Source organism: Spea bombifrons, chromosome 5 (genome assembly GCF_027358695.1).
Source record: "Spea bombifrons isolate aSpeBom1 chromosome 5, aSpeBom1.2.pri, whole genome shotgun sequence".
Taxonomy (NCBI): Eukaryota; Metazoa; Chordata; class Amphibia; order Anura; family Pelobatidae; genus Spea; species Spea bombifrons.
In genome coordinates, this window is record NC_071091.1 from 31,040,870 (window position 1) to 31,112,958 (window position 72,089).

At 38.9% G+C, this 72,089-nt stretch overlaps 3 protein-coding genes across 5 annotated transcripts in view; 1 reads left to right on the top strand and 2 right to left on the bottom strand.

The window, feature by feature from the left end:
• Nucleotides 1–3,791: 3,791 nt before the first annotated feature.
• On the top strand, nucleotides 3,792–32,704 carry TOPBP1 (DNA topoisomerase II binding protein 1). Of its 2 annotated transcripts, none has more exons than XM_053466330.1 (28): nucleotides 3,792–4,014; nucleotides 4,549–4,630; nucleotides 6,308–6,442; nucleotides 6,841–6,984; nucleotides 9,104–9,285; nucleotides 9,412–9,605; nucleotides 11,494–11,673; nucleotides 12,154–12,323; nucleotides 13,390–13,553; nucleotides 13,845–14,092; nucleotides 14,368–14,687; nucleotides 14,903–15,075; nucleotides 16,243–16,451; nucleotides 16,545–16,840; nucleotides 17,704–17,880; nucleotides 20,164–20,276; nucleotides 24,055–24,181; nucleotides 24,329–24,472; nucleotides 25,026–25,125; nucleotides 25,645–25,834; nucleotides 27,537–27,766; nucleotides 27,870–28,030; nucleotides 28,167–28,272; nucleotides 29,217–29,380; nucleotides 29,994–30,143; nucleotides 31,328–31,417; nucleotides 31,886–32,047; nucleotides 32,341–32,704. In XM_053466330.1, exons 2-28 carry the CDS (start codon nucleotides 4,550–4,552, stop codon nucleotides 32,467–32,469), a joined length of 4,539 nt encoding a protein of 1,512 aa, XP_053322305.1. In that variant the 5' UTR covers nucleotides 3,792–4,014; nucleotide 4,549; the 3' UTR covers nucleotides 32,470–32,704. The 2 variants fall into 2 exon arrangements, with proteins under 2 accessions (XP_053322305.1, XP_053322306.1); XM_053466331.1 differs by having other exon boundaries at nucleotides 17,704–17,871.
• Nucleotides 32,705–44,261: 11,557 nt separating this feature from the next.
• CDV3 (CDV3 homolog) lies at nucleotides 44,262–57,129 on the bottom strand. The gene is made up of 5 exons (XM_053466340.1): nucleotides 56,770–57,129; nucleotides 50,472–50,548; nucleotides 49,633–49,769; nucleotides 46,764–46,920; nucleotides 44,262–46,434 (listed from the first exon to the last, which is right to left on the bottom strand). Exons 1-5 carry the CDS (start codon nucleotides 56,992–56,994, stop codon nucleotides 46,308–46,310), a joined length of 723 nt encoding a protein of 240 aa, XP_053322315.1. The 5' UTR covers nucleotides 56,995–57,129; the 3' UTR covers nucleotides 44,262–46,307.
• A 3,857-nt stretch (nucleotides 57,130–60,986) lies between these two features.
• Nucleotides 60,987–72,089, bottom strand: part of BFSP2 (beaded filament structural protein 2) — a 12,851-nt gene continuing 1,748 nt past the window's right edge. The window contains exons 2-7 of one of the 2 annotated variants that reach the window (XM_053466338.1): nucleotides 66,808–66,890; nucleotides 65,325–65,481; nucleotides 64,903–65,064; nucleotides 63,061–63,186; nucleotides 62,111–62,331; nucleotides 60,987–61,237 (exon numbers count right to left, since the gene is read on the bottom strand). In XM_053466338.1, the coding sequence (XP_053322313.1) occupies nucleotides 61,234–61,237; nucleotides 62,111–62,331; nucleotides 63,061–63,186; nucleotides 64,903–65,064; nucleotides 65,325–65,481; nucleotides 66,808–66,890 (753 nt within the window). In that variant the 3' untranslated portion in view covers nucleotides 60,987–61,233. Of the gene's footprint in view, nucleotides 61,238–62,110; nucleotides 62,332–63,060; nucleotides 63,190–64,902; nucleotides 65,065–65,324; nucleotides 65,482–66,807; nucleotides 66,891–72,089 lie in introns of both variants that reach the window. The other variant, XM_053466337.1, reaches the window with a different exon arrangement.

The following is a 72,089-nucleotide window of genomic DNA, read 5'->3' on the forward strand; positions in this document are numbered from 1 at the left end:
CACACACACTGCTTTTAGAAACCTCTGCCCAAACACACACATACACATACACTGCCCTAACGTACGCCTGTCCATACAAACATACGTATACACATGCACTGTCCTCACACACCGCTGCCTTTACACACACACACACACACATATACACACACCAGCTTACAAACACAAATTTACCTACACTGCTTTTATACACACCTGCCCATAAACACACATAAATTGCCCATACACACACCTGCCTATTAACACACACACATACACTGCACTTTAAAACACCTACCCATGAACACATAGAGAACATACACCTCTGCTTTAGTGCTCCCTCATCACGATGCGCCGCCTATTGATGCTGAGAGCTGGGATGATGTCATATACTGGCGATCTGCATAATTTGCCAGGGCATAGTGATTAGTAGACTTGTGCATTCGTCTTCGTCCCGAAGACATGAAGAAGAGAAGATAGTGGCGGTAAAACGTAGACGAAGAATCTTCGTGATCGTCTTCTAATTTCCCTGGTCCCTTCCCCATCTAAGCCTACCTTATCTTCGCGGCATCGCAGGAGTTGACTGTAGCGGAAATCCCTAGGTTCGACGTCAGGGGTTAAAGGGCAGTGCAAGTGAGCCTATTGGTCGCCTGCAGGGACCTCCTCTGGCTTCAACCAATTGGTCGCTCGTACAGACTTTTAAAATCTTGGTGCCGTAACTTGGCCGGGAGAGACCACTGGTCGCCCTGCTGCAACAGTTAAAAGTCCGTACGAACGACCAATAAAGTCACTTGTGCGGACATTTAACTGATAGAGCATGGAGACCAGTGGTCTCTGCCGGTCAAGTTTCGGCATCAGAATTTTAAAAGTCTGTACGAGCGACTCTATTGGTCGCCAGCAGGGGACTCGTCTCCCATCAACCAATGGTTGATGGCAGATGAGCCCCCTGCTGGCGACCAATAGTTGTTTATACGGACATTTAAACTCCTGGCGCCAGAGCAGCTGCGTAGTCCATACCGCGTTAACCCGTATTAAACCCTTCTACAAAACCGGAAAAAAATGAACATGAACAATGACCATGAATATTCGCCCGAAGAGAAGACAGGAACGGGCGAATATTCGCGGAATACGAAGATTTTTTTTTTCCCCGAAGACGAACACGAAGATGAACACGAAGACCCCCCTGGTGCCCAAGTCTAGTGATTAGGGAGTATGGAATTTTATACCCTTTTAGCCCCTATATACCGTATTGGCTCGGATATAGGCCGCACCCTTAAAGTTAGGTGCTTTTTTAAAGGAAAAAATTTCTTAGTAAAAAAAAAAAAACACTAAGTGCCGGCACCGTGGGAAGTGCCGGCAAGGAAGATTGTTGGCGTACATCGCGCAGACGTTCACCGGCTGCGGCGATGCAAGCGTTAACAACCTCTCGCTGCTGGCACGTCTGCACGATGTGCTTTAACAATCTCCCTTGCCGGAACTCCCCCCGTGAGAATTCCCGGCAAGGGAGATTGTTAAAGCACATCGTGCAGATGTGCCGGCAGCAGCGGCTGTTTACGCACATCGCCGCTGCCGGTGAACGTCTGTGCGATGCGCTTAGACAACCTCCCGTGCCGGCACTCCCCCCATTGAAAGTGCTGGCAGGGGAGGCTTTCTCAGCGTATCGGAGAGTGGGATGCAGGTCCCTTGCACCGCTGTGGGGGATCTGTATCCTAACCCTAACTGCATGTCCCGGGCGTCGGGCGCTAGACCCCGAATATAGGCCGTACCCCCACTTTAAGTCTTTAAAAAAAAAGTGTGGCCTATATTCGAGCCAATACGGTATTTTCAAAAATAAGAAAGCTCAGGGAATTTGATTAGGGGCATAGTGCCTGGCCTTGTGCTTATTGCTGTTTAACTTGCAAAAAAACATAAAAACACTGGGTATTTTTAAACACAGGACAAACATTAAAATCCAGCAGGCCTTTTTAGATGAGTAACACATTTTTCAATTTTAAGTTAAAAAAAAAGCTACTTTTTCACCATTTTTTATTTTACACTAAATTCGATGATATGACCAAAAAAACATTAATGGTAATATGTAAAAAAATATGTTTTTATATATTAATATAGACAAATAAAATTGTGCAGTTTTACCTAGGATTTCTTTTACATAGGTGCCACTGCTAAATTAATGTTCAGCAACATTCCCTGATTACAATACCCTACAAACATAGTTTATGTTCTAAAGGGCCACACCAATCCCTTTGCCAAGTGGGACGCATGACATTTTGAAGCTGTCATTCACAATTGTTGAAAAACATTGTAGGTTTTAGTAACTGATTTCAACTCCTTTACTTCACTATTTATTATAAAGGGCCAACACCAGCAATTTTCTCCACCACATTGTTGTGTGCTGCATAATGTAATGATCAGTTGGTAAGGAGACACTGACACACACGTTCAAATTCAAGGAATTAAAACCACAACTCTCGATTCAGTGAAACAAGTTCTGAGGTTCCAGACCCTGCCTGTCTTCCAATGTCAATTTTGCTGGGTCGCAACAGAAAGGTCAGCGTTTGTTTGGCAGACCTACAGGTAGAACCACTTTTGGATAACATTGAGATGTAGGGAGATATGTAGGAAGATAGCACTTAACTGATCAGACCCCAACAGGAACGGATTTGATTTCACTTTTGTTATTCAATAGTATCCTGGTACAAAATAACAATGACTGCTGATGTAAATTGGGTACCCTTAGCATCATGATCAGACAATGGTATATTTAAATATATGAATTCTCCTCTCCCAGGCTTAACACTCACCTAAGGCTCATGAGGAATCATTGACACATAAAAAAGGTCCATGTGGACATCTCTATGTGTAGTGGCAAAGCTTTACTACCTTTAGTACTTTACTTTAGTAGTTTAGCTATAGTTATAATTAGCAGCCAGCTTGACATGTTAACTAAGGTAAGCAGCGCATCTCACCACATAATATAATGGTCAAGATTCAAAAAAGGTGAGGGCAGCTGTGAGGTCGCAGTGAGCAGTCAAGCACCCAGTTGATGTCACCATAGATCAGCCAGCAAGCTGCCACTTTTTTTACATTTGAAAAGTTTGTGACTAATCAGCATCTTCTCTGTAGAAAATGCAATCATGGATGGATGGAGTTGAAGGCCGCTCTAAATTCCTTAGGAAATAATTACCCATAAGTTTGTGCGTTATTATGATTTATTTAGGACCAACGATTTACGCAGCGCTTCAAGGGGTATGACAAGACTAGAATTGACAGACTAAGACAAACCGATAAATTAGGTGGAAAGAGCCCTGCTCGCAAGCTGCATTGCCACAAGACCCAGAACTAGCGAGCCTCACTCCACTACATGAGCCAGCCAGCTCCTTTATCCCATATTATCCCGCACTGACTTGCTTTCCACATTAGGGTGAAATCATTAATAATTATAAATAACACAAACAGCTCACAGCTATTTATGTAATAATGCATTTGAATAATGTTATTTACACAGATTTCTTAAGTTGTAAACAAATCTCATGTTTATGCACACATTATTGGAAGGGCTGTAGAACTCTATGGTAAGCTCACACTCATACATCATAGAAAACAGGGACATTAGGGTAGGAGGGACAGAGGTTCGAATCCTAAGCGCGACACCCCTGTTTAACAGCGGCAATATACATTGCAATCCCCCAAGTGTTCCAGCATAGAAAAGCACCCCCAAGACAGACATGTGCTCCGGTCAGCCCCTCTATAATCATTAAATTTCCGTTCCCCCGTGCCCTCCTACGGCGTTGTGTCGAAGGAAGTGACGGTTTTAACGTCATTTCCCCCGGCTGCCAGGAAAGGGAAGCAAAACTATTAAGTGGTACAGATGAGAGGAATTTGGCGGCAACCTTTACTGTTAGTTTAAAACCAAACCACAACAATAAAAAAAAAAACACAGCGTAAACAAAAATAAAGAACTCCGAGCTCGGCTGCAGCTGTGGATGAAGCGACACGATAATCTATTTAAAGGCGGGAAGTTCGAGTGATTTGCAGGTACATTATTAAAGCTGTATGTAGATTGGTGTAACGCGAGCGCTATGACGTCACATGTTTGACAGGAGTCTAGTGACAATGAAGTAAATGTTTTTGTTTTCTTTTTAAATGTGTTTATTGATGCTAGATACACATGTGAGAATGCTATATGATAAGCTGAGTGTTTCTAAAGAACAGTGGCGTTTAGACGAGTGGTCTTTACTAATGCAGTTAATATTGTTTTAATTCGGAGCTAAGTTCTCTCTAGGCTTTATCAGTTTTAATAAAATCAGTAACTATTAAACATCCGAAATAAGATATATGTAGATATCCTCCCCTAGAACTTTGTTGTTATATAACAGAAATTGTTGATTAACTTTGGTTCAGTGGGTTTCATTAAAAAAAGTACAGTCCTTTTTTTTTTTTTTCTATAGAAGGAATGTAATTCATATATATTGAAATACAGTATATTTGAAGATGGTATTTCTCCTGCTCTGTTGTATGTTTTACCATATTTCCCAAAATTATCCTTTTTTTTTTTATATATACGTTTAGAATGGCTAACGATAGCGATCCTTTCTATGTGAAATTTGTCAAGTCGCCCGAAAGCACAGGTTTCTTCACTGATGCACATAAGGTAAGACAATTACGCTCTTTCTGCAGAATATATGCTCACTATTATATGATTACTTACGTACCGTTAAGTGTCCTCAAGTGAAAACACGAAGAACTCGTCATTCTTAAAGTTTAGCATTACAGAAAGTTATTTGTCTGCTTTGTGCTATGTAATAAAAAATGCTTGCGCAGCTCAAAAATGGTTAATGCCTGATACTGACTCACAGGACCTCTCTTCTCTTCAGAACCTCTTGGAGGCTTAAGCTCATCACTTTTAGTTGGATAACACTGATTTAAATGAGCTTGTGACGAAAAAATTTCAGTGTCCCAGTGAAAACAAGAACTCATAATTCTTAAAGCGCTTTAGCATTACAGAAAGTTATTTGTCTGCTTTGTGTTATGTAATAACATTGCTTGCACAGCTGTTTCCAAAGAGAATGTGCTACCTGATACTGACTCGCAAGGGACCTGTCTTCTCTGCAGAACCTTTTGGGAGCTTAGGCTCATCACTTTTAGTTGGATAACACCGATTTAAATTAGTTTGTAACAAAATTTTATGAACCACAGTATAGATCAATTCTTGTACGTTAACAGGAATATTTAATTGGTTGCTATGGTGATTTTATTACAGTTTGTGTTATTAACTTGTTTGTTACGTATGATTTAAACGTACAAAACATTACAGGGGTTATGCTTAAAAAGTGATTCTGGTGGTCGTAGCAACCAGCAGAATGTTCCAGCTGTTGAGGAAATCAGTGTGACAATCATGCGACTAACCACTGTACTTATGAAGTGTAGTTGTGACACCTAGAAGGGAATGCCTGATCATGAAATCTGGTATTCCTAGAATGACGGTGAACCGACGCTCAAGGAGAGCACTGTTACACATGATCAGCCGGCAGGAAGGTAGTGATGCTGGATTCTTTGACAGGAAAGTCCAGGCTGACCATAGCACATTTACGTCCTAATAGGCTTCTTACCACACATTTTAACAATGCACAAATACATCCAAAAGGGTACCCAACTGGTTAACCCTGCCGCAATTTTTGCTTATATGATCAAGAGATGGCAATGCTCTTTTTTTTGCCTGCTCACAAATCTATGAAGCAGTGAGAGTCACAGATTCTACCTTTTAGTGAAATGAGCAGTGTTTCATTATGCTTATTTACTTTACTAGCATTGGCTGCTTAGCTAAGAGGTCATCAAACAGAGCAAAGGGTTTCCCTCGGAAATACATTGCAGAGCTTGGCAAGAAAAAAAACAGGCATAAACAGGTTATGAGTAGCACAATGAAAACTCTGTATGGCAGTATAATAGGACTGAATATTTTTATTTAATAATTATTTTATTTATAAGAACTTTACCTAAATCTGTTCTAACCTATATTGTGAAGTCCTGGGGACAATAAATATGCTACATTTAGAGCTAGATGTTGCTGTAAAGTTTCTTATAAATAATGTTTTGTACACATGTATAGCTGACATCTACTCTCTAAATAGCCTAAAACAGGAAAAGATGTGTTAGCAGTCTACATGTAATGCTTTGGTACTTTTATTTTCTTTTTAATCCTGTGTCACTCTTATCAAAGGGACATTCTTGTGTCCCATGCTGCCCAGTCAACAAGAGAATGCACATTAGAGTACTTTGTTCTCTGCTATGTTATATTTTAACTATGTAAATTTGTCTTTTATCATTTCAGGCTATTAAGGAATTTCAGTCTGATGAATACCTCCAAATTATTGAAGAAAAGGAAGCACTGGGCTTGAAAGAAAAAGACAAATCTCTCTACATATGTGATCCATTTAGTGGGGCAGCCTTTAACCATCTCAAAAAGGTTTGCCCCTTCACCTAGGACATGTATTACACATCATATATATGAAACAGGCAGAATCCAAAATGCTGTTTCATTTTTCTCATAAAGATCTTTAAAATAAAATGATCTTGGGTATAATGATAGCGTGCGGTAGAATTGAATTGGCGGACGCCAGTGTCTCACATCAAATGATTTCTACGGTATTTTATTTCTATATGTGAAGATTAGAAAAGTATAATATTGTTCTTCGATTCCATTTTGGATGCACTCCTGGGCATGAAAAAAGTTGACTTGTTTACATAGTCACCTAATGCTAAAAAAAAACAAATGGGAATGTATGAGGAGCGGGACAACATTTTTTCAAGTAAAAATTTTTGGGTAGCCTGCATGTAAATAAATATAGTTATTTGACTTTGCAGCTTGGCTGTCGTATTGTGGGGCCACAGGTTGTCATATTCTGTATGAAGCATCAAAGATGTGTTCCCAGAGCAGAATACCCTGTCTACAATATGGCAATGGCTGATGTGACTATTTCATGCACCAGTCTCGATAAAGAATGCAGGGTAAGTTTTGGATGAAGGAAAGCAACATAACTTTTGTACTAATACCACACATTCGTAACAAAGTGATGAGCAGCCAACAAAATATCCTGATCAAATGAACAATTCCATAGTCAAGCAGAGTTTCTACATAGAGATAACCCATTAAATGTCGAAGGATATGCTTAATTCAAGCAGCATTTTATCCAATAATTGGCACCGTGTACACAGATAAATAAAGTTGCTGAAAAGTTGAATCATTGAAATGCTAGTTTTATATTTTCTTTTTAGTGAGATATGTTTAGATATAGGACTCGCTATATCCAACACCTGAATGAATCTGTTTTATTATTATGAAATGATTCAGGGACTATTTGATGCGAACGGCATAGCTAGAAGAATACTGCATGGTGTAATCAAAGGAAGTTTATAGCCTATTTAAATACTGAAACGTTAGAAACCCCTGTGACATCACAGACTATTTTCTGATCTAAATGATCCAGTTGTAAAATGAAGCTCATAATTTGCTGATCCATTAATGTGTACATTGAAATGATTTAGTGAAGCATATAAAATACATAGGCTGCTCACACAACTAGGTAAAACATGTCAACAGTAACTGTGCAATGGTTACCTCTCATGTACAAAGGTCATGACTGGAATATGTCACAAAAGAGCAGACATTGTTAAAGAAAATGTTAGCAATGATATCTTCCTCTGAGACAAATACCATATTTGCTCGATTATAAGATGACCCTGATTATAAGACGACCCCCCAAATCTGAATATTAATTTAGGAAAAAAAGAAAAAGCCTGAATATAAGACGACCTTATTGGAAAAAAGTTTTACCAGTAAATGTTAATTCATCTAAACTATTTTTTTTTAATAAAAGCTATGATTGAGAAAAATATTTTGGTTTTATTTCCTTCTATTTTCCAACCTGCCCCCCAGTTATGCACATCTGCCCCAGAAATTCCTTATACCCCCTATATGCCACTGTGCCCCATGATATGCCTTTTAACCCTCTAAATGCCACTGTGCCCCATGATATGCCTTTTAACCCTCTAAATGCCACTGTGCCCCATGATATGCCTTTTAACCCTATATGCCACTGTGCCCCATGATATGCCTTCTGACCACCTATGTGCCACTCTACCTCCAGAAATGCCTTATACCCCTATTTAGAGGGTTAAAAGGCATATTATGGGGAAGAGTGGCATATAGGGAGGTTTAAGACATTCAGTAGGCAGAGTGGCGTATAGAGGGTTGAAAAGGCATTTCTGGAGGCAGAGTGGCATTAAGGGGGTTAAAAGGCATTTCACAGAGCACTCTGCCTCCAGAAATGCCTTATGCCCCCCATTTAACACTCCCCCGCCCCCCCCCAAACTTACCGGTGCTTCTGACTTCCCTGTCATGTAGCCGGGGCAGCGTGTAGATCCCCACGCACTTACGCTGCAGCCGGAAGGAGGCGTGGCTAGCAGCGGGGGTTGTCTGCATCCATCGCGCACCGGTGCGGGGAACTCTGGTCTCTGACAGCCGGGGAAGGTCTGCGCGATGGACGCAGACAACCCCCGCTGCTAGCCACACCTCCTTCCTGCTGCAGCGGAAGTTGTCTAGGCAAATCGCGTAGAAATCTACACGCTGCCCCAGCTACACACCGGGGACTCAGAAGTACTGGTAAGTGGGGCGGGGGGGGGGACAGGAGGATCCAGGTCCCCTGCAGCTGCGGAGGATCTGGATATTAATCGTCTCATAGTCAGACCTATTTGAGGTCTGATTATAAGACGACCCCGATTATAAGACGAGGGGTATTTTTCAGAGCATTTGCTCTGAAAAAAACCTCGTCTTGTAATCGAGCAAATACGGTACTACATACTTAATCTTGCTTGAATGTCACAATGAAAGTCTTGAATTGTTCACAGTGATCATTCTGTAAATATATTTTTTAATGGCATCATTTTAAAATCAGTTAAAAAAAAACATACTCTTAAGGCCTAAAATGATTTATTATTACTTATTGGAGTTGAATGCTCACGCTAATTGTAGCTGTACATTATTTTAATGAAGTAAACTGAGCAGTGATTGTGTATCAACTTTGATTTCTGTTCTCAAATAACCTAACCTACAAGTTTCTTATGTTAGGAAGAAGTTCATCATTATGTACAGATGATGGGAGGCTGTGTGTATAGAGATCTCAATGTTGCAGTCACTCACCTGATTGCTGGTGAAGTGGGCAGCAAGAAATACCTAGTTGCAGCAAGTCTGAAGAAACCAATTCTCCTCCCTTCATGGATAAAAGCATTATGGGAGAAATCAAACCAGAGGTGACTATCAATGAACTATAGCATGCTTAAACGTGGTAGTGCTTTGTTTTTATTTAGATTATTTTACAGAAAATCTACATCGTTCTATTTCATTTAGTGCTAAAATGTTTGTTTTTGCGTAAAAAGGATAATTAGCTACTCAGATGTTAGCATGGAGGACTATTTGTGCCCAATTTTCTGTGGCTGCACCATATGTGTGACTGGTTTAAGCAGCCTGGACAGGAAGGAGGTCCAGCGTCTAACAGCTCTTCATGGCGGCCAATACACTGGGCAGCTCAAGATGAACGAGTCTACCCACCTTATCGTGCAAGAGGCTAAAGGTACGTAAATAGCTAGTCTTAGAGCATTTTTAAATCTCTCTAAACATTTCACAAATTATAGCTTGACATTATGAGAATTAGATTCTAGCTACACATACATAGATACAAAGCTACATACACAAATCAGGTTCAGTACTATTATTAGAGGTTAGATTCTAGAATGGGTAGGTCAGGGTTTAGGAGAACTTTTAGCTAGGATATAATTCAATAGTCTAGCGAATCATTGAGGGAATTTAAGTTGAATAGGACCTCTCTAAAACCATGAATGCGTTAGAGGTTTTAATCTTGTGTAAAATGACCTGTAGGGAAGCACAGCCTTTCAAAGATTTTAAGCATTCAACTGTATACCATAGCAGTGTTTTGCCACAGTAGCTGTTTCTAATTTCAGATCGGTTATTATGTTTTATTAATAAAGCACCAGCAAAATCTGTTATGCTATTACAACAAGGAGAGAATACAAATGTAACACGTACAACCTTTTAAGGTGCATGAGAAGAGGCACTTCTCTTCAATCTGTTAGGGCCTGAGTTTTTGATCTGAGTAAGGCACTTGAGTTGGAAAGTGGAAATCTAGGCTGAATTTCAATAAATAATGTATTTTTAACAAAGTTACCAGTCTGTAACCAAACGGATAAGAATGTGTTTTGTTTTCAAATGCACTACAGTTCTGTGAAAAAGTATTTGCTCCATCCCATACTATTTTGGCTATTTGTCACATTTAAATGTTTCAGATCATCCAACTAATTTTAAAATAAGACAAAGCCAACGTGAGTAAATACGAAATGTAGATTTTGGGGTTTTTTTGCCCTTTGTTACAATGACATTTGTTAACATTTCTGTGGTGCTCATGTTTAGCTGTAATTGTCTTTCTCATTTACTGTACACAAGTCCGGTACTGTTTTTTTCGGGACAAGAAGGGCTTTTCTTAGATACCATTATTGTGATCATTTATAACTAACCGGACTGGCCCCCTGGAGATTTCCTGGTGGGTCGGCAGACCATCATTCAAAGCGGCTGCGTGACGGCTGCTTTGAACTTTGCGTCCGGGCGGCCGCTTTCAAAGCAGCCGTTGTGCGGCTGTAACTTCTGTAAGGCAGCAGTGCCCCACTCTTTACCCCGCCCCTTTTAAGACGTGACATTCAAGGGGGCGGGGGTCACAGAAGAGTTCCTCCTGACAGGGAGAGGATCGTCACATCGGAGGACAGCAGGGGGAAAAAAAAACACAAAAATTTAAGTATTCCAAAAAAAAATTCTAGGGGTTTTAGGAAAGTGAGGGACCCATATTTAAGGGGGGGGGTCCCTTGGGACAAAATTGAAATACAATGCACGCAGACAACCTCCGCTGCTGCTGGCCGGTACTTTCACCAGGGCTTCTATGATGGAGCACCGGAAGGTCACATCAAGCTGGTGCTTCATCATCGAAGCGGAGGATCTGGATCTTAGTTTTATAGTCCGACCTCTATTTGAGGTCGGATTATAAGACGAGGGGTGTTTTTCAGAGCATTTTCTCTGAAAAAACCCTCATCTTTTATTTGATAAAATAGATTCAACTAATCGATAATGAAATTTGTTGGCAGCGATTTTCATTATCGATTATGGTCTATTTTATCGATTAGTTGTTGCAGCCCTACATTGATGCAGATTTTGGTAGGCAGGCCATTTGTGGGAAGGGTCACCACTGTTCCAAGTTTTCTCCATTTGTAGATAATGGCTCTCACTGTGGTTCACTAGAACCTTAGAAGTGGCTTTGTAACCCTTTCCAGACTGGTATTGTCAATCGATTTGTTTCTCATCTGTTCTTGAATTTCCTTTGCTTGTGCAAAAGCCTCTTCACTTTGTAAGAGGTTCTATTCATCATAAATGTTTCAACATTTCTCTTCTGAATACAGGTCAGAAGTATGAGTGTGCCAGGAAATGGAACGTACACTGTGTCTCCATTCAGTGGTTCTTTGACAGCATTGAGAAAGGGTTCTGCCAGGATGAGACCATCTATAAGATTGAGCCATCTTCTTTGGTAAAGACCATGCCAGATACATCCACTCCAACAAAGTTCATCAGCAAAGCTGACAGTAGGTTAACTATACAGAAGTATGTTTTACAACATAACATTTTTCTGTTATTTGTTAATGAAAGTTGTGTATTACAATCAGTGAGCCTTTGAGAACTGAAGATGAGAGAAGCAGATGGTGTTTAATTCATAAACGCCATTTTAGTAAAAAATATGTGCTGTGCAGCATGATTTATATTGGTAGTCTTTCTTGTCCTTTTTGATGCAATGATCAGATAAAACAAGTGCTTACATCCTTCAAGAAGTGATGTTTCACTACTGGGTAATTACAACATATACCTGTGTAATGAGCTTGGCTTTATTTCTATATTTATTACGTATATGTTGGACAGAGTCCTTATGCACACACACCCATCATGAATCTTCTCTGTGCTGTCAATAAGTTCTCTACTGACGATCCTGTGCCATTAGCTTTCATATATTTCTCTGTGTCCTTATTGGTGTTAACCTGACCTAATGGACTATTTTTAATGTTTCACAGATCGGGCTCTTTCAGATGTCAGCAACATTTCTAATATTAGTACAAGTTGCATTAATGAGTCGGCATTTAATTCTGTGATGAGCAGCAGACTGGATACACCAGCTGATACCCTGGAAAATCTGGATATCAGTTCCTTGCAAGCTCCTGAGGACCTGCTTGATGGCTGCCGGGTTGGTAACAGTTATTCCGTATCGCAAGCCACATGCTGCTAATCATTCACATATTAGATTACATTATTTCACCAAAGCTGAGGCAAAAATGCTCCTTCTAAATTGCTCTTATGCCTGTCTTTTTCTTTTTTTTTTTAATATTTAATTATATAATGCAAATACTTGCTGACAAGTGAATATGTGTGTTTACAAGTGAATATGTATATTGTACTAAATGACCAAAAGTATGTGGTCGCCCCTCCTAATTATTGGGTTTGGGTTTCACCCACACTCGTTGCTAACAGGTGTATAAAATCTCGCGCATGGGCTTGTCCTCTCCATAGACAATGGGCCGCATTGAAGAGCTCAGTGATTTTAAATGTGGCAATGTCATAGGACGCCACCTTTGCCACTAGATCATCCGCTGGCCACTGTAGGCGAAGTGTCTGCAGGTGTTGTGTAAAGCACACTGCATTCTGTAGCAATGAATCACACTTCACTAACTTGGAAGTCTGGGTTTGGCGAATGCTACCCATCGTAATGCATAGTGCCTACCGTAATGTTTGATGGAGTAGGGATAGTGATCTGGGATTGGTTTTTTTTAGGCTTTGGGCCTAAACCCAGCTTGAACCACATAGTTCTAGTGAATGGCATTAGACATTTAGGTGGTTCTATGCTTCCAACATTTTGGCACCAGTTTGGGGGCAGGCCCTTTCTTATTGTGTCTCTGTGCAGAAAGAAGACAAGGGATGTCCATGGTGAGCAAGTGTCCACATTCTTTTGGCCATATAGTGTACGTGTATATTTTAAATGGTATACATGTGACAGATGTGATTCATAGAAACTAGATTTTAAGCAGCATTTGTAAATATTTAATTTCCAAAATATTTTTGGGAATGCAACTACTGCCTCTTACATGAAATTGTATCAGTAGAATAGATGGTTTAATTTATGATTATGAATGTCTGAACAGTGTGGCATAAATGTGACACATCATATATCCATGGCACTATGGCCCTCTTGTTTGAGCACTGTGGGTGTTCCAGGCTTGGCTAGTAAAAGTTTATAAATGTATTGCTTACCTTAGATCTATGTGTGCGGGTTTGGAGGGAGAAAATTGGACAAACTTCGCAAGCTCATTAACAGTGGTGGAGGAGTTCGATTTAATCAGCTTACAGGGGATGTTTCTCATGTAATTATTGGAGAAAATGATGAGGAACTCAAGCAATTTTTGAGCAAGACGGAACACAGGTTTGTATTGATTTTAAATCCTGCTCATATTAGCATATCTTACATAATGTCTTGATTTTACACGTTTGATTAACCAATTGATACAATAATGACTACATATACCTTGGTGCTTTTTAGGTGCAGTTATTAAAGTACCACAACTTGTTAGCTCTAGAAACTACTTCAGATGCTGAAATTGTTAGTTCATTACCAAAAAGCTAAAAACTCCACATTTCTTCCAATTTTTTTTGTTTTGTAAACAATGAGTATTTCTATATACATATAATTTTTTTTTTAACATACTTTTTGTAGACCATATGTGCTCACCTTGAAATGGTTGCTAGACAGCTTTGTTAAAGGAAATTTGCAGCCAGAAGAAAATTATTTCCACTCAACCTACCAGCCGGCGGAGATTCAAGCCCCAGTACAATCTGTTTTCAATCCATCTGCTCAGAAGACTAATCAGACCCTGACTGCCCAACAGTCTCTTAACAACTCTCGGAAACAACGGACAGATGACGATCTGCTTTCACAATACACAGAAAATGACTCTACTTTAAGTAAGAAATACACTTTAGCATGCTTTAATACATCCTTTTTATAAATATATCTTTTAAGTCATAAAATATAGTTACTAATACAGTTGCAAATATGATAGTTACTTTATAATTTCAATCCTCTGTTTTTCTACATTTTCTTTTTAATTTGCAAGGATACAGTTTTACTTTCGATGGGGTAAAAAAAATGTGAAAATTTGTTGGCAAAAGAATACAGTAGTAAGTGTAAGGGTTCGCTTTTTCTTTCTTTCTTAAACCCATGTCGCCTTTTTTTGTAGTTGAAGCTGGCAATCCTCGCACATTTACCTCTAATAGCCTGTCGCAGTTTAGTGCACAGGATGAGCTGCCATCCTGTGCCAGCCAGAGTGGCTTGGGTGATACTTCCACGATCATTGAAGGAGGATTATTCAGTAAGAAAAGATTCCTAGTCCTGGGATTTGTAGAAGAGGATGAGACTTGTATTATAGATATTATTAAAAAGAATGCTGGCAAAGTGCTTTCTCCCCGCATGAGAGCTATTGCAGATTATGCTGTGGTGCCCTTGTTGGGTTGTGAGGTGGAGTCTACAGTTGGAGAAGTTGTGACCAATGCCTGGCTGGTAAGTGCTAACATTCAGCTCAGTTTTCTACTGTTAAACATCAAATTGACGCAATAAAATTTACCAACTATTTTTACAAATGTGTCCCTCTTGGGTTTCTATCTACTGTTCTACATTCTCTGTAAAATGCAGTGGTTGAGCACTGTTTTCTCTGTTGTTCATCTCATATTCATGTTCTCTATTTTCTCTATTCTTAATTGTCTCTTTTATTCCAGGGTATGTGCATAGAACAGGAGAAGCTGCTTAACCCTCAGTCGAATACTCTTTTTACTCCAGTTCCTTTTCTGGAAGGCAGCATGCCCCTGAAGAACTGTGTGCTTTCTGTCAGTCAGTTTATAGGTGCTGAGAGAGATTCGTTGGTTTACTTGGCCGGAATGCTTGGAGCTAAGTATGATACCGTTTTGTGTTATGTTAACTTGTTACTTGTTTTTATTTTTATTTAATTTTTCATGAAATTTTCAGATGTACCTTATTAAAGGTATGCTCTAGCTATGCTATAAAAAAATCAGAAATATATTACACTTGTAAAAATCCCAAGTTCCCTCTTTCTTGGCTTAGACAAGGTGACCACCCCACGTTAAGTATGCATTATTCAGGGCCACCACAACCTCTATTGTGGAGCTGACCCTTAATAACATGCACCAATATCAGAAACTTGAAGTGAGTTTGACAAGTAAGCCTTTTTCTAAAACAATATTCATATACGTAAGATGTCTTGGGACCCACTGTTCTGTGTCTCTCCAGCTCACAATCACAGTGAGAAGGGGAGAGACAGAAAACATAGGCAATCCTACTATCATCATTATCATCTGACTGTATCCATGCATGTGATTGGCTGTAGCAGTGATTACACAACCTATGAACTTTTTTTTTTTTTTTTTACCACGTTCAATTAACTCAATGACTTAAGGAGTTAACGTAACTTTCATTTGTTTACAATAAAATAGACTTCCCAACTACTCAGTTTACCAACCAGGGGAACACACGGTGATCATTAATTTTACTATACACCGATTGACCACCTGCCTAATATTGTGTAGGTCCCCTTTTTGCAGCCAAAACAGCCCTGCCCTGTCGAGGCATAGACTCCACTACACCTCTGAAGATGTGGTGTGGAATCTGGCACCAAGATGTTAGCAGCAGATCCTTTAAGTCTTGTAAGTTGTGAGGAGTTGCCTCTGTGGATGCGTCCTGGTGCCATCCACGTCTTCTAAAAGAGAACGTGATTCACCAGACCAGGCCACTTTCTTCCATTGCTCTGTGGTCCAGTTCTGGTACTTTTATGTGACTTCTGTGTTGTTGTTTTTTGTTTTTGTTTTTTTTTTGTGATCGGTTTGAACTAAAAAAACAAAACAAACAAAAAACTACATATGTAGCACTGCTCCGAAAAACCTCTCCAAAAGTTAGAAATGTCCTAAATGCCCAATGTGCTTTCTATTTGTAATTCATAAAATTGGACTCCATAGTCCTTCAGGAACTATTTTTATTGTAATTATTATTATAATTTTTTTTATGTAATCTGTGTCAAGGAATGTGTTCAATTTTTAAATTGCAGAGTCCAAGAGTTTTTTGTGCGGAAAGCCAATCCAAAAAAGGATATGTTTGCCAGCACTCACCTAGTTCTTCGTGAACCTGAGGGCTCCAAATATGAGGCTGCTAAAAAATGGAATTTACCTGCAGTGTCTATGGCCTGGCTCTTGCAATGTGCCAAAACTGGCAAAAAAGCAGATGAAAGCCGGTATCTTATTGAGAACTGCTGTGAAGGTGAGTGAACTTTTTTTATCCTTTTCTTTCTGCACAAAATATTAACCAGTAAGTGAAGTCATTAACATTTCTAAAACTTCTTCTTGTTTTAAGACAAAGATGAGAGCTTTGTAAGTCAGATGGATAATCCTGAAGTAGCCAAACCTTCTGTAACCTCTCCAGACTGGTCAGCTGATCGACCAGAAGCCCTCACAAAAGGTGCTGTGACTCCTTTAGATATGAACCGTTTCCAGAGCAAAGCTTTCCAATCTGTCCTGTCCCGGCACAACAAAGTTATTACCCCTGCAGGAGAAAACAAAATTCCTCGGAGAGAGCCATCTCTGCATCTTGACACCCCTTCTAAGTTTCTTTCAAAGGACAAACTTTTCAAACCAACTTTTGATGTGAAGGTATATTTAACTAATACTATTTTTGCTTTCCAAAGATGAATCTGCCTAGCCACCTTTGGTGTCGATTCCTAAATAATTTTTAACTTTTCATTCTTCTTTTTTGTTTTGAGAAAGCAAGTAACCTTGCTTTTGTGTGGTAGATGGTAGATCATTTAATCTTCGCTGTCTGTCCCACTCTCCCAGTTTTTAATACATTCTTAATACGTTTCTTGCTGCCCAGGAGAGACAGAGGTGACAGCGTACAAGTTTAAGTGCTTTTCCTGCTAACGCTTAAATGTTCTTCTTGCTTTCCCGTTTGTTCAAGATACCTAGATTGAAAAGTATTTATTACCTTGTTTGCTGAATTATTATTTAAAAAATATATAACATACAATACCACAGTATAATAACCAGGTTATCTTTATTCTTGCTGGCAAAACTGTAGTCAAGCAAGATAAATGTAAACATCGGTGCTAATCAAGACTATTCTAAAAGAATATTGTAATAGCCTACCACCAGCTAAATATGAAAAACCATTAGATTCCAATGCAGGACAACAATTTTATATTTTTTGCTCAGGGTTAAAATATAAACATGGAGGAGGAGACATTTTCCAATCTTATTTTTGTTCCACTTCCATAAATGACCTAAGATACAACCAACCCGTCATGTGCTTAACGTCATCTATGGGAGACAAATGTTCCTCTGTTTAAATTATGTTTCTTAAGATATGACATACAACAAAATGTTCAGTAGAAAGAAATTAAGCATATTTTATAGGCAGCTGAAACATGGTTATAAAATCATATAACACTGACCCATGGATAAGAGAGTAAGTGATTTAATCTTCAGATTCCTTGTGTAATGTGTATAATTTCCTTTAGGATGCTCTTGCTGCTCTGGAAACACCTGGGAATTCTACTCAGAAGACACGGGGACAAAGCACTCCCTTGTCTGAAGTAATTGGCAGAAATTTGCAGTTAGCTCTTGCAAACAGCACCCGGCAAACAGCTGCTGCCACTGCAAGCCCACAATTAAAGGCAACAAAACAGGTAAAGCAGGTACCACAAAATTGTGATCTTTATTATTTTTAGTAGTACTTTAGATATTGACGGCTTTCATAAATTGTGTTGCCAACATAATGTTTCGTATAAATACATTTTGCAAGGGTTTTCTATCAACATTAGGCAATAGAACCTATTGTGTATTTTAACGTAATTATATTGAATTTTCTCTGAAGACTGGTCTTTAATTGCCTTTGCGTTTTGATTGGTGTGTGTAATACTTTTAAAAGGACACAAAGGCTGTTTCCATTTTTTTATGATTAAGCCTTTTTAGTCTAAACGCCTAAGATGTATGCCTTCCACTTGGTCTTAGAGTGCACTTGATGATTTTTTTCTGAGATTGAATAAAGCTTGAATTTTGTGCATTACCGGATGAGTGTGTGCACTAAATTATCTGCTTGTTTAAGAGAATTTTCTGATATTTGGATGGAACAGAGATCAGTAGCTGTAACACTTGACCTCCTGCTCCATGCATATTAATGAAGTTAAAATGGTGATGATTAAGGACCTGGCTGTTTGCTGTATTCCTTTTCTGGTTTACCAGCATATTGCATAACATGACAAATTGTATGATCTTTAAATTTTCTCTTGCTACTATCCCCGGTGGCACATAGGGAGACATAAGCAAAAACAACACTTAAATACACCAGATCTCCCCTTAGTCCCTCACCCTCGGACGGATAGCTGAGAAACCTCGGTGTAGCCTTTCTTAGCAATTTGGTAGGCTCTAAGAGGTGCTACTGTAGGTCAATGGGTCATTGTACCTGTCAAACTTCTGAGCTCTTGTGCAGGCTTTCTGTAGATAGGGCGGCCGGATTGCTCTCTGGCTGGATGTCTTCGGTCCTTCTTGCCAGTCGTGGCTGATAGAGGCTGGAGCTGCCCCTAAGGTTGCGGCCATGCGCACTTATCACTCGGGAAGAATTTTCAAAAAGGAGTAATTTTCTAAAAAGTCTCTCCCCCTTTATTCTATATATTCAGGTCTCAGCCTTCAGCATGTTTTAAAGAGCATAAGTTAGCTGGTCTTTGGGTCTGGTGTTTCTGTCTAATCCTCCAGGATCTGTTTGTCCTTCTTATCCCAGATGATAATGTCTGCTCCATTTGAACTTCTTCAAGATGTCATACTCTGTTTCCTCGCCTTGAAGACGGTATTCTTGGTCGTTTTTAATTCCGCTCATAGCGTAACTTAACTCAAGGCTCTTTCCAACTCCTAGCAATTTCTGAGGTTTCATGAAGATGGTCTTTCCCTGTGTCTGACACCTAGAATGTAGATCCAAGGGGGTTTCTTTTCATCTGGTTTAAGATATTTATTTGCCCACCTTCTGCCCTCAACCGTTTAACAGTAAGGAAGAACATCTCATTCTTTGGATGGCAAGAGATGCCTCTCTGCTTATTTATTTAGCAAGTTTTTGGAGAAGATCTTCTACCCTGTTCATGTCCTTCTCAGATGCCAAAGATGTCACTGCTTATAAGAGAGGCTTTTGTACCTGCTGGTCTTGATTGTCCCCTTTGTCTGAAGACTCACTCTACACATTTCATGTTCACCTCCTGGGCGGAATTAGCAAATGTTCTGCTTATTGCTATTTGTGAAGCTGCAGGACCTTTACCAGGTGTTACCAGTCACCCTCATCTTGAAGAACTCAGCGATCAAACATAGAATCTTTAGACTCTTTCTCACCCTCCCTAAATCCTTTGTATACCTCTCCTTCTGTGCTACCAGGGACAGCAAGGGAAACTGGGAACTGTATTTCCTTGCTTATCATCCATGAGCACATATATATATATATATATTTGCTCCCACCAATAAAGTTTTTTTCTTTTTGCAATTGTCGGGCTTTAATTCACTGAGGTGTCTGGGGTATTTAAGTGCTTCCACCCTGCTTAGGAAGAGAATGAGCTATATCTCCAAATGTGCTACTGGATGATAAGCAAGGAAAAATAAATTCCCAGGTAAGGAATTTTTCCATACAGTCTGTTTCTTCCTTGTTTAATCAACACTGGCATGTATATATATATATATATATATATATATATATATATATATATATATATATATATATATATATATATATATAGTTATATTATTATATTATATTAAAATGTGGGTGTTTGTTCCTCAAGTGTTTAATTGAGTAAAATAGTAATGAATATACTTTACGCCAAGATTTAGCATGTCTATGTTAAATTGTGTGCCCTAATCCAGTGCAGTTTAAATTGAATTTATACCTGCTGCATTGATCCTCAAAAGAAGTCTGAATTACATTTTGTGTCTTGTCTGAAAAGGTCGAGGAAGAACCCAGCATACTCAGCAATGTGGTGATCTGTGTCAGCAAGAAACTAAGTAAAAAGCAAGGTGAACTGAATGGAGTTGCAGCCTCACTTGGTGCAGAATACAGGTGCAGTTTAAATGCATTATCCGCAATTATCTACGTAAGGTCTCATTTTTGTTCAGTCCTGTTTTGCACGCGTCTCAAACTATATTAGTATTTTGTACTGGCATTGGGGACATAATTTACAACACTGCACTATTTAAGCTTCTCTAATCCTTTCGACCTGTTCTTCCAAATATAGGAGGGGGTTTAATTAGAAGTAACCCAAATATTGGGAGATGGTCTCATTAATGGTTATGTGATTGATGGGTCCAACAGCCTGTGGGTTTGGGGGTTTTTTAACTTTTTTTTTTCTTCTTTTACTGTGGCCAAGGGAAAAGAACAAGCGCAGGCATCTGTGTGCTGTCTTGTAACTTGTCATTAGCAACCACAGGCTGTCGGATGTTAGAAGTATGAGTCCGTGATCGATTGGCGTTCATCTATCTACCATACTGTAAATGTCAAGTAGTATAGTGCAGAAAATTTACTGGGGTGGATTGGAGAAGCTGTGCAACTAGAGTTCATTTTATTGATTTACTGGGACTGCAATAGAAGGTGGTGTTTTTTTGTGTGTGTGTAATAGATTTATTTTTTAGCAGCCAGTTATTTAAATATATTTTTCTATGAAATTGTGCCTTAGTAATACATGTTTTCTATTAACAAATCCTTTTATTTTTGGACAACACAAAATAAGCCAGTAAATATCTGTCAAAATCAGGCATTGAACTGTGCCTGTGCAAGTGTTAGTTCTTGAAATACTGTTCCTGAATTGGGTTTAAGTTGCACGTTTACACGAACAGCAAAACCTCCTAATTTAGGCAGGGCAGGGGACTGTGCATGGGTTTAGTGTGTTTATAGTTCTTGGAATAATGTTGAAAACTTTTGATTTTGGACAGCACAAATAGTTCATTTTTATTGGCGACTACAATCTATTTGGAAATGTCTGTGAGACGAGTAATTCCAGTTTTCATGGGTTGGGCAGAGGCAGCGGCAGGCCTGTACAAAAAAAGTAGTCTGATAACCCCTGGTATACCAGACCCAAGTAGGCAGAAAAGCAACAGATGAGTAAGAGAGAGGTCTGAGTGCTATACGTGAAGAAAGCAGCAGACAATACCTGGTCTGTGAATTTCCTGTAGGAGGACCATGCCTAAATTAAGTCCGTAGAAACAGAAGAGAAATAACACCATAGAAGCCCAGGGATATTTATTCAATTTCTATAAGATTCTAAACCCACATGTAGTGTATAGGTATACAGCGTAGAATACTTGACACGTTTTGCACCTTTATGCGTAGACATAAGCTAATGATAATAAAAAGAATTACTTATATGCTGGTTTGGTAAAACACGTAATTTTGTAATTTTCCACAGGTAAGAGTTAATACCAACTCCTTTTTTTTTTTCTTTACAAATGGGAATTAATTCACACGTTCACTTCCAATTGATAAGTGATGTGTACGTTATCAAATAACAGAAAAAAGGAAGAAAAAATTATTGGTTATTTTCCCTTAAATTAATAAATGAAAAACAAGTTTTTTTTCTTAATTTAATAAATAATGGAGTGGTCCATTGTTACTATAAATATAGATGTATTTATTTAGAAAGAATAAGTTGAGATTTCTCTCGTTCTCGAGTATGTGCTGGGGAGGCAAGGCCAGAAACAGTTTTATATACAGATAAAATAAAAGTAAACAATAGACATAAAAAAACGATAATAGACATGAACAGAATAATAGGAGTTAGCATTCTAATATAAGGTACGTTCTGTTTTTACATGTTGGGATACGCTCATGGGCACAGTTCTCCAAGACTTTAGACAGGGCAGGCAGCAGAAATAGGCCTCTAGTTTAACACTATGTCAACATCACCATTTCTGTGTATAAGGACAACTCTAACTATTTTCCAGACATTGGGTACATAACTAGAGGACAGGGAAGCATGGATTAGGTAAGCAATAGAGCAGGCAGTAATCGGTGCTAAGTAGCAGTGATGGAAGTAGGTCCAGCACACGTTGCAATATCATTTTTTGGTTGGCCATGCTTGCTTCTATTGTGAAACCTGTGCAAATCTCAAAGATTACTGTACTGCATTCAATCATGCAAGTCAATGGACCTCAGCTTTCTAATCACAATGTGATTACTAAAATTAATAATAAAAAAAAACAAAATAATAGATAAAAACTGTTTAAAAAAATAAATTTGGTAACATGTAAAAATTCCCACTGATGTCCCCATCAGGGGAATCGTCCAGTTCCAACAAAATGTATAAAAGAAGGTCCAAAAATATATATTTAGAAAAAAATGTATTTTAATGAGCAAGTACTAAAATTAGAGCTACGTGGTCACAAAAATTATCATATGCGAAGGGTTAAAATACTGGCATGTTAAATGCCCATGGAGTGTATAGTTTTTAAAAAAATATGATTTGATGGGGTAATTTGAATTGGCTGGGTTTAAAGATGTCCCAAATAGTACATGAGGGCAGGATTACCAGATTTGGAAAAAATGGTTTTGAAATAGCAAAACACTACTTGTACTTATTGCCCTATAACTTGCAAAAAATCATTGGGTATTTTCTTTAAAATCATTGGGTATTTTCTGGAAAAAAAACTTTTTATAATCGATAAAATTCGGTTCGACTAATCGATAATGAAAATCGTTGAAAATCATTGTCGATTATCGATTTTATCGATTCGTTGTTGCAGCCCTAATAAATACTATATATATTTATCAAAATGGATTCCTATGCAACAAGTTAGTTGTTATGTACTTCTGTTTTTCCATATGAATTGATAATGGTGTTTGGGTTAGAGCAATTCTATTTATTGGTTTGACTTGTTGTTTGAAAAGACACACTAGGTTTTTTTTGGGATGGGATTACTGGGGGCAGCCAAATTTTGTAATGCTATGGAGCAATAGACACAAATATTTTGAATTTATTTTCCGCTATTTCTCAGTTTGTTTTGTTTGTGTTTTTTTTCCATGTCTGGGGGGCAGAGTGGCAACCCTAGGGGCCGGTGCATTACCGGGGGGGGGGGCAAATAAAAGGAAATAAAAACAATATAGTTTACATAGTAAAACTTTTTAGGTATTAAAACCTAGTTTGAGAAATATTGTCTTTTGGGTTCTTATATATAGCATAGTATAGTTTTTATTATTATGTCATAGTAAAATAAGAAGGCAGTTAGAGAAATGCCATTGTGATAAAGAGATGAGTGACACATGTTAATGTAAATTTTAAGTTTTTCATTCTGCTGCTTGGGTTTAACAAACAGTTTGTTCATTAAATTATTTTAAACGAAAAATTTGCCTTTTTTTTTTTTAATCTGATTTACGCAAAAAAAAAATACTCGGCCAACTAATCGATATTCCACACTCCATTTTCTTTCAATATTCCAAGAAATTTCCCCAACGTTTCTGTGCCCCCCCGACTTTCTGTGCATGATTACAACAATAGTATCTTTAACTGAGAAATTAAAATAACTGATTAATCAACTTTATAAATGATATGTGGCGTGTCCACATCATTTTGCCTGAGAGTAGTATGTGTGTTTGTGCATCAGGTTGGCTGAGTGAGTAAAAGTTAAGAATTCTGAGTTCATGGGATGGTAGTTGTGTATGATAGTGGCAACAAAGTTTGGTTGCGTATAAAAGTTTGATGTAATGTGCTCTAAATGTAGGTAAAAATGCTTGTATGCACGCCAACAAAATAGACTTTTGTTTCCTGAAGAAGCTACATGTTGTTTGGAGGGGTTCGTACTGTGGAGTGTATGTGGATACATTTGTAATGTATATTTTTTTCTTGCAGGTGGTGCTTTGATGAAAGCGTAACCCATTTTATTTATCAAGGGCGGCAAAATGACACAAATCGAGAATATAAATCTGTGAAAGAAAGAAGTGGCATCCACATAGTATCTGAACATTGGCTCTTAGCTGTATGTATTGTATATCCGTTCAAAGTGATCTTATTGTTATAATAGTAGATCAGATGAGTTTAGTCTCATCTAATGCAGCAGAGGACCATAAAATAACCTTTTCAGACTTTTTGTAGATGTTTCAATATAATATTTTATTGTGTACAGTGTGCAGATGAGCAAAGGCGAGTCCCTGAGACGCTTTATCCTCACACTTACAATCCAAAAATGAGTCTAGACATAAGTGCTGTCCAAGATGGGTCACAAATCAGCAGCAGACGTTCAACAACTACAAACCTCAAGAAAGACGTGGTATGATACTGGATTTGTCTTAAATTTTCTCTGCTGAATTATATACAATTCCCTTTATCCTGATAAATTACCTAACTCTTTTCTTATAGCTACACTAAGCCTGAATTAAACACAATCATTAATCCATTCGTTTGTTATTTGTTTACAGTTTATATAATTCTTAAACGCCAAAAAGTAATTTTAGCTTCAGATTTCTCATATACCAGAATTAAAATGAAAACAAAAATCATGCAAAATCATGTTTAAAAGAAGTTTAAATCCATTTATTTTAAAAAGCTTAGATCATAACTCCAGTTGCTGTTGAGTACATGCTGTCCCGCAATACCCTTGGTGCACCCAAACACTAAATGTATCACTGCAATTGTTCTTTTTGGTGAAGCACTTATATCCACAACTTTAAAAAATCAACAATCCTTTCCTATTGCTACCTATAGGCAAACTGCCTTTAAAATGGAACAATCATGGAACTATAAAACTTTTGCTCCTACACAGGTCATATGGCAGTAATTCTACTTCAAATGGTTATTCTTTCAAATAGAACCTTATTTTACAGAACGACCTTTGGTTGCATGAGGAAAATGGAGAGACTGAATCAATTAACTGTGAAATCAGCAAGTCTAAAGACGACGTGTGTGCAAATACAGTGAAAGGAGGTAAAATATTTAATTACCGTACCTTAACTAATTTGTGGTCACAGGACATAAGACACAGTATCTCACAAAAGTAAGTACACCCCTCACATTTTTCTAAATATTTTATTATATCTTTTCATGTGACAACACTGCAGAAATGACACTCTGCTACAATGTAAAGTAGTGAGTGTACAGCCTGTATAACAGTGTAAATTTGCTGTCCCCTCAAAATAACTCAACACACAGCCATTAATGTCTAACACCTTGGCAACAAAAGTGAGTACAGGAGGAAAAGCTTTAAAAATGATTGGCAAAATATTACAATATTAAATCCATTTTGCTCACATTTTTCTCCACCAAATGAATGTATTGTTTACTCCGTTGTGGGTACGTTTAGCTGACTTGTGTAAAATGACACCGCTTAGCAGAAGGTGTAAAATAGAGGTGTGTGCGAATAGGGTACAACAATGCAGATACGACTAAGTAAGAAAACTCAGGTGTGATTGGATATTGGTTCAAAATATATTTTTTCATTTACAGCTCTCACACAGACTTTGGAGATGAGAGAAAATTTCCAGAGGCAATTACAGGAGCTAATGTCTGCAACATCAATGGTGAATCCCCAAGGCCAGAGGTCATTGAGTAGGGCTGGCTTTGAAAACTCTCCATGCACCCCTGAAGGAGGTCGTTCTACGCGTAATGGCAGAAGTAGGGTATTGGAAGCACGAAGGTATCTTCATATGATATACATAAAGTAATGTGCTATTTCTCATGAGCCACTGCAAGCTGTTATACTACTCTTTACCCTGAGATAGCTGTTACATTAAACCTGGCACTTAAAGTGTAAAGAAAACATGATAGTGCTTCTTATCCTCCTCATAGTTTCACTATTGTGTAAATATTATATGCGGGTACACAGATCTCTGCCTCCTGATGACTGTGATCAGCAAACTATATACCATTCCATTAGTGGAAAAAGTTAAGCGGAAATCCATTTCTTGAAGTTGAATAACAGCCACAAAATTTCAATTGGTCAAAAGAAAATTGGAAATTTAAAGAATACTAAAGATACACCCTCCGACTGTCAGAGAGAACTCTGATCTCTGACAGCCGGGGAAGTTCTGTGTGATGGACGCAGACAACCCCCGCTGCTAACCGCACCTCCTTCCGGTTGCAGCGGAAGTTGCGGGGGATCTGGATCTTAGTCTCATAGTCAGACCTATTTGAGGTCTGGTTATAAGACGACCCCGTTTATAAGACGAGGGGTCTCTTGGGGAAAAAAAAACCTTGTCTTATAATCAAGCAAATACAGCTCCTTATTAGGAGTGCCTGGGCTATATATTCACCTCCCCATGTGACTGCAAATGGGCATCTCCTGGAGACAAAGGAAGAAGAATGGGAATCTGGGGGAAACATGAAACAACATTCTGACAATGGTCTAAACATCTGGAGATTCCCATAGATTTATTTTAGGTTTTTTTTTAGATATTTTTATACTGTTTTGTATAAAACAAGAGTTCCTAACTGCTTGTGGAAGCAAAATTTCTGTGCGTAGGAAGCCTGCGGCCGTTTTTTCCCCGTTAAGCTTTTCATAACCATCTTTCCTCCCCCCTTAACGTCTTGGTGAGAACCAGCAGGCGGTGGTTTGGGGCTTCCGTGACACAGATTTTTCCATCAGACTTACAGATAGTGATAGTGAAGCGAGATTCATCGCTCCGGAGATTTCCACTGCTCCAGAGTCCAGTGGCGGTGTACGTTGCACCTTTACAGCTGACACTTGGCATTGCTTATAGTGATCTTCGGCTTGTGTGAAGCTGCTCAGCCATTTTGTGAAGCTTCCACAAGCAGTTGTGAACTCCTGCAGTGAGTGATGCGTTTTTTTTTTTTATTATTATTTTTTATTTCTTTTACACATTGCATGGTTTGGCACTCCGCAGTCACGCTCTTTGTGTGCGTGTTCTATTGCTGTGTGATTGAGCTGTTGTTACCCCTAGACACTTTTACTTCGCAATAATTAAAGAATAATTAAAGAAATTTAACAAACTGAGTTGTGGCATCCTATGACAGATCATCCTTTGATCTCCCTGCTTGCCAGTCAATCACACGATGATCCATCGGGAAGCAGGTCTCTGCAGTAATGCTGTCATGATCCATGTGCCAGTGCTTTTCAAGCAATCGATTGCTTACAGAGTTTAGAGCGATAAAGCTTGGCACTGTTACAGGCAGTGATTCTGCCTACTGCTGAATGCAGGAAGGCCAGCCTTAAACAATTCTAATGTGCATCAGAAGGAAATCTCCAAATATCATGGGCATTAAATAATTTTTGTGCTGGGATGTTTTATTACATTCTTAATCCTTTTTAAAAGATTAAATGTTGGAGCTTTCTGATGTAATAGAACCACAACTTCTTGACCTCCTTCATTGTCTTCTAGGCAATCACGTCCCATCATAACAGATCTGAATACCGAACCATCACAAAATGAGCAAATCATTTGGGATGATCCCACGGCAAGAGAGGAAAGGGCTAAACTTGCCAGCAATCTGCAGTGGCCCAATAGCCCATCCCAGTACTCTGAACAGCATCATCCTAATGTGAAGCATGTCGGAGTAGAGAATGCGCAGCATAAAGAATCCTTAACTGACACTGAAATAGCTGAATTAGGTAAGCATGTCTGCTGTAAGACATGGTATGAATAGATGGTGACTGTCAATGTAAAACAAACCTGTAGACCAAGTTAAGTACATATCTTTGTGTCTGTTTGCAGGGGCTTGTGATCTTGAACATACATCTGTGACTGAAGCCCCTGATAGAGAGGCAGACCTGCAGTCTCCAACTAAGGATGTTCACCTGATACCTACTCCCCAAGCACCCAGTATTGCCCTCCCGCTTGCCAAACCAGCAGTGGCTCCACAACCCAAAGAAAAGGTTAGTCTGGATTTCGTTTTTTTTTAATGCCCACCAGGGAAGAATTTCACACACACTAGTAGGTTGTCTAGAACTCTCTTTATGACAATACGATGTAGTATATGTGTACCAACCATCCTGTGTTTTGTGTTTGCAGACAGAAACACTATCTGAAGAAGAAACAAAGAAGGAGCGCAGGTTCCAGCTATCCTCCTTGAATCCACAAGAACGCATTGATTATTGGCAACTCATTGAGGAACTAGGTAACGTGATGTATGCTGTAAAACTGTTTGTGTTTAACTAGGTTAGCCTTTTCCTGACTATTGTAGAATCGTATTGTTGAAGTAGAGCTATTGTTAGTGGTACATAGTGTAACTTAGTTCAAGGGATGGTTGTACTATTAACCTCTTAGCGACCATAAGGATATACATCAATAAAAGGCAACACAGAATGCCCTTAGGGACATGCTAGTACATCTAATAGAAAATGCTATGGCGTGCTCCGCTGCTAAGCTGCTTTACATGTAGCAGAGGCCTAACAGACCAGCTTGACCCAATTTACTGGCATGTTCCAACTTGTGCTCTGTTATGTACAAAAACAGAGAACCTAATTCCATAATCTGGAGATATGGGTGGGCTAGACTCCTGCCATAACACATAACCTGTACAAACAATCCTATGCAACACAGAAGAGTTGGTGAAAAAAGCTCATGGAATTGTTGATATGGGCAACCTTGGTCAGGATTGGTGGCCAAATGGCAGCATAACAAGTGTGGAAAGTGGAAAATGCTCCTATAGAAGTTCAATATGACTGAGATATATCCAAAACCTAAATTGTTACATTTTTAAGGATCTAGTTTTTACTAAATGACTTATACTAAATGTTCAGCTTATCGTGTAACTTTGGTATCAAAAGAAATCTGTCTCTTGAAAAAAAAAAAAAAAAAAAAAAATATATATATATATATATATATATATATATATATATATATATATATTTTACATGGGTATGCTATTTACAGGAAACCAGCATATGGCAAAAAAAACTGTAGTGAAGGGGTAAATATACAGCTACTTTTGGGTGAATGTTAATAGCAATAGTACAGATATATCGCTTACATTTGACTAGTAATGCAGGTACTTGGCTCAGAAATGCTTACCTCATGATCAAGTTAATCCTTTCTTGTTCTGCCCTTCTATTTTTACAGGTGGTATAGTGATAGACAAGCAATCCTTTGACCCCAGCTGCACGCACATCATTGTGGGACACCCACTTCGAAATGAGAAGTACCTTGCCTCTATGGCCGCAGGAAAGTGGGTGCTGCATCGCTCGTATTTGGAGGCATGCAGAGCTGCCAAGCGTTTTGTGCAGGTCTATATCTTAAGGATTTATTGTACAATGAATGCTTTTCTACCCTTTTACAGTTCACCACGCTCCTGAATTTTAACCTCTGTTTCAACATAAAACATTTGCATTGGTTTAGCAATCAATGTAAAGACTGCAGTTACTTAAAACACATTTTGGAGACATGGAATTCAGTAAGCACAGGAATTAATATTAACGGACTGTAAAATAAAAATATACAGTAAGATGTGCACGTGTTGCCTTTTGTCTGGAAGAGTTACAGAATTGGCTTTTTAATAAGAAAACACAATATCCTTGGTTTGTGATTGGTGAATTTGCATTTATAGGTGTAACAGCTTGTAACTCTATTTTGTGTGTGCTGAGTCACGTGTACTAATATACAAAATGAATCAGGGTGTGCCATACACGTGCAACATATTTTTATGTTTTTATCAAAATCATTGCTTATCTGTTTTACAAATGAAATTCCTCAATCAGCTTTTGCTTATTTAGAAAAACTATATTAGATTTTTTTCTAAGAAAATTGGATATTTGGCAACATTTTTTGAAAAAAGATTGCTGTGCTGAAAAAAAATATAACTGCATCTATGTCATGTAAGGTTATGTGTTTTCTGTTCAGGAAGAAGACTATGAGTGGGGAAACGGTGCAATACTCAGCGCTCTGAACAGCATTACTCCACAGCAAAGGCTGTTGGCAGAGGCAGCAATGAGGTGGAGGAAAAAATTACAAAAATTAAAGCAAGACACAGATATGTTGGAGACAGGAGAGGTAAACTTTAGCCTACTTAACCTATTTACACTGCTGCAGATCCATTACTATAAATGTCGTATAACATGTATGCATTTGTTTGTGCCCTTTTTCCATCATTCATAAATGACACACTGATAACATTCTCAAATAACACACTGATATCATTCTCAAATAACACACTGATATCATTCTCACTACTTTTCATAAAAGCGACATTGGAAGGGAAATTAAGTTGCTCAGATTAGCATTACTTTTGGTAAGTAACCCAAGATCTACTGTGATCTACTATAGTGCTAAACCAGCCATACTGTCTTCACATCTTTGTTTAGTTAATCTAGAACTTACACCAGTCAGCCATAACATTATGACCACCTGCCTAATATTGCGTAGGTCTCCCTTTAGCTGCCAAAATGGGACTCCACTAGACCTCTGAAGGTGTGCTGTGGTATCTGGCACCAAGGCGCTTTTGGTAGAGGACAGGAGTCAACATGGGTACCCTGACTGGTCTGTGGCTACGCAGCCCCCTCATGCAACAAGCTGCGATGTATTGTGTGTTCTGACACCTTTCTATCAGAAGCAGCATGAACTTTCGCAGCAATTTGACCTACAGTAGCTCGTCTGTTGGATTTGACCGCGCGGGCAAGCCTTCGCCTCCCACATGCATCACTGAACCTTGGCCGCCCATGACCCTGTCACCGGTTCACTGATTTTCCTTCCTTGGACCATTTTTATTAGGTACTGAGCACTGCAGACTGGAAACGCCTCACAAGAGCTGCGGTTTTGGAGATACTCTGATCCAGTCGTCTAGCCATGACAATCTGGCCCTTGTCAAAGTTGCTCGAATCCTTACACTTGCCTGTTTTTCCTGCTTTAAATGTGACGATGAAATGTTCACTTGCCATCTAATATGTCCCACCTACTGATGGGTGCCATGAAAACAAGATTACCAGTGTTATTCACTTCACCTGTCAGTGGTCATAATGTTATGGCTGATCAGTGTACGCATGAATTGGACCTTCAGAGCAAGTAAATGCTGAGTGCACATGATTCAGTCTGATTTGAAGTGACAGAGAGTGAGCGAATAGGAGAGAAAGAGAAAAGTGATAACAGGATGGGGGGAAAGCTTTTTGGCTACATCAATGATGGGGACATTGTAACATAATTTTAAAAATGTTTGATTTCTTTCCTATGAACTACTGCAGGGCGCATTTAGTGGCTGGAGAGTGATCTTAAACGTTGATCAAACAAAGGAGCCAGGATTCAGACGTCTTCTGCAATCAGGAGGCGCAAAGGTGAGCTTTAAGTTTCTTCTAGGGCATGAGCTCATTAATTCTATAGTGCTAATTAAATATTATGATTAGATGCATGGTGTGCTATTACCATGTAATTGATATACAGCTTGCATTTGGTTAATGCTTTTCCATACACTACCATTTAAATGATAATGCAGAGTAGTTTCTAAAAAAAAAGCACTATGCTTAGTTTTTACTACAGAGTCCTACACAGCACTGTTTGGTTTAGACATTACAAACAAATTGCTGGTTGAAACCATAGAAGAAATGTAGTTGGTCAGAAGTAATTTCTTATATAACGGTATTGTAATATCAGATAAATAGACTGCATAAAGTGAAACACATTGTCGTTTAATGGTACCGCATACAGTTTTCATTTTCAAACTTGTGAATATCATTTTGTCATGTTAGCAGCAAATTAAAACAACATTTCCATTACCAGAACATGTGTTTTTGGTATCTCCTTAGGTGTTTGTTGGCCAATCTCCTTCCACGTTTAAAGACGCCACCCACTTGTTTGCAGACTTTAGCAAATTGAAGCCAGAAGATCCTAAAGTGAATGTGACTGAGGCAGCGGCTCAAGGAGTCAGCTGTTTAAAGCCAGAGTACATTGCTGATTATCTTATAAAAGTATGTGTAAATGGGAAACGGCACTGGGGTTAATCACTAAATAATGGTGGGCCTCTTCACAAGAAACTTACTGATTTTGGCCCTTCATAAACCAAAATCCTGCATCCATAACACAATATCGTGTATAGTGAATTAATCCGTATATCAAATTATTTTTTCCGTACAATTTATACTAGAAGGTACTAGAAGGTTTTGATGTCCTGTTTTAACCTTTTATTGTAGTTTATCACGTTTTCACACTGGAGAGTTAAATACTTCAGTATTTATACTTTTTAATGTTTCTTCTCTTAAAGGAACAACCTCCCCCCACCAGCAACTATTGTCTCCCAGAAGCTGTCCCTTATCTTCAGGTGGCAGGGACTTCTCGTAAGAGGAAAAACTCTGGAGACCACGTGGATGTGAAACGATCTCGACATTATTAAATTAAGACTTTCTTGGCAAGTCCAAAGGTTACTAAATCGCCATTCCTTCCTGTATTATATTCCTGTCTTTTATGTAGTATTTTTGTGCTATATATAAACAGTTGTCAATAAATGTACAGATGTGCTTTTAACAATTCAAAGTCCAAAATAATAGTGTTGGATAAAACAATTATTATTTTATTTTCACATGTTTGTATTTGTTGAGTATATGTTTAAATAAAAAAAAAAAAAAAAACTACCTCAAAATTAATTTTAATGTAAAAAAAACCAAACATTTTATTTGTTCGAATTTAATAGGTTATTACCATTCATTGTAGAGCAAGTATTGGGGAGTTGAAAACCACTGCTAACCAAAAACAGGCGGTGGTCTTTTATTTAGCTTACAATGTAAATCAACAAATTACTCACATAAACTTGAAACTTTGTAACCATAAAAGCACTCCTGGCCCAAGCCCCAGAGTGCAACCATAATTAACCATTTAACGAACATCCACCCTAAAGCCAGGACAAATGCACCACCCGCCGCGAATGGACAATCAAACATTCGCGGCCCATCCCATAAAAACCACAGCCTGTTCCACCATGAGCTGTAAATCCTAGTTAAATATATTGTTTCCAGTATCTGACAGATGAAAATTGAAATTGTGTTAAAGACTGACCCGAACCGTGTATAAGCCAGTTACCTGGCATCATAGGACACCGGGCAAATAGCACTCTCTGTAGGATTATCCAGAACCCTTTTCCTTTTTTGTCCGTTTTTGATGACCCAAGAAAGATTTTAAAATTTCCTTGTCCAACCTGCTTCATGCCATACCGGAGGCCAACCCGCAACAACCCATTTACCCTGCCAGAAAATTCCAAAGCCAGATGCGCCCGCCGCATCAGTAAACAAATTCTAATTCATCATTAATAAATATTGCCATATGGCAGCGCCATTACATTTTTTAAGAAACAATTTCCAAACTAATAAGTCTTCTCTAACCTTTTGGAAACCCTTACTCTATGGCAGCCTACCTTTTTCCCAGAAATAGCCTTTGCCATATGCCTGGAAAAAACTCTAACCATAGGAATTATCCTGGTAGCAAAATTTAATAAACCCAACAAAGATTGAAAACACCTGTCACCTTTTTGGATCCCAAAACCGCATTAATCATGAACCTCAATTTAATAATCTTATCTCTAGGCAATCTAAATAACATATTCACTGTATCTATCTCTATACCTAAAAATAGCAATGAAGTGGTTGGAAAAACAGTTTTCTCATCTGCTAATGGAATACCGAAATAGTCTGCTAAAACAAAAAATGAATTAAACAACCTATATTATCAGCCTTACCTATGAACAAGAAATCATCTAGGTAATGTATAACTGAATTTAAACCCAAAAACTTTCTTAACTGCCTATTCTACAAAACATGCAAACGTTTCAAAGTAAAAACATGAAATGGAACATCCCATCGGCAAACACTTAAAATTAAAATTTACCATTTAATTGGAAACCTAAAGAAGGAAAACAAGCGGGGTTAATAGGCAGTAGTCTGAAAGCAGCCTCAATGTCCACTTTTGCAAGCAAAGCATTTTTACCGAACAACCTCACCCATCTTACAGTGTCTTCAAAACTTGCATAATGCACAGGAAATTCTGATGTATTAATGTGGTCATTCAGAGAGCTGCCTTTCGGAAATGAAAGATGATGAATAAGCCTATACGAACTTTTCTCTTTTTTGGGAACAAGACCTAACGGTGACCATCTAAAACTTTTAAAAGGAGGAACGGGGAAGGGGCCTGCAACTCTCCCTAGCAAGATTTATTTCTGAATCTTCTGCATGGCTATATCCACATTACCTTCTACCTTCAACCCAGCATAACGTATCGCTCATACATACAGGAATATAAAAACCATACTGAAAGCCATTGAATAACAATTCAGCCATCCGTTTGCTTGGGTAATTGCTTAAAAAGGGGAGCAGATTTAACCAATTCACTGGTGTCTCCACTTTTTTGAAACTGCTCCCTCCCTTGTCCTTTGCGAAAACACTTGCTAGCTGGATGGCTCCCGGCACAAATGGTACACTCATGTTTAAACCTGCAAGAATTAGGCCACTTGCTCTGAGAATCATTGAATGACCAACAAATGCCCTTTTGACGCATATGTGTAGAATGAACCCCTTGAGACCTAAAATTAGCCATGTTCTTTTGAGGTAGCATAACACTAACCCACGTACCTATGTCTTTCATACCCCACTGCAGATTCTTGTGTACCGCTAGCTTTTGCCTAAAAATGTCATCATAGTTGAACCAAGACATCCCGCCAAAATTTTTATAAGCCTCTAGAACAGCTTCCAAATGCTGAAACAACCCAGAACTTTTACTACTGTGCTTCTCGCAGTAAACGCTAGTATAGATACAAAAAGCTTGAAGCCAATTGTTAAATGATCTAGGAATCTCCTATCCTCATCTTTGTCATGTTTTAACAAAAAATCTTTAAGGTTCAGGTAACAAAGACAGAATATCGCTTCCTCATTCAAATCTCGCGAGCTTCCGATGAAATCTCACGATGCTAGTAAGAAATCCCACGAAGTTCCTTCACCAGGGTCCAGAATCTGTTCACGTGATACTTCGGCTGTAGAGACTTCTTCCCACTGCTCCACCTCAGTCAACACCTCCAGCTCGCCTCCCAGCCAACCGCGTTTGACGTCTTCGTTTTCAGCAGGAGACTCTAAACAACAATGTAGCCATTCTTCTCCTCCTCTGCTGGCAGCTTTCTCCCGAAGCCTCAGAAGCAGCTCCTTTATGTTCATCCCTTGGATCTCCCGCTATGCTGTTGCTCACCAGACGCTCAAAGAGGTCAGTGCAGACAGCTAGCGGTTCGGTGCAAGTAAGTAAAGTGTACCTCAAACAGGTGCTATTTATAGGGTGAATTCCCGTCCTTTGCACAGCACGAGGCACCCGCGAGCGCAAGGCCGGCAAAAAAGGGGGGGGCAACTAAGCGGCGCGCAGCGTCCTCAAGCTCACCTAAAGTAAAAAAAGGTGGCAAACTAAGCAGTGCAAGTGCAACTAGAGGCTTCTAACACTTCTCTCTACTAGAAAATCCTGAGGGAGAATGTCTGGTCATCAACTTGTGACCTTAAGTGCAAGCACAGTTTGATAATGCAGCAGGACAATAATCTGAAGCAACAAAAAAAGTCCTAACTTGAATCCAATTGAGGTGCTGTAGCATGACCTTAAAAGGGCAGTTCATGCTCAAACTCTCCAATGGGGCTGAATTAAAACAATTCCGCCAAGAAGAGTGTGCCTAATTTCCTCCACAATGATGTAAAAGACTCATTGTCAATTGTTGCAAACGTTCAATTGCAGTTGTTGCCAGTGATGTCGGTTTTGATAAACTCCTTTTGATAAACTCTTTGCCTTCCATTAATTCAATGATTTTTTAAAAGCTGCATTTTGTGTCGGGTGATGTGAAACATTTAAATGTAACAAATAGCCATAAATAGAAGAAAATTAGAACAGAGCAAATACTTTTTTATGGTACTGTAAGCATTTTACGGCAATCATAAAATCTGACATATGGTAATTAACTGTTGGACGAGTTCCCAAAAATCTGGGCGAGGTTCTAAGTGCTTTAAATAATGGGTGGAGTAGTGAGGGTAGTGTGGCTGCATAGTGTAGTTTGCATGTGTATAAGGTAGTGTGGCTGTGTATGAAGAAATAAGCTTTTGTATAGGGTAAAATCACTGTGACTGCTTTGTGTAGATTGCATGTGAATATGGTAGTGTATTGTGATTTGAATATTTATAGAGTTGTGTAACTATACAGTAAAGTAAGCATTTTTATAGGGCAGGGTCACTGTAAAATAGCATGCTTGTTTCTAGGGTAGGGTTAATACATTGTGTACCGTATATTCCGGCGTATAAGACGACTTTTTAACCCCAGAAAATCTTCTCAAAAGTCGGGGGTCGTCTTATACGCCGGGTACTAACCGAGTACCGGGTACTTACCGAGCCGGAGGTTCCCACGAAGCCACCAATCTCTAGGGGAGGGGCGAGCGGAGAAGCCGCCTCCCCTGGGCCGGTCTTCAGGGCCGCGCCAAGGTAGGTGCAAGATCGTGATCTCCCCCAACTAGCCCTGATCAGCAGGGCTGGTTGGGGAGATCACGACCTCCCTCTAACTAAACCAACATTAGGGAGCTCGAGGTCTGGCACTTCAGACCTCGGCTTCCCTGCTCCCTAATCACTATGCGCCGGCTATTGATGCCGAGCACGGGGATGACGTCATGTCCCGGCGCTCGGCATCAATTGCCGGCGCGTAGTGATGAGGGAGCAGTAAAGCAGAGGTCTGAAATGACAGACCTCGCGCTCCAGCAACTGGATGGAAGAAAGAAGACAGAAGATAAGGTAAGAGATGGGGAGAAAGGGGTGTGAGTGCAGTGTATGTATGTTGGTGTGAGATGGTCAGTGTATTTGTGTGTTTGTAAGCTGGTGTGTATATATATGTGTGTATATACATACATGTGTATATATATATATATATACATACATGTGTATGTGTATACACACATATATACACACACATGTGTATACACACATATATACACACACGTGTATGTGTATACACATGTGTATACACACATATATATACATGTGTGTATATATAGATATACACGTGTATATGTGTATATATATATAAATATATATATATATATATATGTGTATAAATATATATGTGTGTGTGTGTGTAAAGGCAGGGGTGTGTGGTGAGGGCAGTGTATAACTGTGTATGTATGGACAGGCGTATGTGTAGATAGATATATATATATATATATAGATATATATATATATATATATATATATATATATATATATATATATATATATATATATACGGGCAGTATAAGTCTGTATAACAACCAGCCAATCACCGGTAAGGTACATCGCTTGCCGTGATTGGCTGGTTGTTGTACGCTGGGTAGAGGGGTAGTCTTATACGGCGAGTATAGCCCAAACTCTATATTTGAACTGGAAAAGTTGGGGGTCGTCTTATACGCCCAGTCGTCTTATACGCCGGAATATACGGTAGTTTGCATGTGTATAACATGATGTCGTCATAATCAAAAGATTGTAAAAAGATTTGAAAGATCTAAAACAACATGCTTAGAATATTTGTATGAAGATTTAATGATGCCATTATGCTGTCACTATAAAACGTTTTCAAAAGAATTCTAAGCATAGAGGAGAGCATGTAATGATACCTTTTTATGATGGTGCCATAATGATGACATTACGCTGTCACAATTGAAAGATCTTATCAACATCCCAAACATCTAAAGCAATATGCTTAAGATATTTTAAGATGTTGTAATGATGATTTTATTATGTCATGTTAAAGTCATAAAGATACCATTCTAATGTAATAATAGATCTTAATGAAGTTCCCAACATCTAGAAAATCATAATATATTCGAAGGTGAAATGTCATAATTCTACCATTATGATGTCACAATTGAAAGATATTAACAAAGATTCCAAACATGTAAAACTAAAATGTTTATACTCTTAAAATTTGTTATTGGGGTATAATATTATATATATTATATATATATATATATATATATATATATATTATATATATATATATATATATATATATTATATATATATATATATATATATTGATATCATGTATCCATTATGATGATGTCATCATAAACCCATTATGATAAACCCATTATGATGTCATCATGAGGATGTCATCATGAACCCATTATGATGATGTCATCATGAACCCATTATGATGTCGTCATGTGGATGTCACCATGATCCCATTATGATGCCATAATGATGATGTCATTATGAACCCATTATGTCATCATGATGATGTCATCATGAACCCATTATGATGGCATCATGATGATGTCACCATGAACCCATTGTGATGATGTCATCATGAACCCATTATGATGTCGTCATGTGGATGTCACCATGATCCCATTATGATGCCATAATGATGATGTCATTATGAACCCATTATGTCATCATGATGATGTCGTCATGAACCCATTATGATGGCATCATGATGATGTCACCATGAACCCATTGTGATGGCATCATGATGATGTCGTCATGAACCCATTGTGATGATGTCACCATGAACCCATTATGATGACGTCATGATGATGTCATCATGAACCCATTGTGATGTCATCATGATGATGTCATCATGAACCCATTGTGATGATGTCATCATGATGTCACCATGAACCCATTATGATGATGTCACCATGAACCCATTATGATGTCATCATGATGATATCGTAATGAACCCATTGTGATGTTGTCATGATGATGTCATCATGAACCCTTTGTGATGTCATCATGAACCCATTGTGATGATGTCATCAAGATGTCATCATGAACCTATTATGATGTCATCATGAACCCATGATGTCACCATGAACCCATTGTGATGATGTCATCATGAACCCATTATCATGATGTCATCAAGAACCTATTATATCATCATGAACCCATTGTGATGATGTCATCAACTCATTATGATGTCGTCATGATGATGTCATCATGAACCCATTGTGATGTCGTCATGATGTCATCATGAACCCATTGTGATGTCGTCATGAAGATGTCATCATGAACCCATTCTGATGTCATGATGATGTCATCATGAACCCATTGTGATGTCATCATGATAATGTCATCATGAACCCATTGTGATGTCATGAAGATGTCATCATGAACCCATTGTGATTTCGTCATGATGATGTCATCATGAACCCATTGTGATGTAGTTATGACAATGTCATCATGAACCCAGTACGATGTCGTCATGATGATGTCATCATGAACCCATTGTGATGTCGTTATGATGATGTCATCATGAACCCATTACGATGATGTCATCATGAACCCATTATGATGTCATCATGATGATGTCGTCATGCGACTATTATTATGTCATCATGAACCCATTATGATGTAATCATGAACCCATTATGTCATGATTGTGTAATCATGAACCCATTATGATGTCATCATGATGATGTCATCATGAACCCATTATGCTGTCTTCGTTATGATGTCATCATGAATCCATTGTGAATGTCATCATGAACCCATTATGATGTCGTCATGATGATGTCATTATGAACCCATTATGATGTGACATAGATACATGAACCCATTATGATGTCGTCATGATGATGTCATCATGAGACTATTATGATGTCATCATGAACCCATTATGATGATGTGATCATGACCCCATTATGATGTTGTCATGATGATGTCATCATGAACCCATTATGATGTCATCATGATGTCATCACGAACCCATTGTGATGTTGTCATGACATTATCATACTGGGTTCATGATGACATCATCGTGAACCCATTATGATGTCGTCATAATGATGTCATCATGAACCCATTATGATTATGTTATCATGAACCCATTATGATTATGTTATCATGAACCAATTATGATGTCGTCATGATGATGTCATTATGAACCCATTATGATGTCATCATGAACCCATTGTGATGTCATCATGAACCCATTATGATGTCATCATGATGATGTCATCATGAACCCATTATGTCATCATGATGATGTCATCATGAGACCATTATGATGTCATCACTATGATGTCATCATGAACCCATTATGATGTCCTCATGATGTCATCATGAACCCATTGTCATTATGTTATCATGAACCCATTATGATGTTGTCATGAAACCATTATGATATCACCTTTATGATGTGATCATGAACCCATTATGATGTTGTCATGATGATGTCATCATGTCATCATTATGATGTCATCATGAACCCATTATGATGTCATCATGATAATGTCATCATGGACCCATTATGATGTTGTCATGACGATGTCATCATGAACCCATTGTGATGATGTCATGATGTCATCATGAACCCATTATGATTGTTATCATGAACCCATTATGATGTCGTCATGATGTCATCATGAACCCATTATATCATCTTTATGATGTCATCATGAACCCATTATGATGGCATGATGATGTCATCATGAACCCATCATGAACCCATTATGATGTCATCATGAACCCATTATGATGTCATCATGAACCCATTATGATGTCATCATGATGATGTCATCATGAACCCATTGTCATCATGATGATGTCATCATGAGACCATTATGATGTCATCACTATGATGTCATCATGATGTCATCATGAACCCATTGTCATTTTGTTATCATGAACCCATTATGATGTCATGAAACCATTATATCACCTTTATGATGTGATCATGAACCCATTATGATGTTGTCATGATGATGTCATCATGAACCCATTATGATGTCATCATTATGTCATCATGAACCCATTATGATGTCGTCATGATAATTTCATCATGGACCCATTATGATGTTGTCATGATGATGTCATCATGAACCCATTGTGATGATGTCATGATGATGTCATCATGAACCCATTATGATTGTTATCATGAACCCATTATGATGTTGTCATGATGATGTCATCATGAACCCATTATATCATCTTTATGATGTCATCATGAACCCATTATGATGTCATGATGTCATCATGAACCCATTATGATGTCATGATGATGTCATCATGAACCCATTATGATGTAATCATGAACCCATTATGATGTCATCATGAACCCAATATGATCTCATCATGATGATGTCATTGTGAACCCATTGTGATGTCGTCATGATGAGGTCATCATGAACCCATTGTGATGATGTCATCATGAACCCATTGTGATCTTATGATGATGTCATCATGAATCCCTTATTATGATCTCATGATGATGTCATCATGAACCCATTGTGATGATGTCATCATGAACCCATTGTGATGGTCATCATGAACCCATTGTGATGGTCATCATGAACCCATTGTGATGTCATCATGAACCCATTGTGATGATGTCATCATGAACCCATTGTGATGATGTCATCATGAACCCATTATGTTGTCGTCATAATGTCATCATGAACCCATTATGATGTCGTCATGATGATGTCCTCATGAACTCATTGGGATGATGTCATCATGAACCCATTATGATGTCATCATGAACACATTGTGATGTTGTCATGGTGATGTCATCATGAACACAATGTGATGATGTCATCATGAACCCATTGTGATGATGTCATCATGAACCCATTATGATGTCGTCATGATAATGTCATCATTAACCCATTATGATGTCATCATGATAATGTCATCATGAACTCATTATGTCATCATGATGATACCATCACGGAACCCATTATGATGTCATCATGAACCCAATGCGATGATGTCATCATAAACCCATTATGATGTCGTCATGATGATGTCATCATGAACCCATTATGGTGATGTGATCATCAACCCATTGTGATGATGTCATCATGATGATGTCATCATGAACCCATTGTGATGATGTCATCGTGATGATGTCATCATGAACCTATTACGATGCCATCATGAACACATGATGTCATCATGAACTCATTATGTCATCATGAACCCATTATGATGATGATGTCATCATGAACCCATTGTGATGATGTCATCATGAACCCATTGTGATGTTACCAACTTGATAAAGACCTCATCGTGAGGTCGAAACATTGTTGTCCTTCTCCTTCAATAAACCTGCCTGAGTGGAACCCTTGAGTGCCTGGAGCCTTTTTCTATTTTGATTTACTGGGGAGCTGACCCTTCCTGGCACAGCTAAGCACCTGAGTTCCTGTGGTGTGTGTGCAGATTCCTGATTCTGGTGACCCATTATGATGTTGTCATGATGATATCATCATGAACCCATTATGTTGTTGTCATGATGATATCATCATGAACCCATTATGATGTCATGATGATGTCATCATGAACCCATTATGATGTCGTCATTATGATGTCATAACAAACCCATTATGATGTCATCATGAACCCATTATGATGATGTCATCATGAACCTATTATGATGTCATCATGTCACCATGAACCCATTATGATGTCATGAACCCATTATGGTGTCATCATGAACCCATTATGGTGATGTGATCATGAACCCATTGTGATGATGTCATTATGAACCCATTGTGATGATGCCATCATGATGATGTCATCATAAACCCATTATGATGTAATCATGAACTCATTATGTTGCCATGATGTCATCATGAACTCATTATATCATCTTTATGATGTCATCATGAACCCTTTATGATGTCATCATGAACCCAGTATGATGTCATCATGAACCCATTATGATGTCATCATGAACCCATTATGATGTCATCATGAACCCATTATGATGATATCATGAACCCATTATGATATCATCTTTATGATGCCATCATGGTGATGTCATCATTAACCCATTATGATGATGTCATCATGAACCTATTACAATGCCATCATGAACACATTACGATGCCATCATGAACCCATTATGATGATGTCATCATGAACCCATTATGATGACATGACCAACTGTTAGTTTTAAAAAAAATCCTGGCTCCTAACTTTTTTACCTGGCGCCAAGATTCACAACAAATTTGTCAAGCCCTGTTTTATGACATCAGTAAACATCCTTTTAATCTTAAAATAAATACGATGGAAAATAATTTCTTTTCAATCTTCTTTAGAAATTGTTTATATCATTAGAGCAGATCAGAGAACCATTAAAACAATTTAAAAGATTTTAAATATAAAACTTATAATTTGAAAAGATCATGAATATCATGTAAAAACAACTATATAAGTATGATGAAAAAACTTGAAATTTTGTTTATGACATCAGAGGATCATAAAAACATCCCAAAACTCAGCTTAATGCTAAAAGATTCTAAATATGTAACAGATCTTTAATCTTATTTTGGATCTTTTCTTTAAGACAGCATCATGAGGCCATCAGGGGAACATTAACCCATCTTAAAAGAATTTTTTAAATCCTGTTTGGATTTCTTAATGAAAATATCAGGAGTATTAGGACATCAGGGATCATTAAAACATCTTGAAAGATCTTGATGTAAAAAGATCTTTAATCTTACAAGATACCAACATAGTTTGGAATGTTTCTTTGTGACAGAGCATTAGATCACTCTACACTGTAAAACATATGTTGATGAAGACATCTTCATTAGAGCATTATGACAGCATCACCAAAACACATAAAAAAAAGGGAACATTTTGGGGATATCGGCTTTCAGCCAAAACAGATGCAAGACCACTACACATTCCTTGTCAGCAGCGGTAAGTATTCTTCAATTTGAAAATTTTATTCATTCCATGAATGCAGTGGCCTCATACAAAAATATAACTCCCTTGTTGCTCAGCTAAAGCACAAAAACCGTCACTTAAACATAGAACTATTTCTGAGAAAGAGCACTCATTGTACCTCATCCTGGAACTTCCTAGCAATAGGAATTACTTTTTTGTTTAATGATTTACAAATGCTTTGCCCCATTATTTAACATATCCCTGTATTGTTTTTTTTTTTTAATGTTCAGCGACAAAATTAGCTACAAATAGTAAAATTCAATACTGATGTTGATTCTTTAGCCAGATAACAAGCTATTGGGTTTTTGCATCTATGGCTGCATTTGTGGAATTCCTACACTTGTTACTTGAGATCCCGTAACTAATTTTTGTCAAGTGTGTCTGTGCTCAATGCATAAATCTACTTAAAAAAATAAATAAAAAATAAAAAAAAAAGGATTTGTCACGGAGTTTGTTTATATCAAATAACACACCACTGTAGTTGGAGATTAATTTTAATTCAGTTTATTAATGTCACAGATTGCAATTGTTTTGCTCAATCCATGCCTGAGTTGCCCATGGACAATCCACCTATCCATCAAATAGCATGATAAAAACTCACTCAAACGCAAAAGTTTTGTCACAGTTTGTAAAAAATATACCGGGTAGAATTTTAAATAACTGATCTTAATGTCACAATTAAACTTCAGTCTACCAAACATTTCAAATAAATAACATTTCAGCGTTCAGTTTTAAATAACATACCTGTAAAAACCCATAGTTTAGATGGCTAGATTTCAGATGTGACAATAACTTATTGTGCTCGATTGAAGCTTATCACAAGCTACATAGATGGGCATTAGAACATTGCAGCTGAAGAACCTTTATAATGTAGGTGTAGCCAACAGGGGACTTGGTCAACAGCATCATGGTTGCCAAAACACGCTGCTCAATTGATTTATGAAGAAAAAAAAAAAGTGGTGAGCAGGTGAAATACATGTAGTTATTAACATTAACGCTTAGGATGTCAGCAACCTACAGGATAGAATTGCGTAAACTTTGCAAAAAACAACAACCCAGAGCTAGAGTAAATTCATGACTAAGCAGTACCTCTGGCAATAACACTTAAACCAATGTTTTTGAGATAAATTTGTTACATACTGACTTCTCAGCACAGATCGCGCAAGTCGAGTTCACAGGCAGAGGACATGAGAAGTCCGAAACTATAACATTGAATTCAGTTACCCTTTACAGGAGACAAATGACTTTTTTTAAACAAAAAACAAGTGACAAACAAGACTTTAAACGTACTGTCAAAGCAAAATACACTGATACAGCTCTACCGCTTAACAGATAAACCAGAGGCTCCCTTCCATGGTACAAACCAGGCACAGCGCTTGCAAGTATTTGAGTAGGAAAGTGTGGCACATAGCAAAGTCCTTTTACTGAAAGGGCAGTGCGGACAACAACTTGTTCTATAATGGGGCACTATCATACAGTGCAAACAAACTTTAAATGGGGATCTGCCATGCAAAATAAGCCGAGCTGGTTCATGGAGCATAAAAATCTATACGTAGTAGAATCTTACAGGTCTCAAGACAAATGTATCAGTAAGATGACTTTTGGCACAGCAAGTAAGCCAAGCACATAGCATGAAAGACAAGTCACCATGAAAGATAATGCATTGCAGCAGAATGCTCATCTCACACATAACATGGCTTGCTTGCCTATATTTCTTTAGAATGGTACATCTAACAGATGGGCGTTATAAGGAAAGTTAATAAAATGTAATCTATTTTTATGCTCTATGAACAGATTAAAAGTTGATTTGGTCTGATCTGTGAAACATAGCAAATTAACGACCCAGTAAGCTACGGAACTTATGTATCAATGCAAATGTTAAACCCTTTTGTACAACAGACCAAAACCTTAATGATATAGGTGTTACAGAAAATGCTTTGAAAGTTGGAATTTGACTTGTTTTACCCTCTATAAAATGTAAAAACAAACTACAGCTTTGTACTATTTCTATGAAAACCTGTGTACTACCCACCAAAAGATACTAGGCCAATCCCTTTAAGGTCACTTAAAAACTGATACAAAGCAGACAAACTGAGCAGATGTGTTAAGAGTTGTTTCAGTAGGCAGAGCAAAAAAAAATAAAAAAAATCCTCTTTCCCCTTGAAACAGATCCAAGCACAACTTTTGCTTTCCAGACTGCCTGCGATCCACGTCTGAGGTAGTCAACCTTGTTGAAGGCGCCAATGAAGATATTTCCACTGAATGTTGCTTTTCATTTCTCCTCTCAGATGGAACAGTAATGGTTCTCAGCAGTGGGTAATTTGTATTCAATAACCAGGCAACTGTCCACACATACAAGGCATTTTTTTTTTTATTGTAAAGATCCAACTGCTGGCATTACCCAATGTACATTATTCCAACGAGAAGATCAACACATCAGGTGATCTTTAGTTCATAGCCAATAGCTGTAGTTTGTTTATTGGGTGGGTTATCAAAGCTCATTCATTACGAGCAAGTTTTTGCTGCTTTACTGTTCACCTAGTACCGCATACTGGTTGTCCAACTGAAGTCGCACAGCCTGGTTTTTTGCAGCCTCTTCTCTTGCACGATTTTTGTGTTTTACCATTTCAAATGTTTTCTCAATTTCTTTGTCCCTGAAGAAAAAAATGAAGGCTTTAAAATGCTGTAAATTTCTGTAAAAATGTAACCCTCTCTTACAATTACGTTGCAAGAACTGAAAGAAAATTTAGGAGGGAACCTAAAAAAAGCCATTTTGCTTACTATTAGGGTTTCTTAATGCTAGTTTCCAAACTTGCAGCTCTTATCTCAGTTGTGTACATAAGCAAATATGTCTTAAAATTAAGTACAAGTAAATATGAACATTACTAGAAAACAAAAAATAGGAATATATACCAGCTGTAATGACATTTAAGTAGTATAGAAATGTAAATACTTAAAGCAGCCTACATTGTAGAGCACCTACCTGCGAGATTCTATATGCTTAGCAGTAGATTGCAGGGATGGAAACTGTGCATCGCTATAGATTTCAGGTGGGCCTTGTCTTCGAGGTGGAGCAGAAGCTCTGGCAGCAGGAGGTCTGTACACACCACTTGACTGTACTGGCTCTGGAGCTTCTGCAGCTATAAAGACAGCTCAGTTGAATGGTCTCAACAGGGTTAAACATAAAATTAGGGCTGCAACTAACGATTTTAATAATCGATTAGTTGGCCGATTTTTTCAATTAATCGGATAAAAAAAGCAAATTTTTATTTTATTTAAAATAATGTAATGAACAATCTGTTAAAAAAAACAAAAAAAACCTTAAAATTTACACTCTTTATCACAATGACATTTCTCTATTTACCTTCTTATTTTACTGACATAATAAAAGCTACAAGAACCCAAACAGTGTTTCTCAAACTAGGTTTGAATACTTCGTTATTAGTAAATATTAATTCATATGTTAACTATTTTTTCATATGTAATAAAGACTATGAGAAAAAAGCCTCTTGTTTATATTTTCTTTTATTTGTCAAACTGCCCCCCAGTTATGCACATCTGACCCCCAGCTTGCCACTCTATCCCCAGATATGCCTTATACCTCCCATATGCCAGGGATTCCACTGTGCCCCCGATATGCCTTATACACCGTACATGCCACTCGCACCCCGATATGCCTTATAACTTCCAATATGCCACTCTGCTCCTCAGATATGCCCTATACCTTCCAATATGCCACTCGCACCCCATTTATGCCTTATACCTCCCTATATGCCACTGTGTGCCGATATGCCTCTCCGCCCCCATGAATGCCCTACACCACCGTGAAATTCATTATACTCCCTGATTCACCACTCTGCCTCCCTCAGATATGCCACTCTGAAATTCATTATACCCCCCATACACCACTCTACCTCCCCTATACACCTCTCTGCCACCCTGAAATTAATTATACCGTCCCATACACCACTCTGCCTCCTCCCTCTCATACTATGGCTCTACGATAAAAACATCTGCCCAAGTTCTAAATACAAGGACCAGTTCCATCTTCTAAAAGCTTTCTGCATGCTGCTCCCATACACCACTGTGCTTCCTCCCCCCTCCCATACACCACTCTGCCTTTCTCCCCGACTCCCTGGTGTCTTGTGGGGGGTGAACCTCAGTTGCTGGCTGGCACTTCATAGAAGCCCCAGCGGAAGTGAAGGGGAGTAGCAGAGGTTGTCTGTGTGCATCGTGCAGACACCCACCAGCTGACAGAGGATGATCCTCTGCAGGAGGCCTGGATTCTCCTGTCAGTCGGTGGGGGTCTGCACGATGTGCACAGCCTCCGTTACTCCCCTTCACTTCCGCTGGGGCTTCTACGGAGAAGGTCATGTGATGCTGACGCTGCATCGTAGAAGCCCCAGCGGAAGTGGAGGGCAGAGGTTGTCTGTGCGCATTCAGTGGAATTCAGGTCTCCTGCATCGCTGCGGGGGATCTGGATTCTAGTGTTATAATCCGATCTCTGTTTGAGGTCGGATTATAGAAGGAGAGGAGTTTTTCAGAGCATTTGCTCTGAAAAAAACCTCTTTATAATCGTTAAAAATCGATTCGACTAATAGATAATGAAAATCGTTGACAATTATTTTCATTATCGATTAGTTGTTGCAGCCCAACGTAAAATATATTAAAAGATTGAAAACTACAACAAGCTGATGCTTTACCAACGCAAATTAAGCCCTCCCTCCAAGAGCTTTCATAAACAAAGTCAGAAGGTCGACTCTGGGTAACTCAAGGTAGCATGTTAAGGAGTCAGTGTTTTGTTCTTGGCTCTGTTCATTTAGGCCAAATATTTAATGTGCATGTACAGGGATGTGTTTTACAACGAAAGCTAAGATGTTTTAATAACCAAGGGGAAAAGTCCCATGGTTTTTTGGTACCTCAAGTTCTGGAGCCATTTTGCCATTTACCATGTGCAGGCTTAATTAAGATTTCCTTTTTCTATATTTGATGTACCCAGACAAATTACACATTTTTATTTCAGAAAAAATTTGAAGCAAGCAAAAACTAATTGTGAGTGCTAGTATGTAAAAAGAAAAAGAATAAAAAACTTGTTTGCAGTTTTTTTTAATTTTCATTCTTTTGCACTGCTTTCAGTGAAATATGGATAGAGATCCCTTTATGGACCTCTTAAAAAACATGTTCCGTATGACAATGAGAGTGCATGACATCACTTAGCTCACTTTAGTGCTAATGCTGGCTTTTGCTGACAAGGGGAGAGTCCAGGTTGTCAAAAGACAGTCTGATTCCCCATGTAGCGACAGGGAAACACACATCCTGTGTTTCCCTGTGTACATCCTGGTAAAAGAGGAGCTTTTTTGGACATACATGTACATCCACAGGGGACTGAAGGAGTTATATACATATAAAAAAAAAAGTAAAGAGACTCCAGTGATGTCACCATGACATAAGGGGAACCCATCCAGCTCCAAGAAAATGTAAAATAAATGTCAAATGAAGAGATAGGTGCCCAAGCACTTCGTACTCCTCCCACTAGAAAGTAAAATGCTTTTGAAATAAAAGGAGTTTATTATATTTTTTTCATAATACATGATAAAAATAATGGTATCTAAAAAAAAAAAACCTTCTTGTCCTGAAAACATTTACATTAAATATAATTTGTGTGGGTCCAGTAAATAAGGAGAAAATTACATCTAGACACAAACACCGTAGAAATGTTAAATAGCCATGAAGGGCACAAAATTTGACAGTCCTGTCACCAATGGGTTAAAAAGGTGACCAGCTCTGCTCGTGTTTACAAATTTACTGTATGGTCTTTATTTTGGGCACAGCTGAAAATATTCTAGTCTTACCAATATTTTCAGGAGGCTGGACCGTAGCAGCCTTATTCCATGGTCCAGAAGTCTTGTCTGAGCCGGAACCTCCGGCCTCTTCCCAATCTGCACCTTGCTCTTCCTTTTTATCCATGTCATCATCCTCTTTTTCGTTACTAACAAAGAAAACATTGCTTATGTAAGCAGTCACATTGCATTATTTTGCATATTTGTAGGTTCTTGTTAACAGTAATAAATAATGTATTCCACTGCCTCCTAGAATTTTGCTATTCATTAATACAGGGTTCCATTTTTAACCCCTTAATGACAAAATGCATCGTTTTCAATGGGTTTATGGACCGCCCATTGTCCTTAAGGGGTTAACGGGTATTGCTAAAGCATGTAAGCATTGGAGAAAGGGCACCATTTAGTTTGGCAAGTTGGCAGCTTTAATAGAAATTCTGAACTAAATGGGCTGTAAAAAATAAATAAAAATCCTCATACTATAGGTATTGTTTTACACATATTAGACGCGAGCAAAACATAATCCAAAATGCCAGACAGATAAGCAAATCATTTTTGTAGTTGAAATTAACCAAACTCATGCATTGCTTAAGGGATGCATTACACCGAACTACTTTGATGGAAGTAGCTGGAAAGCTACTCAATGCACGTGCACCCATTTCAACAAATTCATTTAATTCTATGACCAAGCTGAATTCACTGTTCATGGGAAACTAGAAAACTACCTTTAACAATTTCATAAACGTGGCTCATTTCATCCCAAACATTTTTCTATATTTACCCGATTACCATTACACAAAAAATGCAAAACTGCACCAACATGGAACTTTATATTAAGTTACACTACAAAATACCCAATTTGCAACGACTGAATCCTTAGTCCAGAATAATCCACTTCTTTCTGTTCAAAATCTTTCCATTCATCATCTTCCTAAAACGAAAAAAAAAAAAAAAAGGACCACTGAATTTGCTTCCTACATCAGGATTCTTATGACAATCACACAGTACTAAACACACTGCCATATTTTAATTTGTTTCAGAAATGCATTTCTTCAACACGCAGACTATTCTTTCAGTCTGTCTAAAAAGTAAATTTTACTAATACAATAGAAATGTTTGTAGAAATACATTAATGTACCATAAAGATGCTGCTTTGTTATTTCTGAAATAAGTAACCCTCCGAAACAAATTCTATACACTACATACAATTAGTTTATATTACTAAATAGTTAAGCTAAAATTTGTGAAGGTGATATTCCTCAAAATAGCATTTGTTGAGAGAAAGGCGGAAGACTGACATTTTCGCATAACTAATTGGCTAAATTAACCCCTTAAGGACAATGGGCGGCCCCTAAACCCATTGAAAACTATGCATTTTGAGCCCGTACATGTATGGGCTTTGTCATTAAGGGGTTAAAGATGTTGCTCTAATAAACCCATTAAAAAGGCACACAGCCTGTTAATTTGCCCCATTCCCCAGGAAAATGTTGTGCAGGGGATGTGCTTGGGCAACATATAATATACTTGTTTAGACTTCAAGCAGCTAATCAGTGGGAAAAATAGTATGATTATGGAGGAGGAGGGCAACCCCTTCTGTGTCAGTTAACCCCTAGGACCATGCACACACATTATATAAATGTCCTGTGTTAAAATGCAGTGAGCGCTTGAGGGGTGCTCAGTATCCCCAGGCTGCCTAGGACCAGCCTTGTCCCTCCCCTGCTGCTCGATTGCTCCATGAGTGCGCTTGTGCGTCAATCCCTTTATTGCTGCTATTGTGTCACATGTGATGACAGCATTTCAAGAGTTAATGTTTATCTGGTTTTTGGGGATCAAATCACAGTCAATGCTGTGCTCCTATAGGGCACAAGCATTGGAAAGAGGAGAAAAAAGTTAGTGGTGAATCACAGTTGAATAAAGACATAGCAAAAACATGAAAATTGCTCTGTATTAGGAAAAAATTGTACAAAGTGTACAGATCGTCATGTTCACATTGCAATATTTTTCCTAAAACGTGATGGAAATCCTATGCATACAAGGTAAAATTGAGAGTAAATCTATATTGGAGGTGGTTTATGTCAACTTACGTAACCATTCGAGAGATGTTAAGGAATTCTGGTCTTCAAAGTACATGAAATGCAGCACAGAACCATCACTAAGGCAGGGCTTGACAAATTTGTTGTGAATCTAGGCGCCAGGTAAAAAAGTTAGGAGCCAGGATTTTCTTTAAACTAAGAGTTGGTCAGGAGTGATCTGATCATCATCACCCCACTTACTAAACTCACAGCATTTGACCTGGAAGCACCCTGGACTTTCAGGTCAGTGCTGTTTTTTGTTTTTTTTTAACCCTTTCAATGCTGATGTTCCATTGGAGCACAGCATTGACTAATGTTTAGTCCCCACAAGCTTGTGGGGACAAATGTTAACCCCTGCAATGCCACGAATGTGTCATACACAATTGTGGCATTGAAGGGGTTAACGCTGCACTGTCGCTCTCAGGGAGCGATCAGGCAGCAAGGGGGTGACTCACGGGGAGACCTAAGAACCCTCTCCCCTGTCCCTGAAGCTGCCTCTGGCAGCTGGCACTCAAATTGCTGGTCTATAGACCAGACATTGCAGGGGGAGTCTCTGGTGACTGCTGTAGGCTTCCATGCCTACAGGAGTCATCACAGGGCTTGTGGGGGCTCGTTTTTGCTGTTGCTGGTCTGCCTGGAACCAGGCAGACCACCAGCAGCAGAGCCCTGTACAAAACGGGAATTAACACCTAAATGCCGCGATCGCGGCATTGAAGGGGTTAACGCTGCACTGTCGCTCTCATGGAGTGTGGGGACCCAATCAACACACAACCCCCTTCCCTGAAGCTGCCTGTGGCAGCTGAAAACGCGATTACTGGTTTTGCAGCAACCTCGTTTTCAGCCTACAGACTCACTCCGTGGGAGTCATCTCAGGCTCGGGGGGGCGGGCTCTGAGTGGCTGTGCTGTCTGGGGCAAACAGCAGCAGCAAGCGCCCCCGTGTGGTGACAGCCTCTTACATCCACAATTTTTTCTGGATGTAAGAGGCTGACAAAACCTAGGCGCCAGGACAAAATTCTCTGTCGCCATGGCGCCTGGGATTTGTCGAGCCCTGCACTAAGGTGTTAAATGCCTTTAACGTGCATTCTATTGTGTGGGTGTAAAGTGATAAAACTGTCCCTTTAATTAAGCTAAGCTGTAGGCAATGTTTTCTTTAAGCCTGTAAGCCAAGGGCTACATAAAAACACTGTTCAGTAAGTAAATCCAGTTAATATAGGACAATTGATCTTGGTACCAGTGACACATAATACATGTATACACTATCAAACACTAGGGCTGTAACCAACGATTATTTTCATAATTGATTAGTTGGCCGATTTTTTCAATTAATCGGGTAAAAAAATATGCAAAAAATATATTTAAAATAAAAACTTATAATTTACATTAAAAGGTTCCATTAACACTTATCTCTTTATCACAATGACATTTCTGACATAATTAAAGCTATATTTTAACAAGAACCCCAGAAATACCAAAAAAAGCTTTACTAGTAAATATTCATGTAAACTATTTTTGCCCAGTTATGCACAGCTCACCCCCAGCTTGCCTCTCTGCCCCTATATATGCCTTATACCCCCTATGTCAGAGATGCCGCTCTGTCCCGATATGCCTTATAGCCCCTATATGCCACTGTGCCCTGATATGCCTTATAACCCCCTATATGCCACTGTGCCCTGATATGCCTTATACCCCCGATATGCCTTATACCCCCTGATTTGCTCATTTTATGAATCGATAAAAATCGAATCAGCTAATCAATTATGAAAATCGTTGCAGCCCTAAACACCCCAACGTGTGTTCAGCAACATCTCCCAAGTACAGTGATACCACCCATGCATGGGTTTGTCTGGTGTTAGAGGGCTAAAATGCCACATTTGGGAAGTGTATATTGGACACCCCTTATGTATTTGAAATGCTTTTTCTTTAACTATTTCCATGTCAAGATTCTTGGGGAAAATACAGGGCTAATTTTAGCACTTGCTCATAATAAAGTTTTTGTATTTTATTTTTTTTTTTTGGACATTTTGCTGGAACTGGATGGTTCCTCTGATGCATAATTTTTTTTTTTTAAATGTTACCACTCCCCCCCCCCATTTTTATTTTTTATATACCGTATTGGTTCGGATATAGGCCGCACCCTAAAAGTCTGGTGCTTTTTTAAAGAAAATGGTTTTGTAATAGATATGCTGCCACTCTGCCCCCCCCCGACATATACTGCCACCCTGCCCCCCCTGACTTACCAGAGCAGACTACTGGGTGTCTTGCGGGGCCGGCGGGGGACATCTATGTAATACGCATATACAACTTCCATTACATAGATGTCCCCGCAAGACTGCTCTGGTAAGTCTTGGGGCAGAGGTAAAACACATCGTGCGGACGTTCACCGGCTGCGGCGATGCGCGCGTAAACAACCTCTGCTGCCGGCACGTCTGCACGATGGGCTTTAACGCATCGTGCAGATGTGCCGGCAGCGGAGGTTGTTTACGTGCGCATCGCCGCAGCTGGTGAACGTCTGCACGATGCGCTTAGACAATCTCCTGTGCCGGCCGGGGAGGCTGAGCGTATCAGAGAGTAGGATGCAGGTCCACTGCATCCTAACCCAGCTGCCTGCCTGGCGCCCGGAACTGCATGACCTGGGCGTCAGGCGCTAGACCCCGAATATAGGCCGCACCCCTACTTTAAAGACTTAAAGTGGGGGGAAAAAGTGTGGCCTATATTCGGGCAAATACGGTATATTACTAATCACATTGGGATTAGGAAGATGGGCTCCATTGATTTACATGGTTGAATGCAGTACCTGTATTCAACCTGCAAGTGGAGCCAAAGTTCTCTAGAGGGTCTTTTCAAACAAGGACATGCCGCCACCTTGCGAGTTGCAAAATCACTTGCAGTGGCGGTCAGTGTGTCCTGGGGTGAGTGTTCGGTGTCGCTGAATGCCACATGCTCCAATGGATCAAAAAATCAAACGGCACTGACCCGAAAGTCCAAGGTTCTTCCAGGTCAAATTGTTGTGAGTTTAGTAACTGCAGCAGTTTTAACTGCTGCAGAACCAATCAAAAGTGGGCTGATTATCAAATCACTCTTGGCCTATAGGAGTGATCTGATCATTATGGCAGCCCCTGGATGACCCTTTCCTAGAAAGAGGTAATGACATCCCCCCCCACACAAATTAATTAAAAAATACATCATTACCGTATTTGCTTGATTATAAGACGGACCCTCAAATTTTGAAAAATAAAATAAAAAAATCAAAACCATTGTTTTTGTCCTATATTATTGCATGTGTAGAGTGCTTTTTTTTCTTGCTCGCCAGTCAGAGGCTCACATAGGAACATGTCCCATGATTCTCATTTGTGCTTATGACACCCTGGGAATCATGGGAAATGTAGTTCACTAAGATGCGCCCTTAATTGAACCAGCTATGCAAAGCATTCCTACCTGACCGTCTGTGCTGTCAGGTGGGACTGATTTGCATAGAAGTATAGGCAGGGATATGGCACATAATGTACAAGTCGAAGTGGGGTCAGATGAGCACTGCACGACCCACGCAACAGTAGTGTTGTGAGCTTCCGGCCGCATCTGAGGACGCTGAAGCAGGGGATGGCGCCCTGGCCGTGGAGACGGATGCTGGGATTCACCCTTGGTGCATACGGAGATGCGGCTGAGGATGCTGGGATTCGGAGGTATCAGGGATGATCTGAGGTCTGATTACAGGACTACCTCGACTATAAGACAAGGTCGAATTTTCAGAAGTTTTTTTTCTGGAAAAAACCTCGTCTTGTAATTGAGAAAATACGGTATTACCTGATCACTTGTCAGTGACATTTTAAGTCACTAATTATTGATCGGTCTCCTTGATCAATGTCAGTGGCCTAAATACAAATCAAAACCTATTTTGTTGCTTTAGTAATTTTACATACCCAGGGAAACGTTTTTACTGAAATAGCATGGGTTTGTTAAAAGTGGAAAAAAAAAGTTTGACTGCAGTGTTTAGGACAAACTGGCACTGAAATGGTTAAAACAAAAGTGTTAAAATAACCCCCTCTAGTAAAATACTTTGAGGTGTCAACTTTCAAGAAAATCTATACTTTTAATAGTTTTCCTTTCTCTGGCCGCTATTGGGGCGCAACTCCCAGCTTACCAGGTTGATATTCCCAGCTCAAAACACCACTCTGAGCGGATTCTTTATGGCAATTCTAATGAATTACATTCCTCTGCACACCTTTATAAGTCAAAGCGTCAGACTGGGTGATTAATACTAAACCGCTGTACTGTTTACCACGCGCAGTGTGACAAGGAGTACGGTGATGCATTTAGCAAAAAAAAAGATACATTAAAAGACTTACCTTAGGTGAAAGCTGCAGCAGCCTGCCTCCCGAGCAGTGATTACGTCCATTGTTGATGGGTTGCTTTAATGGGCGAGTTTTCTTCACATGCACATTAGACCTCTCCCACACACTAGCCAAGCCAGCATTGGAGCTGACTAATAGTAAATAGATAATGTGCCAGGAGATCTTTTCAGATGGCCGGTGAATAGTTGGGATGGCCAAATGCATATGGAGGATCCCGAGGACCCCCACCCATACATTAACAAGGGGGACACCACAACAATGTAAATTGACCTCTATGCTGGATACCATGTAAGCATGCATGTGTGTATGTGTTTGTGTGTATATGCACATACATATATATATTATATATACATACATACATATATATGTATTTAAAGCGGCAAGTGTACGGGCAATGCCAGTTCCCATTTATCAGTTCTTGGTAATGCTTAATTTCCACTCGTGTTGCCATGCGTCCAGGCCGCGGCAGATTTTTCAGTCCCTGTTCACAAGGGATATCTATTAATTTACACCCCCGTGACACCTGCGCCTAAACATCTCATAGTAAGCATATGGATTCTGGCCGAAGAGCGCGGGCTTTGCTGTCGGCCTGAATAATACAATTAAACTTACGTCATGCCCACACGAGTGCCTGACACCTGGGCCCCACGTGTACTTTAGTACCGGTCACATGGTTTCGTGATTGCGACTAGGCAGGAGTTAGTAACGGAAAAGGGTTGGGGTATCTCACCTTTTCTTGTTGGGAATCTTGCCCTTCGTTCTTGCCTGTTTTTTCTTTCTTGACTACCTTGGCCGTTGCGGAACCCAATGAGGCAGCTGACTGGGATGCGTCCGGCGGCCTCGTTGACCCTTTGGCGCTTGTCGTACTACCACCAGCTCCCACTTTATCTTTTTTCTTCTTCTTGTCTCTCTTAGCGAAAAAGTCGTCCAGACTTCTCTCTTCAGGCTCGGCCATGTTTGTTAAAGAGATGTGAAATGCGCGTCTCTGACAGCTCAGAATTTCGTGCGACACGCACCGGTCACATACACGAACTAACTGGGGCGGGGAAACCGGAAGCGCTGCCCACACCCGGGAATAAACCACAAAGCACACGAGGTGAATCAGACTCCGAAAAAGACGTTTCATTCGCTATGGCAGTGGAATGTCACATGCTACTACATCGGAACCCCCTCCACGTTTAACACAGTGGTATATTCTAACGCGTTCCTACTTTTTTTCTCCTTTAATTGACTTCGCAAAACGTGTCTTGCCGCCTGCGTTGCTCATTTTTTTTTAAAGAAACTTTATTTGTAGCACATGCAGCTTAATCACGTACAGCTAGCAGATGCTTTGTCCTTGTTTTTTTTCCCCTCTGGTATTTATTAATTGAACATTTACAGTTGACCACCAATATTACCAATATTTAGCGTCTGTTCCGACGCCGTAACCCATAATCCACACATACCTTTCTACGTAATTCTTTACGTTATTTAATGTTACCATTCCCAACTTTTGCATAAATTAATTTTTTCTTAAACATCCATCTTTTCCTTTTTTAGGGGGTTTTCTTACGTCAAAGTGACACTGCAGGGACATTTTTACCTTGAGTATAATTTAGGGGTAGGGGGGTCCAATTTGGGCCACTGCAGACCTACTCAGTATGGTGGCCAGTTATTTTTTTTTTCCAGGGCACACATATTACATTAAATTTCATGCCTTGGTGAAAAGCATGTGTAACATTGTACCCTGCAGTATGTATAATTCAGCGATTGCTTTTTGTGAGTTTATATATGCCAAATATCATAACCCCCAAATGTCCCACTTTAGAAGAGACAGTCCCTTATTGGTCTTAAATCCCCACATTCCTCCCCTGACGTCCGTTATCTCAAAATATTTTGTGTATAAGTGTATCCCAGTGTTCTACAGCTCTAAAAGTTACAATCATGTATATAAACAACAGAAAATGTGTAAATAAAATACATTCTTCTTCTAGATGCCTTATTAGTTGCATAAGTATCTACAGGTCATAAAGGCACATACAAAGTATTGGTAAAGCCCTGCCCCGAACCACACCCCATAAACACAGGTGCCTCTTTTTGGCTACTTTAAATGATGGGTGATATGAAATACTGCAAAGAAGCACCTTACATGGGCTGGTCATCAACATGCCAAAAATGCCAAAAATCTGTCTATTTAAGGGCCAAATGCGACCCATTTTTTCCCTTCCCAGGCCTGCGGGAGAGCCTGATCTTCTTGAAAACCATCATTAGAGGGTGGCCCACCCATAAGGGCTAAAATCAATAGAAGGCAAACATGCACGGTGCATAAAAACAGAGAAAATGTATTTAAAAAAATGTTCCATACAAAGCCCGAGCCTTTTATGGAGGTTTCATAAAAACAATGTATACCGCACACCTAGCCTAAAAGCTGTTGTTGAATAACAAGTGCTGAGAATGGCCCACAGGGTGCCAGGTGGGTTTACCAGCAATTTCAACAAAAGAAAAAAGGGAATAGCAACCCTCACAATCAACCTTATTGTGACTCGTGCCCTGAGCGGCATCATGGTCAGGGGATTCCAGACAAACATCAAGACTTCAAAGCTATCCCGGCCTTGAGGCCAGAAGACCCAGATTTCCCGCTCTCACGGGTACTCACTTGATTTAACTAAAAGGCAGAAGAGGTCCTAATACCGTTACCTAATTGTGTAGGACCAGCACGATATAATTGGAGATGTATTTAGAATATACTTCGAAATACAAAGACTAGTAACACTTAACAAAATGCCACCTGGCTTGTGTTATACCGACTGCTTTATTGGTCTTATCAAGGCTGAAATGTGTGTGTAGCTGCTTCCCTCTTTATGTATTCCACCAAAATGATTATCAATTCATGTAGAAACTCTAGCTGTTTATTTCCCAGTTCCTACCAATCTGGTGCTACCACCGACAGTCTGCTGATACTCTTACAGATCGTATTTGATCACAAGTGTGATAAATATGTTTTTCACGTTACAATTTCTTTTAAGTCAAGTATAGAAGAACTAGAGCCTGGGCAACAGGTAATGAATAATAAAGGATGGCATGCTGTGTGCTAAAATGGGGCTTGTAGAATCCCACTTCTGGGATACAGGATCCTTGGTATTCACAACAAGTAAAAGAGAGGCGAGAGAAAAATCGGTGTTATGAGGCTTACCATATTACTTTTTTTTTAAAATTATTATTATTGTAAAATTAATATTATTATTATCTTACCTGTGGAATAAGCACTGTTCAAAACAGATAAAGAAACAGAAATTAATTGATAGCGGACTCCAAGTAGAAGCATTCTGATTGCAGTAAACCGTAAACTATCCCTTTTATCATAATATGGACATCTAAACAGCTTTCCAACTCTAAGTGTGCTGTTACAGTCTTCTGTTAAATTGCTATACAAATTTGATGATTGTAATATAAAAATAAAACAGGGTGATCATTTTCATTCATGTTTACACAATACTTTTGTGTTACTGTATTATTAAGGAAGAAGTCTTTGCACTATATAAATAAAATATAATAATAACTTCTGTTTGGATCCATTACATATTTGAATTGATACCTTTAGGTCTTTAGAAACCTTACGCAATATAGGTATCATATATGTAACATGTGCATATAATTACATTAATCACTTGAGTTCCGTAGTTTGTCTAAAGCAGGGGTGGGGGACGTCTGGCCCATGGACCATATAAGGCCAGCAAAATCATTTGGTCTGGCCTGTTGGGCAAAAGAGTCAGCAACTGTGATCATGCCTGCCACTCTAGGTGGCTGGGCGACTCACGCTATTACTTCCGCAGTATTTGTGAATGAGTATCTGGATGAGGGAATTAATGAGTATCGGTGATTGAGTGAATAAATGAGTACCTGAATGAGTATCTGTGGATGAGGGAATTAATATTTGTGAATGATGGAATGAATGAATATGTGTATGTGATAGCATGGATGTGTAAGTGGAGGGCATGCATGGCACAGGGAGGATGTTTGAGGCAAGGATTGCACAGTGAGGCTGTTTGGGGGCAAAGATGGCAAGTCCTATGCTTTCAGTCTGGGTGCTAGGCAGGTCCTGTGGATGCAATCTGGGTGCCGGTGCTGACATGATACTAAATGGGGGGATGTCTGGGTGGCATAAATACACATTGTGAGGCTGTCTGGAGGCAATACATAATACTAAAAGGAGGGCTGGGATAAATTTACAATGTGGAGCTGGCTATGGGCAATACACAAGGGTGTGGGCGAAATGGGGTATTAATTCACAAGGGGAGCTGGCTGGGGGCATCAAATAAATGAATACTAAAGGGAAGGTGGGATAAATGTACAATGTGGGGCTAATTTTTAAGTTGACAATTTTGTATGGCGTTTGAATGATGTTATAAATATCCAAATGGCACTTGGCAGAAAAAAGGTTCCCCACCTCTGGTCTAAAGGGACACTGCAGTCATGTACATGATAGCTGAGTGGTACCTTTAAGTTGTCATGTGGTCCCCGCTGCAAATGTATGGAGCAATTCTACAGAATACCTCTTTTGTGCACCCCAATCTGTCTTGCATGGGATTTGCTCTAGTAAACACATCTCTTGCTGCCAGCACCCACAAGATATATTCGCCACTAACCAGCTCTCGCTCGGCAAAAGTTCCAGGTGAGCTATAACAAGATCCTTCCATCCTGTGGACATGTGTGAAACACACACCGTTTGATTTCAGTGGGAGCACTTTCCTGCCATTGATTGGCTGCCTGAAGCAACCAGTCAGTTCCACAGAAAGTAGCAGTAGGGCATGCATCACAATGAAATGCATGTACATTTGTACAATGCGTGCTCTAGGTAAAAATGTTGTTGCTTGGTTAATTACTAAACAACCGTGTGAACATTAGAAATATGCACCTTTTTAACATAATTAATGAGATTATATGCCAAATCATTGAATCAGTCAAACCTTTGGTTGTAGTCTTTCTTTTTTTATTAAGCAGAGTTTTCAATAGCAGGATTAAAATATGAAAAGGTACCTTGTCGAGTTTCCTTTTCTTTTCATTGCCTTTTGAAAATGATTAAATTAAATTTGTTAACTCCGTAAACTATTTAGCTTGAAATGCACACAAAATAACGACACAACTAAATGTAGATCCATCCTGCGAAACATTTGGTGGAATTCAATTCTTCTTAATCTGTTGACTTCTTAAAACATCATCTAAAATGGAAGGAAAAAAATATGTATTGTTCTATAAAAGACACTTTGTGCTTACATAGGACTGAAAAGACCTGTGGCCATAAACATATATCCTCAGTCATCAAATGTTTATTGTTGTCATTGGTTTGGGCTTGGGCTAAATGCATGGCCCTGGACAGCATCCTCAGGGCCTACCTCAAGGAGGTTATCTTCTGATCTTACCAATGGGCCAATTGAGCAGAGGTTCACCTGGGAGCCCAATCATCCATTAGGGAGATATGCCCCAGTAAAACGACACAGGTGCTGCCACCGTCCTTCACCTAGGCCAGTATATGCGACTGGTAGTTGAGCATATCTACCAAGTATCGGTATTTGTGACACAAATTTCTATGTCGATCTTTTCTCTGCTGGTGTCCCCCATTGTAGACGTCTGGCTGCTATAAGAGTATCACTCTTTAACACTATTAACACTAAAAATATCCATAATGACTATAAAACAACAGAAAAGTCTATACATTCAGTTGTTTTCACCTTTTCATCTAAACACCGTGCTGACTAAATATAAGTACACAAACCACACACCCTACAACATAAGTGTCTCTCTCTGGCATGGGCTGGCATATATCTATACACAAATATAGGGAATTTTGAATATTGAGGAAGAATAACACATATTTATTTAGCATTTGTGTTGGAAGGGTCAGATAAATTGACAAAACTAGAATTCAGATTTTTGTTATAGACTGTGTCTAAATGCTAGGTCATTGTCTGCTGTAAAAAAGCTAAAAAATAACACTGTCAAGTTACATTGGCATATAAATTTGGGCTTCTAATCATTTTCATTCATGCTCTCTTAATCTCACAGAAATACCCTTGACATTTTAGACATGGTACCTATTTTCCTCTCCATCCAGGATAGAATGATATGCTGCTATTTCCTTCTCAAGTTGAAGTTTCTTGGCAAGCAAGTGTTCCCTGTCTTTCTGATTCTGTTCTGTTTCACTTTTGATTTCTTCCAGTTCTGCTTCCAGCTTGGTGATCACTGAACCCAAGTTTTGGAGTTCAATATCATGCCAATGCTTAGCATCGTGTAGAGAATTCTCCAATCCTCTTTTCTGTAAGAAGAGTAATTTTCCATGTGATAATGAATAATACAATAACCAGAGCAGCACTGTATTATCTGGAACATATTTCGGTGATTATTTAATCGTAAATTAGACAGACTAGCCCTACATTTCAGTTATGAGAATACTTTCCCTGAACATGTCCATACTATTCTCATGTAGAAGAGTTGTGTACTTCTAAAAGAATATTATTGATGAAGCATGTATTTCAAATTATTTACATTTTACAACCAAGCATTCATAACTTGCTAGAGACGCAGCATTTACAAGCTACTTTTTTGAAAATGCAGTTTTTCCCCAAAAGTGAAGACACTATGAGGTTTATTCACTGGAATTCTGTTGGCAGGAAATTTGCAGGAGTAGTTATTTTAACTCCTCCGCTTCACTATTAGTGAAGGACCATCCCTGGCAGGTTTCTTTATTGTATATAATGAACATACAGGGCCAGCTGAGATCTCCATGTAGAAAAATCTCACTGCCATTGGCTATTAATAATGTACAGTGAAGTCAAGGAACAGAAACACAACTCTTTCTTAAGCTCTCCTGCCAGCTCTCCCTGAATATACCCATATTCGCTACAGTCAGTTAAAACCAACCTAGATGTCCATATAGAAAGACAAACCAAGTTGGGTGGAAGTGCATGTTCTTCAGAAGTTAAATGCTTAAAATAAGAGTAAGTATATTCAGGAACCAAGCTCTTGATGGAAAAATGGCACCCACCAATGTCCTCAGGGATTCTGTTTCTGCTTGAAGACTCTGTATTTTGCATGCAGTGTCATGAAATTCTTCTCTCAGACCCTCCACAACTTCTTCTTCTTGGCTCTTCACAGCTGGCAAGGCTGCTGACTGCTGATCACAAGAATAAAAATGCAACTTTGACAAAGAAATGAATGCTAAAGTGCCAGTGTCCTTGTATCAGGCACCCATTGAATGGTTAATTGATGTGTGCCCACAACAGAAGAATATGGAGAGATTCCTTCACACAGATGGCTTTAGATCCCAGGCCTATCTTACCTGTTATATTGATTTTTTACCATACATGCATGCTCTTTTTAGCCATGAGTAACGGCTGTTATGATAAAAGAGCTGAATATATTGATGTATTGGTGGCACTTTAGCATGTGCTCTACCTGCTCAGCTTGTGTTCTACTGGCTCATCCATGAAAATGAACATGATAAAATGCACGTGTCATTGGTTCACAATTTCAATAACACCAAAAAAACACTACATTTAGAGCAACGTATTCATTCAATAACAAATAACTCTTCACTTAGACTATTTCTTAAAATCTTCCAGCAAAAAAGACCTTGACTTTCACTTCTCATTTTACTTAGAATTTTAGTTTGTGCCTCTAGAGAAGATCGCTCAATGGACTGGGTGTGGTTTTCCTGGTGGTGGCATTGAATTGATGGAAACCTCATGCATTTAAATGGTCTTATGCCTGCCAATTATATTAGTGTATTAAGGAGCCTATTGCACACTCATTCAATAATGAGAACCAACAACATTCTGTCATAGCGTTTTATGTGAAGTAGTTTTAACCCAAACACCCATGGTAGCACCCTAAAAGATGGCACTGCTTCGTATGCATCAGAAAAAGTAACTGCAGTCTCTTTGTTTAATATTATGTTGCAATATGAATCTTTGTGAAACATCATTTTGGGGTTCACTTGCCACACATTAACTAATTATAAGTACTTTTAACTGTAACATTGTTTCAAAAGAGCAATTATAACTTCCGACAAGTGGCAGCAAAAGCTGCTTCAGATGGTAGAGCTTGAAACTACCTGCTTCAGGTGGTAGAGCACAAAAGCCAAAGGAACACATGCTAAAGTGGCACCTATGTGTTTTGTATTATATAAATCTGAAAATCTTGGCAGATGCTCAAGTAAAGACTCATTAACATCTGTGTTGGGTTATAGCTTCAATTTCAAGTATGGGTGTGCGTATACATATATGTCTCAACGCATAACATTTGATGGCACATACAAATCATCCAGCCTATCTAGTCTGCCCTCTTTTCCTGATGTAAGACTCAGGTCTTAATCAGTCCTTGATCTTGTCTTAAATTCAGGCTTTATGCCTATTACATGCATGCTTATATTCCCTTACTTTATTAGACTCTATCACTTCTGATGGGAGGCTATTTTATCTTTTTTTCCCTCTCAGTAAAGTAAAACTTCCTTACATTAAATCTGAATCTTTGACCCTCCAGTATTAGACTTCTGGTTCTAACATTTCTAACATTTCTAACATTTCTCCTCCTTCCCTATACTTTGTTAAATCTCTAAGTATTTAAATGTTCGTATGACCTCTTACTCTACTTTCCCCAAACTATTCATATTGAGTTAGTCATTCTTGAATACAATATATACAGCCTGAACTTGAATCTGGTTTGGTATAGTGACTCTAGAAGCAGACTTTTGCAAGAATTTGACCTGGTCCAAAAGTCTTAGTTATGCTTCAGTTATGTATTTTCCACGGAGATTGTCTGTAAATGACATAGCATTGAGGTATCATTGTGTATAACATCAGTTACTGTAATTGTACAAACCACTTACTTTAGTTTGGAGGAGGGCACCCGTTTCAGCACGGTTCTTCTCAATGTCTTTTTCCCAATGAATCCTGATGGTCTCCAAAATGTCATCAAGTCCTGTACCAATAGGAGCATCCACTTCTTCCAACTGAGTTCCAGCCAGCTGTCTGTACAACATTTTCACATCCTGAAAAATATACAGAATATTGTATTGATTACATTTTTCCATAGCAGTTGTAGCTGCTTCTTTAGACAGCAGTACTTAGCTCACACCATGTATGAGGGTTAGGAGTGCCAGTAGCATGACATAGGCCGGATTTTTGTTGAATTTGTATATGTCTTTGTGTGTCAATGTTGCCAAGGAAGATCAGAAGCCATGTGTCGAGGGGCCCCATTAAGTTTTTAGTTTGGCACCTCTCTCAACACTCACAAAACACCTTTCCTTACCTCCTCATGGTTCTTTGACAGCAAAGCAAGGTCTTCCTTCATGCTCTCTATCTGACTTTCCAGGTCCATTTTAGTCAAATTTGCATCATCAATCACCTTATACAAGGAACGTATTTCTTCTTCAACTGCTTTTCTAAAAGGCTGCTCATTCTCATACCTACAATAGAATGAGCATTGAAGTTTGCATGGGGATGGCTTATTCACTATCTTCTTTTATATATTGTATTGACTTATATTAATTTATATGATGCATTCATGCAGCAATATTTTTATATCTAGATCCTCTTACAAACAGTAGTAACTTTACCGTCCCTCTTCAAAGTTAGTCTTTCTTTCAAAAGCACATGGGTATAAACATTATACTAATCAATACACAAATATTAATGTGTGTGCATTGTGTACATTATAGTTTTAAATTATTTTTTTATTTTTGAATTTGTTTTTATATTTCCACTTAAGACTCAAGATCTTTTGAGTGTTTTTAGCAAGACCAAGGCTAATACAAATATCTGTATGGGTTCTGTATAGCACTTCAACCTTCAGTAAGAAACTAATTTTAGGTAATTAACGTAGACAGTTTATAGTCCAAGCTGTTTATGCCTCTTAGCACAAACCATAAAAAGTGTAATTTACTGATCTGTTGATCGTGAATGTGGAAAACTTTGCCAGTGTGTTGTATACTCAATGATGCCATTTACAAGGCTAACAAGTGATTTATTATTAATTCCCTGTGGTGGGATGACAACTAATTCTGATTATTTGTAGCTTAGAACCTCAGGGATGCTATAAGAAAAAGTGCCTTGTTCTCCTACACAAACAAGCCTCAGATATGAAATAATGTTCGTACTGTTCCCTGGAATGAATTACATTAACATACGTGTTATTTCTAGGCATACATTTAACATATTTGTACATAAACACCTTCATATGTACATGGAAATGGAAAAATAAAAAGAGATATTATGATTTGTGTTCTCTGTTACATTCATGTATTAGTAACATTTCTTTGCATTTACCAGGAATGATCAAATATTCTCTGAAACACTGAATATTTTGTCAAAACCTATTTATTTATCATCTAAGGTTTTGTGTTTCTGGATCAGGCTGTGCGTGGTTACATTTTATATTTTAAGGCATGTTCAGGGTAGCACTCATTATCAACATTTACCTACATTTTATATATGGTTTTATATACAGTTCAGTTATATTACTGGGCAAAAAACAATAATATTGCTCTCACGTGTAACATGTCATTTTGATTTGAATTTAATAAAACAGAACTGAAATTAATAAACAAAGACTGGCTTTTTCGGTGCAAACAACAAATCACATATGCACCAAAAGTGGGCCCCTAATACCTGAGTCTGCTTTACTCAGTGGTGGGACCTTCTTATTAATGCTGATTTAGACAATGAAATCACATCCAAGCACAGAGATAGTCTTTTCTAGGAGCAGTATAGTAGGTATTGAATTGCTGTATCACCTCTCTTTGAAGTCTTCAGCACATGCTTGAATATTCTCTGTCTGCAGCATAAGACGAGCATTCTCCAAAACAGCATCTCCCACCTAGAAAAGTGCAAAAATGTCATAATAATGATATTTATGATAATATTCATCGCCAGGAAACACCTTTTCTAATGTGCCTAGGTGCTGGCTAGAGTGCTGTGCTGTGGGGCCTTACAGTCATCTATTTTTTTGTTTATATTTGTTTCATTAAAGGTTCTTCACAAACAAAATTGCACACCTAACTGCACGTGAGTCCACCACATGCTTAGCCCCTGTAAGATACAATCTCTGCTAATTTTGCCCATGCACAGTTTCTAGTTTGGACATTGAGCATGCACTCATGAGCATTCCACCAGCAATGTATTTTGACATGTCCAAGGGTCAGTCGTCTACCTGCTGACCTATTGAGTGATCTACCCCTGCCATATACCACTGCCCAGTGGGTTGGTTACAAGGGACATCTCCAATCTCCCTAGCTAGTCCATTTACATAATGGAGGACTGTGCAAAATGAGCACAGTCTCTACAGACTGACTTAAAAGGCAGAGCACCAGGATTTGAAGCCATATCCCATCACACTAAGTGAGCAAAGCGGTCGCAGAGGAGGCAGCTGGGTGCACTGCCATGAGTCAGATCTAGGTCAGCACACAAGGTGAATACACTCCTGGTTGCTAGTTCCAACAATAGGAACAATGGCCAGAGCAGTTGGGGCATAGTAAGTGTAATTTTATGGAACTTTCCAGCAATTTTGGAATCGTTGGCAACTTTGTGCTACGGTTGGCAGTTTCAGGCTAGTGTGCAAATGGCACAGTCAGCCATTTGGGGGACACACTTTAGTAGTGCCTAAAAAAATCAAATAAATCCTAAATTTGTATATGTAATGGGCTCAAAAGTCAACGGAGCAGTTGGCCCAAGTCTATGTGTGTTTGTGGGAGACAAAATGGGCTTTATTGAGAGGGGAAGATACAAAATAAGCAGGTAATTTAACTTAGTTAATTGTGAGTTTCTAGCAGCAAGCCTGCAAGAGCTAGACCAAAGTCCAAGTCACCATTTCAAGCTTGCATTTGTACTTGCAGAACATGGCTGGATTACAACTGTAACATTGTGTATGGGTAATAATATATGTAACAACCTAATATGGGTCTCCTGATTAAATAAGCACAGATCAAGGACAATATTGTACCTGTCTCCTTTGTATGTTTGTTACAAACTGTGTACCAAAGGTTTACGCAGCAGATTTACCTTAATCAAATGTGAGCAGTGTAGAATCGCATTGTGCAAATTAGTTCTACTTCTTATTTATATTTAGTGGAGTATCATGTGCATGAAATGGGTGACATACTACTGGAATTTTAAGTGCAAAGTCTGAAGCATTTTTGTCACGTTGGAGGAACTTATTCAGAAGTAACCTACATATCATAAAGACCGATAGCCAAGGAACAATAAGTTGTGCTACCTCATGGGGTCTTCTGCTCCTTTGATGTCAGACTTTAAGTAAGTGTAAATATGACACTGGCTCATACACATGTATTGTGTTTAAACGGCTTTTCCTATTTATTGTTGATTTGTTCTAATTCATAGCGTGGAATAGTCACATATTGCAGCAAAATACAATGATGGGAAAAATTTGCCTCCTAACTAATCCGAACTCCACAGCCTCGCATACTCACCACTCCTTCAAATCCAAATAAATTGACTTCTGTTATATGGCTATGGGGCAGTAATAGCTTTCATCTCATAAAAAGAGCACAGCAGACAATACTGTTATTTGTCAAGTACTTTGCATCATAAATCATTGGTTATTACAAAGAAGCCATGGCAGAATTGTATATGATTAATCTGGTTCTGTAGCACTTTCATCTGTTTCCTAATAAAACAGCCGTGTATGCAATATATGCTAGATTTCCAATGATTGGAAGTTGTGTTTAATGGATTTGCAAAATTAGTAGTGGAACACAGTTTACTAGAGCAGAATGGGCAAAATAATTTGGTAGGTTGACTTACGAGATGCAAGTTGATATTTATGCACAAAATCAACTTGTTTTCTCAAGATTTTTTCAAGAAAAAAGCTTGTAACTTTTGTGGAAATGTTGTAAAGGAAGAATGCTTTCAAGAATAGACGTGTTAAAAGTTAATTTTTTTTATAATTTAACAAAATGCAAAGTGAATGAACAGAGGAAAAATTTAAATCAAATCAACCAAGCACCATTTGCCTTCAAAACAGCATCAATTGGACAGAAAATTTGAAAACCCCTGTCTGCTTTGAAATCTCTGTCTGGGAGACACTTTGCTGATCTTGTGTCTTTTTGCTGTGCTCAGTCTTGCCATGGTGTATGACTTTTGACATTAAACTGTCTTCAGCAACCTTACTATGTTAGTGAGTCAGTTAACAATTGTTTTTCAACCTACATATTAAATTGATGATCATTAGCACCTGTTCGGTATACAGTAATTGTTTAATCATGCACCTAACTATATTCCTATAAATCTCCGACTTTATGCAAGTGTATCTAGAAGAATTGGTGGTGTTTTGAAGCCAAATATTGATTTGATTTAGATTTTCTTCTGTTCCCTCACTATTCTGCCTCACTTAACAAAGCTGTGAGATATGGGTTCCTGAGACCAACTGCTAAGTCTGTATTGACCAGTACTCACACAATGAAAGTTCAGCAGACAGTGTCAACTCAGCAAAACTGACATGTAGAAGAGGATCTCAATAAAGTTTTTAATCTTCAGGCTGACAATCCTTGAAAATATGTACAGATATGCAGACTTAGCAGTTGGTCTCAGGAACCCATATCTCACAGCTTTGTTAAGTGAGGCAGAATAGTGAAACGACAGTAGTTCTTGCTAACAAATCACATAAAAATGGCTGCTACCAGACAGTATAGTTAACAGCACAGAATCTACCGGAAAGGGGAGGGGTTAGCTGAATACAACCTGACTAAGGGAGCCCAACAGGGACAAATAACATACTAGCCAGTAGCAAACAGCATATAAATCAAAATACAAAATAAACCATGAGACATGACACTCACAATAAACTAGTAATAAGTCTATTTTTAAAAGCATTCCCATTTGTTCTCTCATTTTTTGTTATATATATATCAATATTCATCAGTTTATTATGCAGTAAGTGTCAGTTAGTTGAATGTATCAATGGGAACAAAGTTTGACTTTGTCTAACCTCTGGCTAATCTCTTGTAACACTGAATCTCCTGCTGCTCTCTCCTATGGTGGCCTCCACCTCACTCACATTCCCAGATCTGATGACAGGAAGGGTGGTGGCGTAGGCCTCCTACTCTCCCCAACCTGTACTTTTCAACCCTCTGCTCAATCACTCTCTTTCTCCTCATTTGAAGTCCATGCTATCTGACTATTTAATCCCATCTCCTTATGCATAGCTGTTATATACTGTCCCCCTGGCCCGGCTAATATCTTTCTTGACCACTTTTCCTCATGAGTGCCTCTCTTTCTTTCCTCTGATATTTCTTCTGTTATCCCTGGGTACTTCAACATCCCAGTTGACACCCCATTAAGCCCCATGGCTTCAAAATTCCTTTATGTTTCCTCCTCTTTTGATCTCATATTTTCCACCTCTCCCTCACTACTGGATCTGTCCCATCCTCCTTCAAGCATGCTACCATTACTCCAATCTTGAAAACGCCCTCCCTTGACCCGACTAATCTGTCCAATTACCGTCCCATCTCCCTACTTCCCCTCACCTTTAAGCTTCTTGAAAACATTGTTTATGCCCAATTAACTAAGTTTCTTGATTCCAACTCCCTACTTGACCCTCTTCAATCTGTTTTTCGCCCTTGACACTCTACTGAGACCGCTCTTACTAATGTTACAAATTGACCTACTCACTGCTAAATCCAAAGGCCACTATGGCTTTTGACACTGTGGACCACCCTTTTCTCCTTCAAACTCTTCATGTTCTTGGCCTCAGTGACACTGTTCTCTCCTGGTTCACTTCCTACCCCCCTGATCGTACTTTCAGCGTCTCTGTCTCCAGTAACACTTCCCCTCCCCTCCCCCTCTGAGTCGGGGTACACTAAGGCTCAGTCCTAGGACCCCTTCTGTTCTCTCTTTACACTTCCACAATTGGCAAACTAATCTCATCCTTTGGCTTTCAATACCACCTGTATGCTGATGACACCCAGCTCTATCTATGCTCTGCTGATCTCTCTCTCCCTCTGATCTCTCTCCCTCTGTCTTAGATTGTCTTAGAAACTTCACATTTCCTGAAATTGAATCTCTCCAAAATGGAACTTCTCATCTTCCCTCCAACGCTAAGTTTTCCCCCATCAGTTTCCCTCAATGTTAACAGTGCTATCATCTCCCTATCTCCTCATGCCTGCTGGCTTGATGTCACCCTTGACTCCGACCTTTCAGTCTGTCTCTAAAAACTGGCGTCCCATTGCCCGCATCCGTCCCTTCCTAACACAGCATGCCACTAAGGCTCTTGTCCATGCCCTTATGATCTCCCGCCTTGATTATTGTAATTCTGTCTTAGCTGGTCTCCCATGCAACCGTCTCACCCCTCTGAAATCCACCATGAATGCTGCTGCCAGACTTATCTTCCTCTCCCATTGCTTCACTAACACCTCTCCCCTCTGTCAGTCTCTTCACTGGCTGCCTGTGCGCTTCAGGATTAATTTCTCTAAATACACTCCTCACCGGTCTCTTCGCTTATCCAATGATCTCCTTCTATACTCTCTAGCTATCATGCAAGCTTGCAAGTTTTCTCAAGGGCTGCTCCTGTCCTCTGGAATGCCCTCCCCCGGCCTATCCGTCTTTCCCCCTGCCTTTTATTGCTTAAAAAAATCCCTCAAGACCCACTTCCTTAAGGATGCTTACAACAAAGCCCTCCCATATTCCTTTAGCTCACCTTTCCTAGTCCCTCTCCTGCAATACTTTTAATAGTGTTGCTGGTCTATCCCTAACAACGGCACTTTTACCTATTGTGTATTACACCCTAAATCGCTCTAGATTGTAAGCTTGTTTGAGCAGGGCCCTCCTCACCTGTTGTCTCTGTAAGTCAAATTGTTATGTTACATACTACTTGTTATGTCCTGTCCACCCATTGTACAGCGCTACAGAATTTGATGGTGCTATATAAAACAATAAACAATAATAATAAAAATGATATGATACGTGGTGAATGCATCAGTAGATAAAACTGAATAAAATTAAAAGACAAAAAGAAAGGAATCAACAAGAAGAAATTTAGACGACTGTGTAAACTATAATGTAA

Bases quoted from the DNA above. Each gene is read 5' to 3' on its own strand.
- TOPBP1 (XM_053466330.1), top strand. From the start codon at position 4,550: ATGGCTAACGATAGCGATCCTTTCTATGTGAAATTTGTCAAGTCGCCC. The intron at 17,881-20,163 runs GTACCACAAAAT...TTGTCTGAAAAG, and splicing joins CAACAAAACAGGTAAAGCAG to GTCGAGGAAGAACCCAGCAT. The intron at 27,767-27,869 runs GTAAGCATGTCT...GTCTGTTTGCAG, and splicing joins CACTGAAATAGCTGAATTAG to GGGCTTGTGATCTTGAACAT.
- CDV3 (XM_053466340.1), bottom strand. From the start codon at position 56,994: ATGGCCGAGCCTGAAGAGAGAAGTCTGGACGACTTTTTCGCTAAGAGA. The intron at 50,549-56,769 runs GTGAGATACCCC...TTTTCGTTTTAG, and splicing joins AAGATTCCCAACAAGAAAAG to GAAGATGATGAATGGAAAGA. The intron at 46,435-46,763 runs GTAGGTGCTCTA...TTTTTTCTTCAG, and splicing joins AAGCATATAGAATCTCGCAG to GGACAAAGAAATTGAGAAAA.